This window comes from Hevea brasiliensis, chromosome 12, assembly GCF_030052815.1.
Source record: "Hevea brasiliensis isolate MT/VB/25A 57/8 chromosome 12, ASM3005281v1, whole genome shotgun sequence".
Taxonomy (NCBI): domain Eukaryota; kingdom Viridiplantae; phylum Streptophyta; class Magnoliopsida; order Malpighiales; family Euphorbiaceae; genus Hevea; species Hevea brasiliensis.
Genome location: NC_079504.1, coordinates 3,715,075 through 3,785,055, shown reverse-complemented (window position 1 = coordinate 3,785,055; position 69,981 = coordinate 3,715,075). Strand labels below are relative to the sequence as shown.

General features: G+C 33.3%; 8 protein-coding genes, 1 long non-coding RNA gene and 1 pseudogene across 21 annotated transcripts in view; 7 read left to right on the top strand and 3 right to left on the bottom strand.

Moving 5' to 3' along the window:
• The window catches only part of LOC110636190 (ent-kaurene oxidase, chloroplastic), a 3,498-nt gene extending 3,218 nt beyond the window's left edge, over positions 1 to 280 (bottom strand). For both annotated transcript variants that reach the window (XM_021785764.2, XM_058130854.1), the window contains exon 1: positions 127 to 280. In XM_021785764.2, coding sequence (XP_021641456.2) covers positions 127 to 280 — 154 coding nt within the window. The remainder of the gene's footprint in view (positions 1 to 126) is intronic.
• LOC131171290 (uncharacterized) overlaps positions 1 to 840 on the top strand; it is a 1,104-nt gene extending 264 nt beyond the window's left edge. The window contains exon 2 of the long non-coding RNA XR_009141921.1: positions 88 to 840. This is a non-coding gene — a long non-coding RNA (uncharacterized LOC131171290). The remainder of the gene's footprint in view (positions 1 to 87) is intronic.
• A 3,119-nt stretch (positions 841 to 3,959) lies between these two features.
• Positions 3,960 to 6,775, bottom strand: LOC110667032 (pollen-specific leucine-rich repeat extensin-like protein 3; annotated as a pseudogene).
• A 5,231-nt stretch (positions 6,776 to 12,006) lies between these two features.
• On the top strand, positions 12,007 to 16,024 carry LOC110667015 (uncharacterized). The gene is made up of 2 exons (XM_021827719.2): positions 12,007 to 12,552; positions 12,829 to 16,024. Exon 2 carries the CDS (start codon positions 12,870 to 12,872, stop codon positions 15,633 to 15,635), a length of 2,766 nt encoding a protein of 921 aa, XP_021683411.2. The 5' UTR covers positions 12,007 to 12,552; positions 12,829 to 12,869; the 3' UTR covers positions 15,636 to 16,024.
• A 712-nt stretch (positions 16,025 to 16,736) lies between these two features.
• Positions 16,737 to 18,170, top strand: LOC110667030 (putative B3 domain-containing protein Os03g0621600). Of its 2 annotated transcripts, none has more exons than XM_021827734.2 (4): positions 16,737 to 16,980; positions 17,069 to 17,417; positions 17,517 to 17,617; positions 17,706 to 18,057. In XM_021827734.2, the coding sequence occupies exons 1-4, from the start codon at positions 16,876 to 16,878 to the stop codon at positions 17,814 to 17,816; spliced, it is 666 nt and encodes a 221-aa protein (XP_021683426.2). In that variant the 5' UTR covers positions 16,737 to 16,875; the 3' UTR covers positions 17,817 to 18,057. The 2 variants fall into 2 exon arrangements, with proteins under 2 accessions (XP_021683426.2, XP_021683425.2); XM_021827733.2 differs by having other exon boundaries at positions 16,740 to 16,980; positions 17,710 to 18,170.
• Positions 18,171 to 19,502: 1,332 nt separating this feature from the next.
• On the top strand, positions 19,503 to 26,933 carry LOC110667014 (B3 domain-containing protein Os01g0723500). 6 transcript variants are annotated; one of them, XR_009141920.1, is made up of 8 exons: positions 19,503 to 19,879; positions 20,411 to 20,996; positions 21,362 to 21,534; positions 21,763 to 22,285; positions 22,560 to 22,735; positions 23,494 to 23,811; positions 26,351 to 26,437; positions 26,511 to 26,933. XR_009141920.1 is itself a non-coding variant. In XM_058130852.1 (7 exons), exons 1-6 carry the CDS (start codon positions 19,790 to 19,792, stop codon positions 23,761 to 23,763), a joined length of 1,815 nt encoding a protein of 604 aa, XP_057986835.1. In that variant the 5' UTR covers positions 19,503 to 19,789; the 3' UTR covers positions 23,764 to 23,811; positions 26,511 to 26,933. The 6 variants fall into 6 exon arrangements, 4 of the variants coding, with proteins under 4 accessions (XP_057986835.1, XP_057986836.1, XP_021683407.1 ...); XR_009141919.1 differs by having other exon boundaries at positions 26,506 to 26,933; XM_058130852.1 differs by lacking the exon at positions 26,351 to 26,437 and having other exon boundaries at positions 21,365 to 21,534.
• Positions 26,934 to 31,308: 4,375 nt separating this feature from the next.
• LOC110667024 (B3 domain-containing protein REM16) lies at positions 31,309 to 33,578 on the top strand. Of its 2 annotated transcripts, none has more exons than XM_021827724.2 (4): positions 31,309 to 31,936; positions 32,175 to 32,712; positions 32,887 to 33,014; positions 33,130 to 33,578. In XM_021827724.2, exons 1-4 carry the CDS (start codon positions 31,811 to 31,813, stop codon positions 33,388 to 33,390), a joined length of 1,053 nt encoding a protein of 350 aa, XP_021683416.1. In that variant the 5' UTR covers positions 31,309 to 31,810; the 3' UTR covers positions 33,391 to 33,578. The 2 variants fall into 2 exon arrangements, with proteins under 2 accessions (XP_021683416.1, XP_021683418.1); XM_021827726.2 differs by having other exon boundaries at positions 31,323 to 31,936; positions 32,896 to 33,014.
• Positions 33,579 to 34,869: 1,291 nt separating this feature from the next.
• On the top strand, positions 34,870 to 37,941 carry LOC110667013 (B3 domain-containing protein REM16). Of its 5 annotated transcripts, none has more exons than XM_021827707.2 (5): positions 34,870 to 35,163; positions 35,475 to 35,607; positions 36,291 to 36,828; positions 37,063 to 37,235; positions 37,411 to 37,941. In XM_021827707.2, the coding sequence occupies exons 1-5, from the start codon at positions 35,030 to 35,032 to the stop codon at positions 37,672 to 37,674; spliced, it is 1,242 nt and encodes a 413-aa protein (XP_021683399.2). In that variant the 5' UTR covers positions 34,870 to 35,029; the 3' UTR covers positions 37,675 to 37,941. The 5 variants fall into 5 exon arrangements, with proteins under 5 accessions (XP_021683399.2, XP_021683401.2, XP_021683403.2 ...); XM_021827709.2 differs by having other exon boundaries at positions 34,879 to 35,155; XM_021827711.2 differs by having other exon boundaries at positions 35,115 to 35,229.
• A 1,468-nt stretch (positions 37,942 to 39,409) lies between these two features.
• Positions 39,410 to 42,690, bottom strand: LOC110667012 (uncharacterized). Its single transcript, XM_021827706.2, has 7 exons — positions 42,495 to 42,690; positions 42,086 to 42,155; positions 41,899 to 41,958; positions 40,960 to 41,074; positions 40,557 to 40,672; positions 40,159 to 40,283; positions 39,410 to 39,765 (listed from the first exon to the last, which is right to left on the bottom strand). Exons 1-7 carry the CDS (start codon positions 42,569 to 42,571, stop codon positions 39,642 to 39,644), a joined length of 687 nt encoding a protein of 228 aa, XP_021683398.1. The 5' UTR covers positions 42,572 to 42,690; the 3' UTR covers positions 39,410 to 39,641.
• Positions 42,691 to 49,304: 6,614 nt separating this feature from the next.
• Positions 49,305 to 53,222, top strand: LOC110667027 (probable transcription factor KAN4). Its single transcript, XM_021827730.2, has 6 exons — positions 49,305 to 50,535; positions 50,675 to 50,751; positions 50,984 to 51,020; positions 51,256 to 51,409; positions 52,680 to 52,773; positions 52,887 to 53,222. The coding sequence occupies exons 1-6, from the start codon at positions 50,043 to 50,045 to the stop codon at positions 53,058 to 53,060; spliced, it is 1,029 nt and encodes a 342-aa protein (XP_021683422.1). The 5' UTR covers positions 49,305 to 50,042; the 3' UTR covers positions 53,061 to 53,222.
• The last annotated feature ends 16,759 nt before the right edge of the window (positions 53,223 to 69,981 follow it).

Below are 69,981 nucleotides of genomic sequence, written 5' to 3'. Positions count from 1 at the left end.
TCCACATTTGAAAGTTATTTCAATTCTTGAAAAACTCTATCATCGCAGTTAATTACATAAACCTCTATTGATTTCTCTTTTTAGCAGAGGACAAAACGAAGAAGAATACCCATAAAAGCACCACACCTGGCACAGAAGGAAGTCTGGCATTTCTTTTCTTATTATCAGAGATGAATTTTTTCATAAAGAACATGGAGAAGGACAAAACACCAATAGCCGCAGGGGTGGCATAGGGCATTACTTGAAAACTTGGAAGGATAGTAGTTGTGAAAACATCCATCGCTTTAGATCAAATATTGAGAAAGGGCTACTGTTGTTTTAGATGCTTCTGCTTAGAATACCCACGGCCACTATATATAGTGACACATCTGCCAGAGTGGGAAAGATGAAATATATCCACTTCCATCGCCTGATTGGGAGTGGCAATCAAGATTTATTTATTAGATTAGATTAGAAAAAGATGGGGAAGTTTATTAACTTGATAGGCGTTTAGTAACGCCCAGAAACCAGATCAAATTAACCTGTCTGTCGAATCGTAAGAATGGTTGAGGCATCGAATATACCCACTAATTCACTTGTGATGAGGGTGAATGGTATAATCCTCTTGAAGTGTCCCTTTCTGTTGGTTTTCTGAGCAAACGAGTAAGAAGGCAGGTCCTGGCTGATTCCTCTGTTGGGTTTTGCTCTGCCATAGCTTATGCTTCTTTGGCGTTTAGGAAGTAAGCTTAGGTAAAAAGGATGAAAGGATGGGCCACCACGACCAGCCGGCATGAGCTTAGTGAATTTTTTTCTTCCGAGAGCTTAGCGAATTCATGTCAAGAATTTGGCTATTACTGCGCACATTTGGCATTTGAAGTTGCTTTCTTTGTTTGCCACAAAGATTGAGCTCCACTGTTAAAATTTATGGTGGAATCTGCGGAGGCAGATTTTGGTATGCATTTATGGGAGGACAAACTAAATTTAAGAGCTGGTTTTTTAGATGTTAACTATCATCTCTTATTATTAATTATTTAAAAATTAAAAATGAAAATAGACAACCCTGTTTTTAAAACTACAGCCACAATCAATTTAATTAGCAAAAATAATATAGGCTAATTTATCCCGTTCATAATTAATATTAGGCAGTTGTCCAGGCATTAATAATTAATATTAAGAAATTATCTATATTAATGTATGTGATTATTAATCATTTTAATATATATATATTTTTTAATTTTTAATATATAAAAATAATATAATATTTTAAATTTTTTATTAATTATTTAAATATATTTTTATTATTTTTATTTCTTAAATTTTTTAATAAAAATTTTATAATAAAAATAATTAAAATCTATCTATATATAATATAAATATAAATATATATATATAATTAATATATTATAAGTTACATTATAATAATAATTATTTATTATAATATTAATAAAATAATTATTAAATAATTTATAACTTACATATAATAAAAAATATCACATGATAATACTATGAAAAAAAAAATCATATGTTAGTCATGTAATAATATTATAAAAGAGAATGTCACATGATAAACTCTTAAAAATACATTCTTACTTTATATATATATATATATATATATATAACATTTCATATTTAAAGTTTATAACTTTTCATATATATTGTTTAATAAGAATTAAAAATAAAGAAAAATATTTAAAAAGAAAATTCAGTACCCAACTAAGAGACTAGGTCGACAAATTACTGATTTAGCTAATGGATCAATACTTCAATTAATGAATCATTAAAATTAATTAAATATATAATAATTAAATATTACACTTATTAATATAATTTAACAAGTCTAATCAACTAAGTTTTATTTTCAAAATTAATATTTCAATATTTATTAAGTTATGTTTGCATATATAATATTGATTTAAAAATTTATAATAAAATATTAAAATATTTAAAATTTAAATATTTTTTATTTTCAATATTTATAATTAATATATAAAATAAAATATTTTATAAATGAAAAACTATCTTTTTAATGTTTATAAAATATTAATTATATATTAAAAATAAAAAATAAATATATCAGTTTGAAAAAAAAAATTGTAGTACTATAAATATAATATATAAACTATTCATTTGGAGTGAGTCCTTGGTTGATCAACTATTCATTTGAAGTTAGAGTTCATAGGAAAAAGCGCTTTTATTTTTTTATTTTTAATTTTATTATTTAATATATAAGAGAAATTATAGGCTACAAATATGAAAAGTTAATTAAATTATGATACAATTAGTGATTATGGAAGGGATAAATTAGTCTAATGAATTGTACTAGCTAAATTAAATTAGTTGTATTATTAGTAAGCATAGTTACTTAAAAAGAATATAAAAATAAATAAATTTATAGGTATAAGACATTTTTATTATACTAAAATTTTTATTAGATAAATTTAATATAAACCCTAAAAATCAAATATATAAATAATTATATTAATTGAAAGATGCAAATTGAATTGATGAAATATCTAAATCATTAAAGGCTTGATGGACAAAAGCTTATGAGGAATTTGGATATCCGTGGAGTCGTGGTGGGCTTGATATCCGCTAAGTCATTAGTAATCGTTAACTTCTCATCAATAACTAATTAAGGATTAAAAAAAAAAAAAAGAAAAACAGAGATAATAGGAAAAAAAAATATATAGAGAAAAAGAGAAGGCTCTCCCTAAAAATTAAGGCTCTCCCTAAAAATTATAGTATGAGTTATCTATATTAATTCAATCATTGTCACACATATATATTTTTATTTATTATCTAATTAGGATTGCCATATTTATATACTACATAATTTATGTATTATAGATATATTTTGAGCCAGATAAAATCTATCTCAATCTCTTTATAAATTCATTTGTGTCATTTTTTTTTTTAATTTTTAACTTAATTTATCAGAATAAACCCTAATAAAAGTTATGCTTTTTTTAGTATTTAATATTAAAAATAACAAATCTTTTGTCATCAACTCTTGAGATTATTAAAATATCTTTCAAATAAAAAAAGGAAAAGAACTCTTTTATGTTGAGCTAACTAACTCTTCAAATTATTTATAAAAAAATTTTTTATTATTGTATGACTTTGAATTTTCTTTATTCCACTTTTTCACTAATTTTGAAATACTGCAATTGCCCAATTGGAAAATTTTCAATTATTTTATTTTTCACTATTTTTCTTCACTTTCCTTCTATCAAAAAACTTTTTTTCTTCACTATTCAAATAGGATGAAATCAATTTTTTTTTTCTTTTTTTCGCCCTTTATCTTATTTTTTTTTATTCAAAATTAATAGCTTGAAAAAAATATCCCATGTTTTATTTGGATTATTGTCCAATTTTATTTCAATGATTTGATATTAATTCAATTTGTGTAAACATATTTGTGTGTGTTTTCTATAAACATATTTGTGTGGCGTTTAAAAATTGATGCAAAGGCCAAAAGTCAAACTGAATAGTATTATATTTGATTATATATCTTATATTTTTATTCTATTATTAAAATAATTGCAATCTAATCCAAGTAAATTACTAATAATCTATTACTAAAAATTGTCTTTTTTTTTTTCCTTTATAAAAGGAAAAAGATATATATTGGTGACATTACAATGAAAATTGGGAATTAAAAATGTATATTACTACAAAATGTATAATCTTATATTAAAAAAAATTCTATAGTTATTTAATTTTTATTATAAAAATAAAATTATTTTATTATAAAAAATAAGAAAATTTAACGAAATTTTATGATTAATCTTATGTGATTTTAGTAAATTGATTTTTTTTGTATAAAATTATTAATTATTAAAAATTTATTAATTTAACATTTTTGTAATAATTATTTTTTAAATTAATAAAATTTTAATTAATTTTTTTATAAGAAAATATTAATTTATAAAAATATATAAAAAAATTATAAAATTTTGCTAAATTATCTTACGCTTTAACAAGGTAATTTTATTTTATATGATAAAAACAAATATCATGTAATACAACTAATAAACTATGAAATAACCGAAGCGCATCTATACTATGAGCACAAATCTATTGAATTTCGAGAAGAATAAATGAAATTATTTTTAATATCCTGGAAACATCGGTGGTGGCGGTGACGAGTAGTGGAAGCCGATATTGGGTGGAAGTACGACATCGAAGGTTGGGGTAGATTTAACTGGAGGAGGGAGTGAAAGAGATGAGGAAGGCGGAGACGACTGTGCTGGAGGTGGTGGTGAGTAACTTGGAGGAGGGGAGAGCACACGTTGAGGTGGGGATTGGACGGGAGGAGGTGGGGATTGAGTTGGAGGTGGAGATTGGGCAGGAGGGGGTGGGGATTGTTTTGGAGGTGGTGGAGATTGGGCAGGGGGTGGTGGGGATTGTGTTGGAGGTGGGGATTGTGTTGGAGGTGGTGGAGATTGGGCAGGGGGTGGTGGGGATTGTGTTGGAGGTGGTGGAGATTGGGCAGGGGGTGGTGGGGATTGTGTTGGAGGTGGGGATTGTGTTGGAGGTGGTGGGGATTGTGTTGGAGAGGTGGTGGAGATTGGGCAGGGGTGTGGTGGGGAGGTGGTGGTGTGGTGGGAGGGGTGGTGGGTGGAAGTGGTGGGTGGAGGTGGTGCAATGCTGGTGGTGGAGATTGGACGGGGGGTGGTGGAGAGTGCACTGGTGGTGGTGGGGATTGTGTTGGAGGTGGTGGAGATTGGACGGGAGGTGGTGGAGAGTGCACTGGTGGTGGTGGGGATTGTGTTGGAGGTGGTGGAGATTGGACGGGAGGTGGTGGGGAGTGCACTGCTGGTGGTGGAGATTGGACGGGAGGTGATGGGGAGTGCACTGCTGGTGGTGGGGCTTGGACAGGTGGTGGGGGGGAGTGCATTGGGGGTGGTGGGGATTGGACAGGTGGTGGGGGGGAGTGCATTGGGGGTCGTGGAGATGGGACAGGAGGTGGTGGGGATTGTGTTGGTGGCGGTGGAGATTGTTTAGGGGGTGGTGGTCGGGATTTCACTGGGGGTGGTGGAGATTGGACAGGAGGTGGTGGGGATTGTGTTGGTGGCGGTGGAGATTGGTTAGGGGGTGATGAGAATTGGACAGGTGGTGGAGATTGTGTTGGAGGCAATGGAGAAGAGAAGGGAGATGGTGTAGGTTGTGTTTGGGGTGGTGAAGATTGGACAGGGGATGGTGGGGAGTTGAAAGTCGATGGAGAAGAAACAGGAGATGATGGAGATTGTGTTTGAGGTGGTGGAGACTTGACGGAGGATGGTGGGCTTTGTTTTTGGAATGGTGGAGAGTGGGCTTGGGATGGTGGTGATTGTATCAGTGATGGTGGAGAGTGGATTGCTAGAGGTGGAGATTTTCTGCGACCATTGGGAGAGTGCTTGTGAGGATTATCACTAGGTGTGGGCGCCGAAACTGGTGTTATTGTTATAGGTGGACTAGAAACCTGCCTTGGTGTTGGTGGTTGTGCCTTAGGTGTGGATGATGGTGGTTGTGGCTTAGGCGTGGATGGTGGTGATTTCTTAGGTTTTGGTGATAGTTGCGGTTGTGGTTTGGGTGCTGGAGTTCTCAAAACTGGAGGATTTCCCGATGATGATCCTCCACATTTCGCCTTACTGCAATCAACCGGTTTGCTTACCACTGGATGACAAGTTTTCTGTGGCTTTTGCTTAGGCCTGTCCGGTAAACAATTACTTGTATCATCCCGAACGATGTCCTTCCCACTTGGTTTTTCGCATACTGGTGCCTCTCCATTGAAATAATTATATGAAAATGTGAAGTTCCCCAGGCTAGGCAAGCGACAAATGCTTTCAGGAACAAAACCTGTCAACATGTTGTGGGAAATATCAAATCTCTCCAGCTTGCCAAGATCTTTGAAAGACTTGGGCAATACCCCACTAAATGCATTTGAAGAAACGTCAAGAACTGTCAAATTTCCAAGCTTTCCAATCTCAAATGGTAAACAACCCGAAAGATTATTGTTTGAAAATATTATTTCATTCAATGTATTAACCATATTGCCTATGCTGCTTGGAATGCAGCCTGTGAGCTTGTTATTGGCAACCACCACAACCGAAGCAGTAGATGACCCTAGAGTTTCAGGAATAGTTGATGTGAACCTATTGTTATTCAAGAGCAAAGCATCAAGTTCCTTCTTAAAAAGCCCAGGAGGCAATTCACCTTCAAAGTTGTTGTACCTAATGTCAAGGAACTTAAGTGAAGGCAATGATATAACAACCGTTGGGAATGGACCGACAAATCGGTTGTTGCTAACATCTAGTTCATGGAGAATGGTTAGCTTGGAGAAGCTTTTGGGAATAATCCCACAGAACCGATTAGAGTTGATATGGAATAATGAAATATCTGTCAATAGACCCAACTCCACAGGAAGAAAGCCAGCAATGTCAAAATGGTTAAGATCAATCCCAGCAACAACTGTTTGTTTAGGATCATCAAGAGCCTCTGCACAAAATACACCATTGTAATCACAAACATTGGGACCCACCCAGTTTGCTGTGGAATTGAATGGGTCAGAATGTATAGCCTGTTTCCATGCTTGAAGAGCAATATATGCTCTTTTAAGCCTGGTATTTGCAAAGGTAATGTTAAGTTTTATGGCATATTCATAATCATCAGGCAAGTTATCATTCTCTTTCAAGGTCAAAAGTTGGCGACGAGCAATGTTCGAAGCTTCAAGATCCGATAAAGATACGGAGAGATACCAAAGGGAAGAGAAATGTAGAAGATAGAGTAATAAGCAAGAGCTAGAGGCCTTCATTTTTGACATAAAATGCATGAATATTGACTAAGCCACCTTGGGAGACACCCAAGGCTGCATGCAGAGTTGAGATACAAAAACAAGGGTGAATTGAGGGTTGATATATTAAGAGAGAGCCAAATTGATTGAAGATATATTTGGGAGGCCAAGCAACAATCTCTCTATCTATAGCTGTAAAAGAGAGGACTTTTCTTTTGTGAACCGCAAGATTGGATGGTCATTCCAAGTTCCTCAACTATTTGGCATTGATATTGGCTCCTAAATCTGGAAAAAATTTGATAACAGAACAATAAAATTTGCCTATATTTACACAAAGACTGGATGGTAGTTCCGATAGTGTCAACTCGTTAGATTCTGAAGCTTTACTGGCTCTAAATTTATGCATGAACCATAGCTAAATTTAGGTTTGTGACCAAGTCGTCCTCCCAAGACTTCTGACTTTCGAGGTCTCTGTTAAACAGCGTCATTGAGCAAGAGAGGACTTTCTCCTCTATTGGCTTTCCTTTTCCGAGGCCCACCTTGGCCTATGATGGGAATGGCTCTGATTATCTTTTGGGCCTGTAATCTTAAAACCCCATTAAGATCAGATGATTATTATGATTATTATTACTATTATTATCCAACCAAAGACAAATGGGAAATGGTCAAAAAGCTATTCAGTACTCAACAATTGCAATATCTCATATGTAGCCAAAAAAACGGAAAAGGTTTAGTAAGGGAAAAGACATCGCACCATGCATGGGTTTCCCATCCCGAGAAACAATAGTCGATGGAAGATGACAAGATGTTTTAAAGCTCGCCTAGATATTATTATTATGCCTGAATGCAAATTAACATCACACAAAAAGCCATTCAACAATCAACAAAGAGCGGAGAGACCAGACCCTGCAACATTACTTACAATTAGATTATAATTATTAAAAGATTAAAAAAAAAAAAAGTGGGTTCTTGGTGCTTCGTGAACTCCAGTGATCCAAGGAGAACATGATGGACCACCACCATCCCTGGTGAGGAACAGCATACGTTACAATTATTGATTCTCGAGCCATGTCTCTTTTTTTTTAAAAAAAAAATTGCAGTCATATCTCGTTGTAAAACTAAAATCTTTTTCATTATTATATAAATTAATTAATCAATTATGTAAAAAAAAATATTATCTTAACTAAAATTTATTTTAAAATTGTATAATCGTAAAAAATATTTTAATTTGCTGCTAAAGAAAATCACAGCACTGCAAAAAAAAAAAAAAAAAAAAAAAGAATCCACGACAATTGCTAGAGAATAGTCGCTATTACAATTAAAAATTGCAGGTGTTACCATTTTTAAAGTGACTAATTGCTGGATCCATGTCAGATCGAAAGTACAGGGATTAAACAACACATATATCATTATCACATTTATGAATTTACTAATTCTTGATTGTCTTAATTAATTCTGCCGGCTTTGAATAATGGTCTATTTTATATTATTATTAAAATTATTAAATATTTTAATTTGAAAGTGTAAAAAAAATTAATTTAATATATTTTAATTTTAAAAATATCACAAAAATAAACAATATTTTAAAATTATTAACAAATTTAATTTTCTTAATCATCAAGATTTTTTTAATTAAATATTTTAATTTATTTATAATTTATAGTTTTTTTTTAAATCCATGACTACCTCTCTTAATAATATATTTTTTTAATAATTAAATCTAAATTTTTTCGTTAAAAATATAATAAATCTTATCAATATATTCAAAATTTATTAATAATCATTATAAATTGTAGAGATCATTATTTTTCATTTCTCAAAATTAAAAAATTGAAATCTCATAGCACATATTAATTGGCAAAATATGCACGCTCCATATCCATCAATAATTAGTATTTAGTTGTTTCTTTAATTATTATTTTTATAATGAGTTTTAATGAAGATTTAAACTTAAAATTTCATAATTAAAATTTTTTTTTCATATTATCTGTCACGACCCGACCTATGGGCCGGACCGGCACTAGGACCTGGGCCAGCCTAAAGCCCCCGAGACCCGTAGTAAGCCTAACTATTCACTAACCCAACTCTAAGGCCCATTGGGCTCAATTTCAAGAAATCAATCGGACAGAGTCCGGTCATAAAATGGACCTTCCAATGGGGAGTTTTTGACTCACCTGACCTATAAACACAATAAATAATCAATTGGGGAGCTCAGCTCACTCTCCACATACTCATATCAGCATAAAAATAAATGGGAGCTCAGCTCCCTCATCCAGTCCATCAAACATGCATGTGATAAAAATTTTACAGGTCCATAATAACAATTTATATTACAGACCTAAATCAATTAAATATTTCTAATACATGCGAAAATTATAGAAGTTTATAAAATTACACAAACATGAATAAATGACCTGCAAGGGATAAAAGCATGTTAACCTAAAAAATATACTCCTGTGGCCTGGAAAAATATTGAACAGGAGTGAGCGTTCGACTCAGAGAGTAAAATATCAATTTTAACCATAATCTCTATAACTATCTAAAACTAATGCACCCTGTAGAGTGAAATGCAACAACAGCAATAATTTCACGTCATAACATCAAAAAGGTAATTTGGAGCACTCACACACCCAGTAATATCAATCATAATATATGGGAGTTGATCACCTATACAGCTTTCTTAAATCCAACCTGTGCCAGCGAAGAATTCAGCTCGGACTTCCACTTAATAACCAAATAGGGGTCCTAGCGAAGAACTCAAGCCTTGTCTACCCCGAAGGACCGGGTCCCAGCGAAGATCTCAAGTCGTATCTACCCGTCCTATCCATAGTCCACACCACATCACACGCACGCCAACGCACGCACACTGCTTCAAATTACCACAACAACATCCATGGCACTTCAACAGTTATGAATGCAACATAAAACGTGCCTAAAGTTTAACTACATAGATACATACATATAAGTGATGCATGGGCATGCTTAAACATATAATAATATCGAAATTACAATTAAAATTAATATTTTATTCACAGACTTGACAGCGGTCACTGTGGCGGCTGAGCGGAGGAAGAAGGCTGTCCCTGCTCACCTGACAATTTTATTACAATCATTTAATAAATTTGACTCAATATAAACTTAAGAAAAGACCAAATACGTCATAAGTCATGCCGAAAATTCGGTAGAGTCTCCCCTATACCTAGGACCTACCCAACCTGTAAAAGGGCTCAAAACGCACTTCTATATTCACAATCCATATATCCACAACTCAATCACATCTCACAGCCCCTCCTGGGCCCATCCAAACAGTCATCCATCACAATATGTAAAATTTCAATTTAGTCCTTATAATTGACTCTTTTTGTAAAAACTACACAAATGAACTCTAAAAATTATAAAACTTTTTCCCGTAGTCCTTAGCAATATTACTAGGCTAATGCAAAAAGAATCATAATTTTCTGAGCTACCACGAATATTTTACGGATTTTTAATCTCATTTAAGCACTAGAAAATTACGAAAAAGTAAGGTTCGGATTTACCTATGCCGATTCTGACTTCAGGGACGCGCTTGGGACGTCTGACAATGGTGGGGTAGCCAAAACCTCGATCCAATTCGGAGACTTTTCTGGTAATTGGTCTGTCTGGCCGGAAATTCACAGACTCGGACAATTGTCGAATTTCCGCGAATTGAAGATACCTACGCGAAGCCCACAACACGGGGGTTAGTACATAAATTTTACGGAATTTTATAAGCTCATTTAATGCTCGGAAAAATACTACGAAGTTCCGTGGGACCCACCGAAAAATGGTGTCAGAAAAATTTGAAATTTATATCGGCGCGAAGCTCTCGACGAGTGGAGCGCTTTGGTACTCTCGGTTTTCTTGTGGGGTTCACAATTTGCGAGAAATCTAGCCCAAAAATCAAAATGGGCTAAAACTTCCCGGGCAAAAATTGGACAAACAGCTCGATGGATTTCGGTGTTCTTGGTGTCTATGGAAAGCTCTCGACGAGTAGATAGATTTAGACACAAGACCCTGTCCGATTGGTGGCCGGATCGGCCAAATTTCGGCCGGGAAGATGAAGCGGCGCGCTTGAGCGTTACGTCTCTTCGGGCGCCTTTTTCCGGCGTTCCAGAAGGCGGCCGACGAGGGGAGGTGGCTGGGGAGGGCGCCGGCGGGTTGGGGTGGTAGGGGAGGCGGCGGCGCAGCAAGGGAAGGGGGGAGGAGAGAGAAAACGGGAGAGGAAGAGAGGAAGGAGGAAACGCGCGCGGGAGAAAAAGAGAAGAAGAAGAATGAGCCAGTCCGATTCGATCGGTCCGATCTGGTCCGGTTCAATTTGGAATACAAAATTTTAAATTTTTTACTCTGCCTTGGGACAAAAAACGAGATCTAAAAATTTTGAAAAAAATTTTAGAAAACTCAAAAATTCGTTGACTCCAAATATATTTTTAGTTTTACCACATGGTCTTTAAATTAATTTTTAAAAATCATCAAAGTTTTATATTTTCAGGAAATCAAACCCGATTTCAAAAATCTGAAAAATTTTAAATAATTTTCTAAAATTTAAATAAAATTAAAACATCAATATTTACCCAAAAATAATAAATTTAAAAATTAGGGGTATTACATTATCAAGCTAAAATTAATTGATGTAATTAGCCAATGGTGGGCATGGTGATTCACTAATACTTAATGTAATCTTGTTTTGAGTTTTACTTTTTTATTTAAAAACTAAAATTTATTGATGAATACTAAAAAGAGAAATAAGAACCGGTTCGGGCAAATAAGCAATTATTCAGTAGCTTTTTTTATCATTGTGATATGGTCAACGCAAGGGACGTCGTTGTCTTCGGGGCTCCGTCTTTGGATGCGCATCTGAACGAGATTGACTGGATTTGATCATTAGAATCCAAGGTGATAAATTAGGCATGCAAACGGAAAATCAAATTTGCCTTACTTTTAATCCACAGTGAAGATTTATCTATGGTGTTAGCTCAGAACAGCTCAATTACTATTTATTGATGATAATAATAATAATAATAATAATAACAATAATGTTTACCATCGAAAAATCATGTCAATTGACCATCTTTTAAATGTTGGCATGCATGCACGACACAACCATGATGCATGATTCACAATCCAATCTTTATGAATTAACTAATGGTCCTCACTCAATCTTTTACGACAATCTATGTCAGCTAATAACTTTCAATCTCAAAAACAAAAGAAAATTTAAATAATACAGCGAATAAGCGAAAGACAGAGAGAGGTGCCGAAAAGTAAAAATCCAAAGTAAACGAGGGTGCAGGGTGGGAGTTGAAGAGGACAAAAAAATGTACCAAAGAGTAAATACCATTGGTGGTGGGAAACCAGAGAGACAGACCAACAGCATTTGAATGCAATTGCAGTAGTAAATTTGAAATTGATGGAGTGTAACGAATTTTTGCTTTCGTCTTAAATTTTTCTTCTTGTTTGCTGCCACAAAGCAACTCCGATCGGCTTCAAGCGTTAGAGAAGTTGAAGAAAAGCATTGATGGCATAAGAGGAAGTGGTTGGAAGCTCTTTTGAACTCTCCTTCAACGTTTCTTGTTCCTGGGTAAGTTGGCTTTTGGAGGGTTTTTTCAGCTGACCAACCACCTCCCCCTTTTAATGCGAGATTCTGTTGTTAGAGTTGGCTTCGAATCTGGGTTTTGTATCTTTGTTGGGTGTGATGGTGTTGAATTTGAATTGGAACCCGCAAAGTATGGGCCTTTGAAAGGATGCTAAAGCTACGGTTTCTCTTATCAGTGTTAAAGGTTTGATTCTATTCAGATTAGCTCCCTTTGTTTTTCTTTTACGTCTTTACCTTTCCTCTTCTTTATGACCAATCTTCTTCATCTTACAAAAGTTCTGTGTAGTCCTAAAGAAAAGATTCTGTCTCTGTTATTTTGAAAGCTTCCAAGTTTTGAATTACCAAAGTTAGGAATGCCACTTAAGTTTCCGATATTGACTCAAAATTTTTATGTAAAAATCTCAACTTTGCTTTTCATTTGGGCCTGCGCTTATTAATTATTCGGCTCTGTGTGCATCAGTGAAATTGTCTGTGGAGACTGGAGAGAACGAGGAGGCATCCATGCACCTCTTAATATGGAAGCCAATAACTCATTGTGCTTCTTTGATAATGGACAAGAAGGCCAGAAGGAGAGATGGTTCTGCTTTGGGTTCTCGTTCTGGCGGATTGTCTATGCTCCGTCAATTGCAAGAGAACAAGCTCAAGGAGGCTCTTGAGGAAGCATCTGAAGATGGGTCGCTTGCAAAATCCCAAGACATCGATGCTGAGTCATCCCCAAATCAAGAAAGAACAGCCATTGGGAGGTCAAGATCTCTTGCTAGGCTCAATGCCCAGAAGGAATTCTTGCGTGCTACAGCTCTGGCAGCAGAAAGAACCTTCTGCTCTGAGGACTCAATTCCTGACCTCCGTGATGCGTTCTCTAAGTTCCTCACTATGTACCCAAAGTTTCAATCCACAGAAAAGATTGATCGGCTGCGGCTTGATGAATACGGGAATCTATCCGAGTCCATGTCAAAGGTATGTCTTGATTACTGTGGCTTCGGTCTGTTTTCTCATCTACAAACTCAGCAGCATTGGGAATCATCTGCTTTTACTTTGCACGAAATAACTACAAATTTGAGTAATCATGCTCTCTATGGAAGTGCTGAAAGGGGCACTGCTGAACATGATGTAAAGAGTAAGATTATGGATTATTTGAACATCCCTGAAAATGAGTATGGCCTTGTTTTTACTGTTAGTAGAGGGTCTGCATTTAAATTGCTTGCCGAGTATTATCCATTTCAATCAAACAAGAAGTTGTTGACCATGTTTGATCATGAGAGTCAGTCTGTGAATTGGATGGCTCAACGTGCCAAGGAGAAAGGTGCTATGATTAGTAGTGCTTGGTTTAAATGGCCTACCTTAAAACTATGTTCTAAGGAGCTGAGGAAGCAGATTTGTAATAAAAAGAAGAGGAAGAAGAATTCTGCAGTTGGGCTTTTTGTGTTTCCTGTTCAGTCTAGAGTAACTGGGGCCAAGTATTCTTACCAGTGGATGTCACTTGCTCAACAAAATAGTTGGCATGTTTTGCTGGATGCTGGGTCATTAGGTCCAAAGGATATGGATTCACTAGGGCTTTCCTTGTTCAGGCCAGATTTTATTATCACATCATTTTACAGGGTGTTTGGTTCTGACCCAACTGGGTTTGGGTGTCTTTTGATCAAGAAATCTGTAATGGCAAACCTGCAGAATGAGAGTGGCCGCACTGGGTTGGGAATGGTGAGGATTCTCCCTGTTTTCCCTCAGTATTTGGGTGATTCTATGGACGGTCTTGATGTTTTTACTGGAATGGAGAATGATGCCATGAATGGTAGTGAAGATGCAGAGTCTGAAACACGTGGGGAGTCACAAATGCCTGCCTTTTCAGGTGTACTCACTACCAACGAGGTCAGGGATGTCTTTGAGAACGAGATGGAACATGATAGCAGCTCAGACAGAGATGGGGCAAGCACCGTATTTGAGGAGGTTGAGAGCATTTCGGTTGGGGATGTTATGAAAAGTCCAATTTTCAGTGAGGATGAGTCATCAGATAATTCATACTGGATCGATTTGGGTCAGAGTCCATTGGCATCTCATAACTCTGGGCAATTAACCAAACAGAGAACAGGTTCACCTTTGCTATCTACCTGGTTCTTGCGCAAGAAGAGACATAATCAACTATCAACAAGGCCAACATCAAAAATGTATAAGAACCCAATTTATGATGATGATCATCATCACAGATTCCATAATGATCCTGCTTTGTCTGTTGATGAAACTGTATTATCAGTGTCACAGGATCTTGACCTTACCAAAGGAATCTCTGAAGAACAACGGTTTGCTGAAACAGAACATACACTCAGCAATGGAGAAAAATATGTCAATTTGAAGCACGCTGGAGAGATTCAAGTGGACACTGAAATTGGGGATGGGCCAATATTGAGCCTTCGTTATCATAACCTTGAAGGTGTCTCAGCCTCTGAAATTAGCCAAGAAGCCAAAGAAAGTGCTATAAGGAGAGAGACAGAAGGTGACTACAGATTGTTAGGGAGGAGAGCAAGAGGAAGGTTTTTTGGTTTGGAAGAGGGAGATCATCTAGCTAGCACAAGACACACAGTATCTTTCAGCATGGAAGACAACCGTAGAGAACACTCAAGTAACTTGGAGCCAAAGGAAATATCTTTAACTACTTTTGGTGATGAGGCGTCCATAAGTGATGGAGAATATGGCGATGAACAAGAGTGGGGAAGGAGTGAGCCAGAGATAATATGCCGGCATCTTCATCACATCAATCTATTGGGTCTCAACAAAACTACTCTCAGACTTCGTTATCTCATCAATTGGCTTGTTACCTCCTTACTTCAACTTCGGTTTCCTTCTTCAGAAGTGCCTCTTGTACAGATATATGGCCCTAAAATAAAATATGAAAGGGGTGCAGCTGTAGCTTTCAATGTGAGACAGAGCACTGGAGGACAACTAATTCATCCAGAAGTTGTTCAGAAGTTGGCTGATAAAAATGGAATCTCTCTAGGCATTGGCATCCTGAACCATGTAAGGATAGTTGACAGCCCAAAACAACATTGTGGGGGTTTTGATTTTGAAGACGCAGCATTGTGCAAGCCAATGGCTAGTGCCCACCATGACAGTAAAGATGTGTTTTACCGAGTGGAGGTTGTTACTGCATCACTTGGATTTCTAACAAACTTTGAAGATGTTTATAAGATGTGGGCATTCATTGCTGGATTTCTTAATCCATCATTTGTTGAAGATGACAAATTATCTGCAGTTCCTGAGGATTCAGAAGCATAGGATCTGGAAAATTATTTGAAGGATTTTTGTTTCGTTTTGAAGCAATATGGACCCCTCCATTGCCTTTTGCTATATATCATGAAGGAAGATATAGTCATGGTTAATGCTCGAGTCTGCAGCATAGGACAATGATGTTGAAGCAATGAATAAAGGAAGCAAAGGCATGTTTTTGTGCGGTCTCTTGCTTAGGGTCTTTCACTCTTTCACGAGCCTTTCCATGAGCAGCAGATAATTTTTTAATTCTTCTTGTTGTATCTTGGATTGCAATATTTTGTATTAGTAGTATTCAGTTTCATGTAGAGTTTGATCTATAAACATATATCAGTTGAGGCAGTTATTCAAAACTAGAAAAAAGAATGGAATGTGTGAGGATTTTCTGTTGTAGTTCAGATTTCTGTTCCATTTTTGGTTCAATTTTCTACTTTGCATTATGTATCATGTGGATGTTTGCTGCTGTGGTATTTTATCCATGGCTGTTTAGTTCAAATTTTTTCTTCAGTGTTCGGTTTTGCATTATTATTTTACAAGTGGATGTTTGCTGCTATGGTTTCTATTCATCACTGTTACAAGTGTGATTCTTTGCCTCTCTAAATATTTTGTTTGCCATTACCATTCAATTTAAACAAATGTAAGGACTGGGCACTTTTGAGATATAATGTAAAAATAATTATAAGATTGTTTTTGAACAGCAAAATAATGATAAGATCATATCATAAAATAAAACTCGAAAATTTGTGCAAATTTGTAAGCAAATTAAAATTAAGGCGATCATACGATACAGTTTCAAGCCCAGAAGTTTCACTTTTTGGTTCTAATTTATGATAGTGATGATGTTCTGGGGGAATGGTTTAGAGGAAAGCTCAGTTTGTAGCTGTTACGTCCCTGGTCTTCTTCTCGAGGGGTTATAAATTGAAAATTCCTGTGCTAGGCCGCTCAGGCAGAGCAACGTTGGAGGCCATGTAGTTTTTTGAGGTCGAAATTTCAATCAAGACTGGCCCAACTTCGAAGGTATATAAATCATGGGCTTAATCTAAATTCGAGGTAACACACTACAGATGGGACCTTTTTTAAGATTTAGAATTTGGAACTCGACTCGGTAATGGACAGGGGTCCGGCGCACATCACGGGTCACTGTATGCATCTGAAAAAGTTCGAAATTCAAACCCGTGAATGAAATAAAACTTATCATATATATGAGCCGTCCACAGGCGCATCGTTTTCTCAGGGAAGGTTTAGGAGAATGAACGAGAGTCCATCAGCATCTTCGTCCATGGCCAGGAGCTGTAAGCTTCCAGTTACTAGGCATTTCTTCAAGGTTATGATGACTGGTTTCCGATCCCAACTCGTATGTATCCTCCCTTTCTTTTTGATTAAATTCTTTATTATATATTTCATAATATAGTTTTATTGTTTTTTTTTTTCCTTGTAAACAGTCTCTTCCTGTGGCTTTCTGCCGACAGCTGAGGGGGAAGAGATTGGATAAGGCAGTAGTGAGAAGTTCCCAGGGGTCATGGCATATCAAAGTTGGTAAATGCCGCAAAGGGTTGTTGTACTTTGAACAAGGCTGGGAAAATTTTGTGAAGCACCATGACCTCAATCTTGGAGATTTCGTGGTATTCGAACATAAGGGAGACATGGTTTTCGATGCCATAGTGTTCGATCCAAGCTCGTGTGAGAAAGAGCTTCCTGTTTCCATCAATTTCTCTGAGAAGAACGGGAAGAAGAATTCATCTGATGAAGTTGAGAGCAGTTATGACAAGACGGGGAAAGGGAATTTCAAAGGTGGGTGGGTTATAGACTTCTAGCTCTACTAGTACTTGGATTAATTTTAATTTATCAATATCCATGTATATACCAAATGTTGTCGCTGTGTATCCGCAGAGCAACGCCTGCTTGAAGATGCTAAATCCTACTCTCCGAAGGGTCCTCATTTCATAACAACCATAACAACAACTAACGGAGCAGATGATGGATCATATCTGGTGAGCTAATTTTCAATATTTGGAATATGGGATATGCCTGTAGAAGCTTAACAAATATTGATCCGTTTTTTAATGTCTGGTGATGGAGGCAGGATATCCCTGCAGAATTCGCAAGCTCAAAAAACATTATTCGAGCATCCATCGTGGTTCTCCGGAATCCCTCGAGAAAATTATGGGCAGTGAAGCTTTGCAGTGTTGATTCCGAATGTGGGAGTAAGGCTGAGTCGAGACGTGTATTAATGGGAAAAGGATGGCGTGACTTTTATGTCGCCAATAAGCTGAAGGAAGGAGACGTCTGCCTATTTGAGCTCGATCTCACCAGAAAAAGATCTGATGTTGTAGTGATGGCCGTGCATATTTTTCCCTGGTGAACTGAGCAGTTCTTTGATCGTTTTGTTGGGTCTTGTTGGCTAAAGATGCTTTCTTTTTTCTGTTTTAGAGATTCTTGAGCATTTATCTGCAGCTCTTCGTTTTTTTTTTTTGGGAATATTCTGCCAAAAATTAGTTGGAATCTATTTAACAAAATTTAATTGAATTTTATTTATTATATACTTATATTGGACCCCAGTAGAAACTAAATCAGTAAAAAAAAAGATTATCCCACTTTTTATACTCACATCCAATGATTGCAACAAAATAATAATTGTAATATCTAATGATAAACCTTTGACCTAAATTTCTAAATTTTATGGAAGATTAGTTTGTGTTAAGAGATTTCACTTGAAATTCTCGAGGGCATGGAAGCATAGTGATGAGCAGTATTCAATCCACAATAAAAAAAAAATTAATTAACAAAATAGAAAAAATCAAATCAAATAATTTTATTTTTTAATTAATTAATTATTATTAAATCTCAAATTATAATTAGAAATATGAGATATAATTAAAATTGGCTCTAATATTAGCAAAAAAATAAGTTTACAATGACAAATTAAATGAAATTAATTTGATTTAATTTAATTTTATTTGATTTAATTTATTTAAAATTTTTAATTTATATACTGTGTTGAACCGAGCGAAATTTATCCCAATATGAAAATTGTTGAATAGTTTCAAGTAGAGATAACATAGGTGAATTACAATTATTCAAATTTGAAGTTTAAGGAATTGAAATTGGTGACTCTTTCTTTTAATTTTTATAACTTTTTTTAATTCATGTATTAATATTTTTATTATAAATCGTTTATTTTATAACAAATTAATTATGAAATAATAATTATATAATAATAACAGGATTCATAAATTCAATTTTATTCAGGTATTAAAAATATTTTTTAAAAAGTTATAATTACTCTTTTTTCTTTTATTCCATGTAATAATCTTATACAGAGTGGCTGGGATAAGATATAATTTATCCTTTCATTGACAAAACGTTAGCTCTAAATTAACTATAACAAGAATATTTATCCTTTCATTAACACAGCCTTAGCTCTAAATTAATTGTAATAAGAGGAGGGGGGCAAAAACAAAAACTTAAAGCTCAATTTTAGGGGTAATAATAATTACCCAATTAGTCTATTTTTTTTATATTTTAACTTAATTAAGAAAATTTAATTTAAATTTAAGTTATCTCAAAAATAAGAAAAATAAAAAGGTAGAGTATATTATTTTTTAATTTTAATTAATAAATCAAAAAATTTATCCTAAAAATAAAAAGTGACTTTTTATTTTTATTTAAATTAAGAAATTAATAGATTAAATTCATAAATTTTAATTTTTAAATTTAATTTAAATTTAAATTTATAAATTAATTTGATAAAAAATTAAAATTTTATTAAATTGAATTTTCCTAACGAATATGAGAACTAAAATAAACATTTTGAAAAAAAAAAAAAAAAACCTCTTAGCTTAGGTAAGGCATAAATGTACGCGCCATCAGTCTACGTGACAAACCTCCCATAACAACCTCACAACCTCTCTCGAGCGACTGAAACACACGCTCCAAATGCACCTGCGCAGCTGCGTTAACGCTATGGAGTGCCAAAGCTCCGCTTCGCACCACACTGCATGAAACTACCCATTACTCCCACTCGATTCAAAACCGAATAAAATTTCTATAATTCCCCTTCGATTTTTCTGTTCCTTTCTTCAATTCGTATTTTCCCATGTAATGCTTTAGCTGGAAGTTGTCACTTTTTCCTGATTCGGTTAAAACGCCTGGGAATTGTATCCATGGCGAAAGAGAATCATGCGGAGATGGAAAATGCTAGGCGCCCTTGTTTCTTCGAGATTTTCTCCTCTAATTTAACTGCGGATCGACTGGTAGTTTCTCTTATTTCGTATTTTCCTTGCTTTCTCCATGTCCCCTTTTGTTCCATTTTCGTTTTCATTGATCTTTGCCCCGTTACTTATTTTTCCTGATAATTAAGGAAGGAAATTAGGGTTTGGACCGCGGTAGTTTTAAAAAATTCTTATCATTATTAGAAAGGAAATGATTGGGAACTAATTTATGTTTTTCATAGGTTCAATCAATCGGAATCATACTAGAATTTCCATTTCTTTGATGGGGGATTTGCATTGTGATGGTTATCGACCTGGGTTAATTAGTTGCATTAAGTTTGTATTGTTCCTGTTACCAAATGAAAGTATATGTTGAAAAATGAATGATTTCATAGAAGAAATGTTTTTCATTGCCGGTGCCAATGTGGTCAAGCTTTTTTAGTCTAACTTGTTCTAGATAAAGAGTGAAGGGGAAAAAATAACACTTGACAAGTATTTGCAATTAAAGTACATGAACAATAAGTCTCTTCTTGAGGAAATTGGATTAATGCTATCTAAATTTTTCTTTGGCAGAAAATACCTGTAGGATTCACCAACCATATGGAAAGAAGAATATCTGGATCAGTTTCTTTAACTGGTCCTAGTGGGAACGTTTGGCCAGTTGACTTAACTCAGGAGAAGAATGATATATTCCTTGATCATGGATGGCCAACTTTTGTGAAAGATCATCTTATAGAATGTGGTGACCTTTTAGTTTTCAGATATGATGGAGAATTGTCTTTTACAGTGCAAGTATTTGATATAAGTTCTTGTGAGAAAGAAGCTGCATTTCATTCCAAATGCAGTCTAGATCCCAACCAGTATTATAGAAATAGAAGTACCAGGCAGAAGAGAGAAAGAGAAGAAAAAGCTGCGTCTTTAGATAAAAGTTGTGAAAATGTGTCAAAAAAAGTTAGGGGTGACTCTTCTGAATTGTATTCAGAACACATAAACAAAAACTTGGGGGCTGGGGTGGTAAGTAACAAGGAAGGATGCCAGCATGAGGAGCTAATTACAACTACAAAATTCCAAGAAGAGAGTTCCTCCCACGAACAATGTCTTAGTCCATGCCCGATTTCTTTCATCCCCTTTCAATCAAAAGCTTGCTATGTAAAGCCAGGTAAGTACAATAATTTCTACCGTAGGTGTTTTGCAGACAGGAACAAGTTTTTACTTAACTGTAGAGGCATTGTTCTAGATTTCTGAAGATTTTTGTTGTTCGTTTGATTTTTTCTGCATCATTTGCTTGTAATAAACTGTGGTGTGAAGCATTATAGGCTAACACATATATTAAAAAGCATAGTATACTAGTTTTTCATATCAAATTTTGTCTATAGAGAAGCACAATTCATGAAATAATATTTTGCACAAATTAATGGAATCATATCGTGCTGTTTTAGTCTTGAAAATAATTCAATCAAGTTTGATTGTATGGCTTGAATAAATACCTTCTGTTTCCTAAATTTGGGCTTCTGGATCATAAAGCAGAGGCAGCCATCCAGAAAAGAATTGGCAAAGAAGGTGAAAAACAACCTGACAGAGGTTATGGGTCAATTTTGTCGGAACGTGAGAAAAGAGTTGCAGAGTCTTTTATCTCTTGCTTTCCTTATTTTGTGAGAATCATGAAAAGGTTCAACATAAGTGGTTCTTACACTCTGGTGAGTAGACTTCCTTTTAATTATTGTTCAAGATTTTTTACTGAAAGATATCGTTCATGCAGTCTGTGGATATTCTTTTGGCAATTGCAATCTGGGCACTTTGAGTTCATATCATTTCTTTTTCATTGATTTGGCATGAAGACATGGTGACAGCAGAGTGTATCATGTAATGCTTTTATGCTACCTGTTTACATTGTCTATCTTATTTTTTCACTTTTTGTGGTGCAGAATATACCATATCAGTTTTCTACGGCTCATCTTCCAAATTGCAAAACAGAAATTGTCCTTCGCACTGTAAAAGGAGCATGTTGGACTGTAAATTCTGTGCCAACAACAAGAGTGCACACAAGTCATACTTTCTGTGGTGGATGGATGGCATTTGTCCGTAGTAATGATATCAAAATAGGAGATGTTTGTATTTTTGAACTTGTGCGCAAATGTGAATTGCGAGTGTTTATTCTTCGAGTTGGAAAGGAAGTCTTGGATAACCAAAGTGGAAACTTAGCTTCTAATGGGGTAAGTGTTGGGTGTACTGCCACCTCTCATAAAACTGAATGTTTTCCAAAGAAATCCAGAAAAAACACTTTAAAGGCCCATTCATGGCTCACCACAAAGTTAGAAAAATGTGATAAAAAGGGGTCTAATAAGAGTCAACTAGCAGCAGTTTCCAGAAGGAAACGTGGCAATGCAACAAAGGGTTCTGCCCGTGCTATGCTGTGCTCTCAGTCAAGAGGTGGCAATGAAAAGCTGGGTAAGTGATCTGATTTTGTTCCAGGTTATTCAGTTCAGAGTTTGCTTTACAATTTTATGGGCTGCTTTCCCTATTTTATAATTTTGTTATTTTATTTGTGCACATGGGAAATTTTATGTATCCCTGCTAGAGTTTCATCATTTTTAACAGAACTACACAATGATTTTAAATGCAATATTGGGAAAAAGTTTTCTACATTGTAACATTAGCATAAATTGCATTGTTGTTATGGTTCCCTTTTGTAAAATAAATTGGGTTTTTAATTACAAAACAGAGGTGGCCACTGACAGTGGAAAGAATTTGGATGTTGAACTGAGTTTAAATGATGGAGCTGGTGGGAGAATGATGGTGGCACTCAATGAAGAGAAAGCAGCCAAGTCGTTTAACTCAGGTTTTCCTAATTTTGCCAGAATCATGAGGAAGTTCAACATCAGTGGTTCATATACTCTGGTAGGTTGTTTCCTTTTAATTTTTACCTTGGATAATCTTACATTCTGACTGACTGATTTTTTTTTTTTTTTTTCCACAAAGGATGTATAATTATTTGTCACACTAATTTTGTGATAAATTCTATACTTGTACTAACAAATTGAAATATCCAAAAACCTAAATGAACTCAAAATCAGAAGGAATAATTTGAGATTAGAGGACCTCTCATGGCTAAGCCAATAGATTAAAAAAATACTTCAGGATTCTTGAGGTTCCCCTGTTTTTGCACTTTCTGGCTGGGATTGACATTGATGAAACTCTCATGTCTTTTGATCTGCCATTTCACTTTGTATCAGAGCCGAACTTGTTTGGTTCATTCATTCAACTTTAACTCCACCATTGTTTACGTATTCAAAATGCTAGCAAAATGAGTATTCAATTTTGTAAAAGATTCTGCTTCCCTTGCAAGGTCATGCGCACACTGTTGCTTGCTCACACACATATAATCAAGGACTCTCTTAGTAATTCTTTCAGCATTCTGACAATCCCCAAGGGTCTTCCTGTATGCTTGTTAAGATATGGGGGCTATGTAGCATAAATAATACTCAGCTCCATCTCATTCATCTTGAAGTTTCTTTGATATGCGTGCTGCGGTTGCTGGGCCACTCAAGGGTTTCTAGGTTTAGTTCTCTTCTTAGGATAAACTCATAACAAGTGGCTGAGTTGCTCAATCTTTAGAATATACTTTTCTTTTTTACTGACAAATAACCATTGTGCAGAAAATCCCTCACCAATTTTCTGCAGCATATCTCCCCAACTGCAAAACAGAGATGGTCCTTCTTAATTTACGAGGAGAACGCTGGACAGTGAATTCAGTCCCAGACTCAAAAGGGCGAACAATACATACATTTTGTGGAGGATGGATGGCCTTTGTTCGTGATAATGATATCAAGATGGGGGATGTCTGCATATTTGAACTTGTTAGTAAGTGTGAAATGCTAGTACATATATCCGGAGTTGGAGGAAAAGCACTCCAGCCTCCTTCATGAGGCATGTTGAACAATAAGGAATGCAGTCATAACTATACAAACATTTTGGTGAGAATTGCATTAACTACCCTGTTTGATTTTTGTGCTTGTATCTTGTGATTTCCTTTTTGCATAACTGTTTAACTGTTGCCTTTTGTGAGTTCAGTTTCTTAACCTATGAGCTCATGTTGTAATATCTTCAATGCGGCAATTGAAGGAGCGGAAGCATGAAAAACAAAAGTTTAGATCATTTAAATTCAAAATTTTTAATCTAGTGTCACATGCATCATGCAAGATTTATTTTTATCTATTTGATTTCAATGATAGACAGCATATTAAAACTCTTTTAATATATTTTTGGATCTACATTTGCCATTTAAGATTTTAGAATTAACAGATTAATTCATTAAAACCTTAGATTAGATCAATAACAAGTGCACTAACCTTTTGATGCACTAACCTTTTGATGTTTGGCACCTTTGGAATGCGTCTTAGGACACCAGATGTTGTCCCTCTACCTTGTCCACACCAAGATCACCTATGACAGCCCTTGAACAGCTTCTAAAGCTTTTTCTATGAATTAGAAAATCAAGTTTTGCCTTTTGAGAGATTACAGGTGTAAACAGAACACTAGAAACAATTTCTTGTATTTTTAATTCAAGAGATTGTTTGCTAATCTTTTTGAATTGATGAGAGATGAAAAAGAAGAGGGGAGAGGGCAGCTAAGGGTGGCGGCACAAAGAGAGAATAGCAGCCCACACGTTTTACTCCTTCATAACAACATTTATATAGCTAGGTCATCACTTAAAACTCTTGCCACACGTCACCTTCTTATTGGCTCTAGGTTTAATTGACCCAATCACGTTGTGCCAAGTGTCAAACCTATATTTAATCTTGATTTTAATCATCTTACATGATTAAAAGACATATGACAAGTTTATGTGTAGTGCCACGTGTCACCATCTCATGGTGCCACATGTCGCCCTGTGAAATGACCAAAATAATCCTGCGTCTTAATTTTGAGTTCTCAATCCAAAATAATTATTTCTCTTCTTCTAATCAATTTATATAAAATATAAATTAATTAATTAATCTATATTAATTAATTTCTCATTAATTAAATTCATATTTAAACACTTTAAATAAAAATTTAACTTATACTATACATCCATTAACCTAGATTTGGTTTCAAGCCATGCTAGAAACTTTGTAATCTAATTGCAAACCAAACCTATTTAATTAATCAATTAAACTCTTCAATTAATTAATTAAATCATATTTAATTTGGTGATTACTTGTGTATGTGTGTGACTTTCTAGGCTCATCACTAATTGGCAGTGAGACATGATATCAACTCCTAATATCATCAGAACTCTTTCTTATCATAAATGATTTCTCTAAATCATTTTATGCACCTCATAGACCATTGTTAACACCTAGTATAGCATGCCATGGCCACCCAATTAGTGATAAGGTTTACCTTAAATGAACCTATAATCATATGTTACTATGCACTAGAATCTCTCTGTTACAAAATTCCAATTCGAGCTGGAGTAATGGTTTATGTCAAACCCTATTTGCTATAAATATTATGTTCTCTTTTAATTCCAATTCTTGATTAAAAGATTTTCTCATCAGAAACTCTTTTCTGATTAAATCTATCTGTCCTGGTCAGGAACTTGAAACATCAAGAATAATTAAATGAACATAGGATTTTATCCCTATTTACTTAAAGGAACAGATTCCATCTTGATCAACACCTACCTCCATATATAACTAGTAGGAGTCAACACATGCCCATATACCCATACATAGTACAAGTATGAAACCAGTATCGAACTCAAACCACCTATATACAAGATAATTGTGCTATCTCAGGTCTAAAGATTATATGCACTGATATGATTTATGACAATATATTGACAAGAGTAAACTCCATATGCTTGTTATAAATGTTACTGGTTCGACCTACTTATCATGTATAAGTGCCTATCATGTTTGTTATATGGCATGAGACTCACCATTCCATATTATTTATATCTCATATAAATAACTTGTGAACAAATATGAATACAATCTTTCTGGATAAGTCATGTCCTTATTGTGAAGTATCCTCGATTGTGAACCTATTTATGATACTTTGTGCTAGAAATACTGTCACTCATATTCTTAACAACTTAAGAATAGAATTTCTAACAAAATATCAATGGACCTTTTCTATTACACAAATATATTATGTAAATGGAAAAATGAAAATGTCTTTTATTAATAAAACATGTACAAGATACATACCAAATGATATGCTCTAGGGCATACTACTAACAGCAATGCCATATTAGCAACTACGTTTTTGAACACCATACTTACCCAGCTGACATAACTAGAGAGAAATCAGATGGTAAACTGAGTTTTGAATGCCGAAGACCTTAATCAGCTTTTTCTGAATAATAATTGGTTATATTTTGAGTCCTATTATGGAAATGACTTGAAATGAAAGGAATCAGTTACAATTTTATTCTTTCTCATTTTCATGAATGACTAGTTGAGCTCTTAAATGTTTCAAGAGTTTGTAACTTCTGATTTTTATCTTGCTTTTGCCTTGTAATAGCATAAAGGCTCTTGGGCAGCACCAGTGTTGACCTTGATATACTTTCTCACATGCATGGTTTCATGCCTGAACTAACATATATAAATGGTAATTTGCATTGCTTTCATTTTTTTATTGACCTTGGTGCTGTTTCTTCATGATGTATGTATTATCAGTGCAGGTTGGGCTTCAATTTTTGTGTTCAGAAAATCCAACAAGGTGATGGCATGTTTGGGCTGAGGGGCAAGATGAAGTGCTTTGTGCATGCACACTGAAGGACAGAAATTTTGCTAATGGAAGTGGAGACATCTTTATCTGTTTTGGTGAATAACTAGAGGTATGCATTTTGTTTTGTGAATCAATTGCTTGCTTTCTTGGTGGGACATTGTGCCCGAGTAATCCTTCTATCAAGAATGTACATTCAATGTATCCTCAGTGGTTCTGTTCATTTTAGCTTGCACTTGTAGCCCAGCATGATGAAGACAAAAAAACTGTGGATGTCTAGGAACTGTAGAAAACTAGTTATTCGGACTTGGCAAATTAAACTTATTCTATCTGCTGTGCCGGCAGACGGGTGAAATTTAACGGTAGGTTTAATAGTTAATGTTATTAGCTAGTCCTGTAGGCGCAAGAGGGACAATGTGCCTAAATCCAATACAGAGCTTGGTTAAGAGTCCCTAAGACAATTCTCATACAAATTGTATTTATGTACAAAATACAAAGCATTGCAGGGTCGGAACCATTCTTTGCAGTTGCTCCTTGGTACTCTTCCTTCCGAGTGCACGTACCCCTTATGTTACCTAAGGTACTCCACATCAATGGAATACCCTTTCTAAGTAAAAACTTTGCTGTTGAAGATCTAATTAATGAAAGATCGAGGACGCATATTGCTGTATTAACACCCTGCCCATGGCAATGCTATGGGACAAGGACGGACCTCTGTGCCAGAAGGCTCCAACCCTAAGCGTGGTCTATTATAGGCAGCCTTCCCCCCTAATTTTCGGAGAGACCGAGCAAAATATAGGCTCCAAGGAGGATGCCAAGCTACTATTGGTGTTCTAAACGTTTGGGATGAAATTAACCTTTTTATCGAAAAAAGATGTCATGATTCATTAAGAACCTAACATTTCTAACAGTTTGTAACCCTATTACTTTGTGGGAAATATAGTTTTTCAGAATATATTTTTAGGGAATTTATTTTTCAAAAAAATATAATATAAATATGTTTAATATAAAAACATAAATTTATTTCTAAATTAAAGAAGAGAATAATTATTATAATATAATTTAAAGGTCAATAAATGGATAAATTATATTACGCAAAAAATATAGCATATCAAGTTTTTTTCACATAAGCTACTTTTTGACACAAACAAAATACAAAATCCGTTTCTAAAAAAATTAATTTGATAATACAAATTAGGTAAAGGAATATTTTATCCTTTATGAAAAATATTACATCCCTGCTAAACGATTCTCTGGGATCTATATTGTTCATAATGGAGATGACGCGGTGTAACTGTAATCCTGTACTTTTGCGGGTGGTGTTATTAGAGAAGATGAAGAGTAATTTTTGCCCGTACACACCTTAGCTAATTATTAATTATTATTTTAATTTAAATTATATAAATATTTGAGTGTTATCTTGATTGAAGGTATTGGTGGGTAGAAATACATCTGTGGAAAAGATAGTAAACAATTCAAAAAATTTAAAAAGCATATCACACGGTTTCCTAGAAGATTTTAGCAATTAAAATTGGTATCAAAAACTTAAATTTTACTTCATAAGTCATTATTTCTTTATTATAATGGACAATTCATTCTTTTTTGGAGTCTTTGACTTTAAAAATAAGAGCCATCTAAATTATAATTTCTGAGATTAAAAGATTGATTCTTTAAATATAAATATACAGTCCAACAAAGAAAATCTCATAGCTGATACTTTTGAAGATGAATACCATATTCATGCCATACTTGAAACACTATAATAGAGAAAAGTGAAAAAAAAAAAAAAAACCTGTGATTTCACGGATTGATATTTAAGAATTCATGGTTCAATTTATGTCAAAATAATACCTTAAATTTGTCATAATTAGCTTAAATAAGCACAAATAACCGTGGCATACTGCGAATTAACACAACACACACGTATATATATTATGCAAAGCTAAATAATTAAAATATATTATATTAATACAGAAATACTTATAATTGATGATAATAAAAATAAAGTAAAAAATAAATCCTCTTAAATTAATATATAAAAGTTAGAAAAAGAAAAAAAAAATTAAATGAGAGTGACTAATTTTATTGAATTTGGGTAAACTATTTTCTTAGTTTACATTGGCAGAATCTCTGTTTTCGTTTTTAAAAACATCTTTTTTCATTTTTTGTCATTAAGTACAAAATTAATTAAAAACAACAATATAAGCTTTTTCAGTAATACAAGTATTGTTAGAGTATATAAAAATTTTATTAAATACTTATTTTATTAGAATTTTGTTGAAATTCAATTGTTATTTTTAAAATGTAAAATCCTTTAATTGTCTTTTAGTTTTTGTTAGCAACTTATTCATGATTTATTTTGTATTGTGATTTTTTTTTAATATAATTTGATCTAATTGAGACACAAACTCAAGACTTAACAGTCTTGGAGATCACTCCGGTACTACTAAAATAAAGGCATTGATTGTATTGTAATTTTTTATCATATATAATCATATTATATAATATTAATAATATAATTATTTTTGTATAGATAAATTTATAATTAAATAAAGAGATATAATTTCATGGCTCAAATTTTTGAATATAGAGTGAATGTGGTGGCCTTTTGTTGTGATTTATTACTTTGAAAATATTCAAAATACATGATTGAGAGTTTAAATAAAAAAAAATAAAAATATTTAATACAATGATTACAATATAAGTTGATCAAATATGTTCTCAACTTTAAAATATATTAACTTAAACATAGTGGAGTATGTATAATGAATTTTTCTTTAAAAGTATGAGAACATGATAAAGGTATAACCCATCATATTGATTAGTAAATTAATATTTTAAAATGTTATGTCTATGTTATTATTTTTTTTTTACTTTCAAATAATGAGATAAGTACTAAATATATTTTACTAAATAATATATCATTTAAAAGCATTAATATTTATCTACAATTTAATAGTATTCACACTATATATTTGACTTATTAATTAATTATTTTATTTATTTATTTAATTAAAATAAAATTAATAATATTTTATTATTTTTATATTTTAAAATATATTGTTCAGATTAAAATATAAGATAAATTTTTGTATGATAACGAGAATATCTCTATCCTTAATAATAAGAAATGATAAAATTATAATTTTACTGTTATTTAGAAATAATAAAAATTTTTTGTGTTTTAATAATAATAATAATAATAGTCCGAATGCAAAAACATCATTAAGGCGTGTTGACACGGCACTCAAGTAATAATTTTTTTTTATTATAATAAGTTTCACACATAATATAAAAAAAAAAAGCTGAAAACTCAAAAAGTTAAAATAAATTTTTTTATATTTTCAAAAGATAAGAAAAAATATTTTATTTTTCAAAATCATGAACGATTTTCCTATCTAAAATCCCCCGTTAATTGTTTCTTTAATTTCTTTTTCTACTTATGTTTTATTCCCTATCCTTTAATCGCATTCTCTTAAATCAATCATTTTTACCCAAAGCCCTAACTTTCTTTACTCATTTCTTCCCATCCCTTAATCCCATTTCCAGATTCTATGATTGCAACGCACGATATATATAAGGATATAAGATGGCTAATAATTCGATGATGCTGAGTTCGAGGATGCAGATCTATTACCAAATTTGATCTATTTTTGGCTTCAGTTTTGATTTGGATCATTATAGGTGTGAAGTTGGATAGGCCCACTGATGAAACAATGGTTAACCCCTCTGCTGAAGTTGGTGAATGAGCTTGAAATGATTTTGTTTTTACAGTTTCTGTTGATCTCCTTTTTCAAATTGTAGACAATGCTTTCGTCTTTGTTTAGCATTTTTTTTTTCATTTAATTAATATGGAGATTCATAATGGTTCTTTTGAGGATACTTTTTGGCATTTTTAATTAAGAAAAAAAAGGGATTATTGGGTTCCACTTCCTCTGTCTTTTCGGTAATTTCTTTGATGGCAGTGACGGTGACGATGGAAGTGGATCATCTTCTTTAATTGATGGTGATGAGGATCCAGACACAGATTCCACAGTGTCTTGGAGCAAAAATTGTGATACTTCCATCGTCTGTGAAATTTAGCTTTGAATTGCGATTGATTTTGTTAAAGGGTTTTGATATCTTCAGTTTGATATGGAGAAATGAGAAGATTTTTGGCTCAACTATTGCCATGATCAGCTCTGTCGTCTTCTTCTGTGGCTGCAAATATGTGCATGTCCTTCTATTAACAGCGTTTTGGGAACTAGATGTTTATGAAATTCTTCCAATTTCGATGGCCAACTCAATGGATGTGGATGACACTTTTTCCATTTTAATGGTTAACTCAATAGTCTTGAAAACTGAGATGTTTACTGAGGATTGTATTAATTTCTTGATTCTACCATGTTATTTGTTTCTTGCGAAACAACCAGAAAATGAGTGCGTTTTTTTTTTATTTATCGTTTTTGGGTTTGAAAAATGATTTACTTTTAATTTTTTTTTAATTTTTTAATAAATCAAAATTTAATATTAAAATTTAAATTTTATTGAATTTTGTTTGTGATACCTACATATTAAAATTTTTATTTACTTTTTTTTATTGTAAAATTTTTATTTATTAGTGAGATCCACCATATTAAAAAAATATCATTTGAGTCTGCATCTCAGCAAAGTAATGATATTATAACGGATAAATCCTTTCGTGGTAGGGGTGATAAAGTATTATTTTGACGGGATAAGCTTAAAGTATTATTTTGACATAAAATGAACCGCTTATCGTAGAGCATCAATGCCCAAAACTATACTTTTCCTATACTATACTATATGAATTTCGTACAAATAATCACCTTTCCTCCTCAATCCTATTTCTGTTGCAAGGGACGCCTCGGGTGGGATTTTTGCCAAATGTCTCTGCTTGTTTATAAATTCTTAATTATAGCCTACCGTACCTGTTGAGCTCTCCGTTTCATTGCTAAGCTAGATATGAATATTAAATATCTACTATCTAGGTAAAGGCTCGTCGTTTAAGGAGTCTGTCTTGTCGCTCTGATCATCACTTTGCCGTCATCACCACAACTTTAGTGAAAGGATTTGTTTCCACCACTTTCTCTGTCCCTAAAACAAATTCACTTTTCTTTTTGTTTTTCTCCACTCTCTGCTTCCTAATATTTTCTGCAAACATCTTTTACTCTCTGATTTTGGAGCTTGTCATGTTTAGCTACCATTATAGTAGCTCGTTAATGTGTTAGCTTCCTTGAAGTTAGATTCCAGATCTGCATGTCAGTCAAAATGGAAGAAGGGGCATCCGGGGATTGCAGAAGCTGGAATGAGGAAATTTACTGGACCCATTTTCAGTACATCCATTTCTCTCAGTTTCTCCATGCTGGGTTTGATCAGTGCTTGGTAAGTAATTTATTATAATGTAGATTAGGAGACCCATTTATTCTCATAATTTTGCATGAGTTTAGATCATCATCCAAATGGCTGCAGAACAAAATTTGTTTCTTGCTCTGTTTTTATCTGCCTTTTATGTGCCATTTGTTTTTTGTTTTCCCCCGTTTTGAGGCCTATTGGAGCGGTGATTTTGTTCTAATCCATGTGCTGATTGAATTCTAATATCTGATAGTGCATGGAATTGCAGGCAATCCCTGAAAATTTTACTAGAAATTTGACAAGGAAGTTGCCTGATACTGTGACTCTTAAAGGTCCTTCTGGTACCAAATGGGAAATAGGCCTAACTGCAAATGAAAATACCTTGTTCTTTGACCACGGTTGGAAAGAATTTGTCAAAGATCACTCTCTTGAAGAGAATGATATCTTGGTCTTTAAGTACAACGGAGAATCTAATTTTGATGTTTTAATGTTCAACGGGTGGAGTATGTGTGAGAAGGCAGCTTCCTATTTTCTGAGAAAACGTGAACCTAAAGAAAATGACTGTGGATGCCAAATTGAAAGAAAAAGTGGTCAAAGTTGTGCTGGAGTTGCCATTGGAAGTTCTCTGAAAAAGAAACCTAAACATAATGATATCCACACTACACCATTAAAGCAGCCTGTCATCTCCAAAGTTGCTAATAAGAAAGCTCAAAGAGATCTTAAGTTCAAGAAGCCCATTTCTACCAAGAACAGTGCAGGAAACAAAGAACCTTATACTTGTGATGAGGACATAGAGGCAAAACCTGGTAGCTTCTTTCTCCCTTCATTTTTTTTTTTCTCCTTGAGCAGATTGCTTTGTTCTGTGCTGTGACTTCTCTATTTTGGAAATACCCTTTTCTACAAGCATGCGATAAAGCAACAAATGTTGATGAACTCATTGATAGATATATAGAATTGTTGGTTGATGGGTTTTTTTTAAGAGGATGCAGGCATTGAGCAGACAAAGGAAGAAGCAGAGAGTGTAATACAATTAGCACAAGCAACACTAACTGATAAGGGCTTTATTGTGGAGATGAAACCCACACATGTATCCAGAAAATTTTTTATGGTGAGCATTTCATTTCCCCCAAACCAAGATGACATTGTTTTATTTATTACATATAAAGCATTGGAGTTTGGTGTTTATTTGTTTCATGTTCTTGTGTTGTTTGGTTCAACTTCAGTCAATCCCTGCTACATGGGTGGGTAAACACATCTCTTGTAGAGAAAATCAAGATGTGATTCTACGTATTAAAGAGAATACATGGTGCACAAGATTATATTATCGTAAAAGACCAAATAGAGGAGGACTTGCTTGTACCGGGTGGAGGAGTTTTGTTTTGGATAACAAGCTACATGAATTTGATGTGTGTGTGTTTGAACCCAGTTGCCTTGCCAACAAGTCCATTATCCTAGATGTTAACATCTTTCGTGTTAATAAATGAGTTTACCTCTACAAGGCGTTGAGCGTCTTCATGCTTGTAAAATGTTCTGTTTTTGGCTGTGCTCTCTGTGAATAGCTTTTAAACTGTTTTAGGTGTTTGTATGTATTAGCTTTCCAGTACTGAAACCTTCTGTACATAAAAGTTGCTAGTTTTTATGGTATCTTCAGAGAGAGACAGTTTAGAACTAATCATTTGCTTTGTTGGGTTTTGCGAGAGTTTGGAATTAATAGACGTATAGGTCGTCTTGATCTAAAGATTAGGCAAGAATTTTCCATAATTAATTACTGAGTGTAATAGTTACACTGAATAAGTAGTCTCTACTTAAAAGGAATTCATAAATAGTCACTGCTTAAAAGGAATTGAATTGATAAAGATTTTGAATTTGAGATTTCAAAAATTAGAAATTTGATCACAGCAATATAATTCATTAAAAAAGGATGATTCCCCTCATTTATATATTGACCATATATCTCATTACACCTATTAAATTCAGGACATTCGACATAGAGAAAATTGTGATATATAAACTTGTTAATTTAATTATGTGGATTAACAGATCTTATTAATTGGAAAATTATTAAGTGTATATTTGCATTTTAATGCATGTGAAATTTATTTATTTTTTAATAAATCATGAAAGATTGATGTCTGCTTATAGGAGAGGATAAGGCAGGTTCAGTTTTGCATAGAAATTAAATTTGGGTTGGAATCAAAATTATATCAGTAGTTTAATAAGGATTCAATAAATGAAAAGGATAAAAAAATAACAGCCTCATATTCTTTTAATTAATTAAATTTAATATTATTTTATTAAAATTTTTATATTAATCTTAATATTAATATTAATAAAAATAAAGTATGAGGGTTCAATTAAATATAATGAAATAAAAAATTTAATAAATAAAACATGATATATTTTATGAATTGGATAATAATTAATAAATTAAACAATAAAAAATGATTTTTTATTATAAAAATATTTAACTATAAATAAATAAATAAATAATATTAATAAAAATAAAAATATGAGAGTTAGTTAAATCTTATATAATCAAGTAAAAAAATTTAATAAACAAAACCTAATATGTTTTTTAAATTTTTTTTCTACAATAATTTTCATGATTATTTGAAAATAAATGAGAAGAAGGATAAATGTATGTTTGGCCAACCATCAACTTTAGATAGTCGTGCCTGGTCTTGCAGAAGTACCAAACTTCCTAATTTTTTATTTAATTAATCTTTGTGATTAGGGTGCGTAAATCAAAAGAATTTAATTAAATTTTTATATAATTATATTTAATTTTTTTTAAATTAAAATTTTCATTTTAAACATAAAAAATTATAAAAAATAATTAAAATAATTTTTTGTGAATATTAAATAATAGTATTAAAATCATTTTTAAGGTTTGAGTTTCAATTAATTATATTAAAATAAATATGAATAATACACCTAATATATATATATATATATATATATATATATATATATATATATGACCAACTGGTCCGGTGAGTCTCGATCGTGGACATCTCTTGGGTTCGTACCATAACTTCTACCTCTATCGTTCGATTGAGCTATTAACTGAAACGTGGCGTCCTAATAGGACCCCATTTGATAAATGCGGTAGAAAAGCAGAATATGCAAAAAATAATTGTGGGAAGAAACGGAGATGGAACAAACAGTAGAGGAGCAGGAAGAGACTTAACAGAGATTCGTCAATTATCGATTGCAAGCCCAAGCGTGCAATCCGTGTTGGAAGAGTCTGTAAGCTCGTAATGCTAGTCTATTCAAGCTAGATTTTCTTCTGATTTCCAATTTTATGAAGCCTTTAATTTCAGGCAATATGTTTTAATTCTCCCCATTCTAGTCTGTCCGTTATTTAATTTTGAGAAAACGATGTAATTATGAATGAATTTACCATCCATTCTCTTGGAATACTTTGGTTCTTAGTCGACTGAGTGCTTGCCTTTGCTGGGTCTGGTCTTATTGTAATTTTCTTTTCAGTTTTTTTTTTTAATCTTTTTACAGCAGTTTGCCATTTGCTATGGATCTTATTTCTTGCTTCTTTTTATATTGATATCAGGACTGGTATATTAGTGGAAATGGGTGAAGAAGCATGCAGGGATTGCAGAAGCTGGGAAGAGGAAATTTATTGGACCCATTTTCAATGTCTCCATTTCTCTCAGGTTCTCCGCCCTAGTTTTCGTCGGCAGCTTGTGAGTTTCCTCTTCTATTAGCTTTGCCTATTTTCTTATTACCCTTCAATGTTGATAATATATATATATATATATATATATATATATATATATATATATATATATATATATATATATTTGCCCGAAAAGCATTAGGCTTTCAAGGGATCCTCTATCACTCTTGGGGTAGGGGTGTTGTGGGGGTTTTGGGTATCCTGCATAATAGATGAGTTTATTGGGGAGCATTGGTGTCAGGATTTTCTCGGGGTTTTTATTCTCAGCAAAGAGCATTGGTTACAGTAATTACAAAGATTTTGCTTGAACTTTATTTTAGGCTTGGACTTGGTTTCCTGTTGGTTCAGTGGAATTTTTCTTATATATTATGTTATGATTTGGAACATGCCCTAATCATCATCCCTTTCCAGTGAATTCCCTCGTCTCTTATTTGGTCGTGACTATTTTGTGTAGGCACACATCAGTTTAACTATAGTCATTGCAATTATTTTCATTCTATGAAATACCACAGAGCTAATATAATTCGGTTATGTAAAAAAATAACTTAGAAAAGAGTGAAATGAAAATGAATAATATATTCATTTGAGCCTATATTGGGGCCAACTGTTATGATGGTAGATATATTTAATGGTGCATACCATTTTGCTATCATAAAATTTTATTTTGTTTGCTTCTTTGTACTATTGCAGCCGATCCCAGAGCATTTTACAAAAAATTTGAGAAAGAAACTACCTCAGGTCATGACGCTTAGAGGTCCTAGTGGCCTTACATGGCAAGTTGTACTCACAACAAATGATGATACTATGTTCTTCAATCATGGTTGGGAAGAATTTGTAAATGATCATTTTCTCCAAGAGAAAGATCTTTTGATCTTTAAGTACAATGGGGATTCATGCTTTGATGTTCTAATTTTTGATGGTCAAAGCTTATGTGAGAAGGCAGGTTCATATTTTGTCAGAAAATGTGGTCACAGAGAACATGACAGTGGTTACCATACAAAAAGGAAAACTGGTGAAAATTCTTTTGAAGCTCCTCTTCCCTGTCCTGAGGATGTTGTTGGGTTCTCTCCACCTCAGAAATCTGCAAATAATGACATTGACACAACACCATTAGGGCGACCTAACATTTACCGCTGCACCACCAAGAAGACACGAAGGGAAATTGAGTTTACCAACCCTATTCATGAAGAATTTTCTACTTCTGATGAGGAAATAGAGACAAAGCCTGGTATGCATATCTATAATTTTATTTGTTAGAATGTTATTTTGCATTACAACTGCTGTATTTTCAAAATACCCATCCCTTTCTTCATTTTTGCACTGCATTTCATGTTTTTATATACACACACACACATATGGCTTTGTTCAAGTTAATGAGTTTTTGTTTTGCTGGATACAAAAATAGCCTAATTGATGGATTTGCTTGCTTGATAAATTATTGTCTGATTCATGAATGATTCAGACATGGAGCACGTCAGTCCAAGTGTGGTGCACAGTGTGCCATATCTATCAAGTAGAAGGCTAATAACAGAGGAAGAGAAACAGAATGTATGCCAGTTGGCACAAGCAGTGTTAACAAGGGATGGCTTCATGGTAGTTATGAAACCTACACACGTGTACCGGAGATTTTACATGGTACATATTTATCCTTTTGTTTAGTAGCGTTTGAATTTCTTGCTGTTTCTTTATTTTTCTTATTTTCTTTAATTCCTCTAATCTGAATATGAACAAAGTGTCAACTGCTGCTGTCATCAAGATTGACACAGTTTTGAAGTTGATCATAATATATTTGTGGTGCTACTTCTTTCAGTCGATACCTTCAGCATGGACATCTAAGAATCTAAGATCTCTAGAGAAACAAGATGTGATTCTACGCACGAAAGAGAATACTTGGCACACCAAATTTTATTATCAGAAATCTAAAAACAGTGGAGGGCTTTCTTCTGGGTGGAAGAGTTTTGCCCTGGCAAATGACTTGCAGGAATTTGATGTGTGCGTTTTTGAACCTGGAAGTCCAGTGAATGATGCTATTGTCCTTGATGTTAATATCTTTCGTGTCTTCCCGGAAGACTAGTGACCTTGGCATCTCAGGATTGTTGTAGATCATCAGAAGAAAACTGCATGAAGGTATTTGGTAATAAGTACAAATTATGGAACGTATTTAGTTTTGGCTGCGATTTGGAATTTTTCCACACTATTAGTTGTAACAATCCTTGTGTATAGAGAAGGGTGGTTTATGTCCTGTTTAATGTATGAGACCTTTGATGACTGTACTAGCTTTTATAACATAACAATTTGATTCCTGGGCAAGGAAATAAAGAAGAATTGCTTTGGGATTCCACTGTAGCCCAGGTTTTAATTAGCGAGTTGAGCAACAAGTAGATACTTGGATAAACTTTTGCCTGCTGTTTTAAGAATAGCTTGGTAGAATGACGCTCTTCTTGGATTGTCTTAGAAATGCCAGCGGATTGATCCACCTTAGAGATGTTACGATAGCATATTTCTTATTTTCTTTAAATGATCTCCTATTGTATTTCAATTTATTATCCTTCCTATATATAATTTGACCTATTAAGAGAAAGAAAACTGCAGTTCTGCCTCTACCCATCACTGAGCCCGAGTTATGTAATGGGGTACTTTTAGCAGTGAGAGCTAATTATTATTATTATTGTCCTAGAAAATTAGTTTTTCGGCCTGTGTGCTGTTGGATGAGCCAATCGTCTTGTTCCTTTGTCATTTTTCATCCCGATACAAAGGGTGGCCTTTGGTCCCTCGTCTTCTTGCAAGTTCTCCAATCCAACGCACAAGTACTCCTTTAGTCAAATTCATCTAATCATTTTACTCGTTTATACTAGGCTATTCAATTCTACACACCCAGTTTGCTAGATTAATCGTTTCGTTTTATGAAAAACAAATTTGGGTATTGGGCATGCTATAGACAATCAGACACGGCAACAACGGCAGCCGCCTTCACCCCCGCAAGAGTCACTGGCGCAGTTGTGAGCTACGGTAGCAAGACCCAGAAGAGAACTAACAAGGTGGTATACATAGGAGGACAGAATTCCTTGGGGGATCTCATGCCTCACAAAAGTGTAGTCTCATTAGTCATGCCAGTCAGCACTGAGCGTGTCGTTTTGTTAAAATCTAAGAAAGTACCTAATGGCTAGTACCATTATTATTTCATCAATCCTAATGGCTAGTACCATTATTATTTTATCAGTCTTTTTATTCAATGTAGAACTAAATAGTTTGATGCATAGCCAAATATCTTTCTGGTATAATTTGTACAATAAGATGATCAATTTCATTCTTAATTAAAAAGCATTGCAATACTTATTAGCTGGGCTTCTTGCTGGGAAAGTTCAAATGATCAAATCGCGTATGCTGCAATATCCCTAATAGACCATCCAGACCAAGTACCGGTGACAGAAGCTTTAACCGTTCCCATAGAGCTTAACTGAGCACTGATAAAAATCTAAAAGATTTTCATTTCAAAGAAGAAACAAAGACCATAGTACAAACCCTAATCCTTGGAAAGTATATTAATTAATGATTAATGCTATTGATTTCGTAATCGATTGGTGAAGGCATCAAATTTTCGGTCAAAAGTAATTTCAGAGTTGCCAAAAATGCATCCAATAGTGTGCCCAAGAAATTCAGTTAAAATTTACAAACTTTAATTTTGTGGAGTTTCATATCCAATACAACCACTTGGCAATTGCCTCTAAGACAAGATCCAGTTTGTAAAAGCGCGACATATAAAACCCAACTACTACCATTTTCATTCAACTGCAGGAAAGCTTGAATCATGCGGTAAAGGAAAAATCTATCTATTCAAAGTCTCTGAACATCACAGAAAATGATATTACATATGAATAATTTTTATAAGCAAAATAAAAGATACTGCAATATTTAAAACGAAACAGTACAACAGCCTTGTCAGGGGAAGAACTGATAGCCATGCAGCTGGACTTCTTCAATACATTCCAAAAGCCTATCCTCAACCAAACTATCTAGCGTTAGAGAGCCTACTGGATTTTCCTACGACGATGGTCTTTGACATGCAGAAAAGAGTTGCCAACTAATAAAAGCCATCATCAGAGAGGTAAATAGTTCGAAGCCTACAACTTTTGGAAGATGCCACCCCAATCCTCTTCTCAAATAGCTGCAAAAGCCATAATTTGGCAAGATAAATAATATGATCACTCACAGTCCAGCTTGTTATTAGCATTGTGCCATGGAAGAACAGAACTACAGTCATTCAAATGACAAGATGGCCAGAGTCATATAAATGACAAGATGGCTTTCTTGCTAATATTAATGTAATCTTGTGGAATATATTATCAAACTCAGATATATCCAAGGCATAATATTTTTAAAGAAAATAGGTATTAGACTTCCTAAGGATACAAGAAGCATTTGAAGTAAAGAGCAGGCATCCAGTGCGTCTGATTTTAAATACGAAAAATTATAGTGTATAGTGAAAAGACTCAAAACATGTTTATGCAAAGTACAAATACCATTTTGAATGACATGATGACAGGGATAAGGAGCACACCTTGTGATGGATGGCATGGTTGCCACAATGCCTGCACATGCATATATTATGGGAATCAAAGTCTTGGGTTTGTTTTTGCGAAGCCACATCAGAGATCCCAATGCAGCAAGGGAAATGCTCAGCACCTGAAATCAGAGAGAGAGTGAATGTAAAAATCACCAAAAAGAAAAATAATTTCACTTTGAAATATCAGCTAATTATCAACAATACAAATTTAAACTTGCAAAGTACTATTTTAATAAATATCAGCTAATTATCAACAATATAAATTTAAACTTGCAAAGTACTACTTTAATCTGCTAGTTTAAACAGAAAAAAATTATCCCCAAAGCAGTAACAGAAATCTCCCCAAAGCAGTAACAGAAAATAAATCATATTGGTCCAGAAAGTCAGTATACCAGGTTAGCATTTGCTTCAAGGCCTTGCAGAATGTAATCCCAAGTGAATTCTAGCCCTCGAGCTCCCACCCAAAGAGGTGCCAGTCTATGTAAAACAGAATCAGCAAAAGCCCACCCTGCAATGGGAAAAGATGTTTCACAGCCAAAGAAGACTTTATATGTAACTAAGGTCAAGTGAAAAGAATGCACTCCTAGTTTCACAGCTAAGTATATATCAAAGGGAATGTCTAAAAATTGTACACAAGCAACGTAAATCTCAGCAGCAGTTTAGGCCATAATTTCAAAGGGATATGAAATAAATTGAAAAAAAATTCAAGAAACATACAGGAGAAGAAATTCAAAGATCAAGCTGAAGAGATAAAACAGTCTCATTTGGCCATTCAAATGATCAATTCATACTCACCAAGTCCAACAGCTTGAAATTTATGGTTTTGAGAGATATTTCTGTGAGTCAACTGGGTCAAGGCAAAGTACAGCCCAGCAACATCTATGAAACCGATTAAAGCTTTCAACAATTCCTGAAGGTAAAGTGTGTTCAAGATATATGATTAGGTCAGTTAGAAAGGAAGAGAACATCTAAGAGTGTGCATAGCAAGAATGAAGTGAAAGATCCATCTGCATCTCAGAGACCTATAATGCAACAAAATCTAAAATTTAAACAAGAAAAAGAAGAGAAGGGCTGTAAAGCCATGAAATACCACATTAAGCTAGCTTCTCTCATGTCTAAAATTTAAACAAGAAAGAGAAGAGAAGGGCTGTAAAGCCATGAAATGCCACATTAAGCTAGCTTCTCTCATGTTTGTCGATCAAATGTAAATTCATGAATCAACTAACAGTAACAAAGCACCATATCTTTAATAACTGTAATACAATAACATAACACAAAACAAACTACAATGATTTAGTTTTTGATAATTTAGTTATTTTTCAGGTCGAATTAAAAAGTCATTATAAATGACAATGAAACACAAATAGAAAGCAAGATGAAACTTATGGGAATGGTACTAGAGATTCATGTCAAACATAATATATACATACAGACTATATATATTATCATTTTGAAATGCCAATTGAACAACTTTGAAGTTCATGTTCAAACAGATTAGTGATACTTGAGCACCAAGGAGGTATAGTTTTGAAGCCTAACAATATGCGAACTTGAGTTTGCATTTACAAACACCATCTGGTCTTTTTAGATGTGAAAAACTGAACAAACAATTAAAACTCCGGATGAAAATGACATATCTATATATTTGCAAACAACCTCAAATCCGTGTGTAAAAACTATACACTCTATTTCAAGTCAAAAAGAACATTTTGCAAAAGCCAAGCCAAAAGTTACCTGATATGGATCAAAACTGTCATTCTCAGACACCTTAAGAAAAGTGGCTAAGCAAACGAGCTGCCAACACATTGAAGAAACCATCCATCATTAATAAGATAGAAAAAGTAACACAAAATGACTAAAATATACCAGAAAAGAACATAAAATGAATTGCTAGTAGCATATGTGAACCAGCATTGCCGACCTTTACTAAAGCTGTCCCAAGATAAACAAGCGCAGCTTTAATAGAGGTTCCAAGGGTATCATACTCGGACCTGCAAATATTAAAGAAAAATCGCACAACAATGAGCTTTGTATACTCAGAAATCAAATAAAACTTTCACCAATACATCAACCAGCAAAGGATCACTTATAATGTGGCATCGACGATATTAAACAGTAAATCGATGAACTCATCCCAAATTGCATGCTATTTATTGCGTTTGAGAGGCTAATTGAAAGCTAAGTTTTCGTAATTTGCAGACCCGAGCTAGATTTAAAACAATAGAAATCAAATTGGAGAAACAGATCTGTAAATTAACACAAAATAGAACGGCTAATTTGATTATTTTCTATGATGTTTAAGAAAGAGAGGAAGGAAGAAGATGACGTACAAGGGCGTGGCGGAATAGTAAACAGCGTGAGGGCCGAAGGTGAGAATCGCACAGTTGAAGAAATGAAACAACGTCATCTCCGTCTTCTGTGTGCTAGCTTTTTCGCTTCAAAGCACACTGGGAGATCGCAGAGAAAAGAGGTCGCAGCAGAGCTCAGAGCCTGGGACTCGGAACGAGTATATTCCGAGTGCAGTGTACAACAATGATTTGGAGAAGCCATCCGCAGATTGGGCTCTACATTTGGGCCAGTATAGTAAATCGATGGGCTTCGATGGAGTTAGTAATAAGGCCACCATAAAAATCTGGAAGAGCTATAAATGGTATCCAAGTCGGGCCCGTTTTAAATTCACAAACTGACCACCAAGTAGGAATGGGACCCAGCTCAAGAATCATAAGTGAATTTCAATATATATTAATGTATGTATATTTAAATAAAAAATTTCTTTAAAAGTCAGTGATTAATTTAAAATTACAATTATATTATTGAAATTGTTAAATTTTAACCTCTGATAGTTAATAATTAATTGCAATGGCTGAATGAAATAAATCCAAAATTGAAACATTATTTTAGTTAAGAACTTTGAAAGTTGTAATATATATGGGACACTATTGTACAAATGATAAAGAGGTAGAATAGTACATTCTTGGCTGGCCGTCACTAGAAAGGGGATACAAAAGACAAGCTCAAACAGCCGAGGGCCTCCAATCCCATGTCCCTAATAACTTGCTATTTTTTTTTTTTTTTTAAATCAATTCATTTTGCTCTCTGCGTCTTTATTTGGACTTTAGATTATAAAAAAATAATAAATGAAAAACAAATGTTAAAGCCCTTTTCGTTGGGTTTGACCCATTGGGCCCGTGACATTTCCTGAGATTGGTAGAGATTAGTCTCACCAAAAATTTTTGGTATTACTAACTGGTTCAACTAGTCAATTTGTTAATTCAACCAATCCATTCAGTCAAATTAAAGCTGATTACTTTTTAATCTAATTTAATCGTAAAACTAATTAATTTAAGGTTTGATTCAACCTGTCGATTCAGTCTAACTAGCTAAGCCATATTTATATACACATATTTTTTATATTTCTTTTAATCCACCCCACCTCTGCCTGAGGGAGGGGGAAATAATTAAAAGACAAAATACATTTTTGGACATTTCCTCTAGTGCGATTCTAATGAGACCAAAACGAAAATTGTGAAAAACATGGGAAACTATTATCTCTCTGTATGTGTAGACCATATATGATGGTGTTCAATGTTACAATTATATTTTTGTTGTTTCAAAACAGGAATAGGATATGCGACAATATTTAATTAGTTTTGCTTTAAAATCAAATCAATATTTTGATTTTATTGTAAAAAACAATTTGAAAAAAAAAAACAATAATGAGACTCTCTCATTGGTTTTATAGCACATATGAGAGCCCGACCCAAGAATATGATAAGTTAATGTAAAATATATGGTTAGGTAGGTTTGGTTTGTGAATTTTTTGTTCACGAATACAAGCATTAGATTGATGCCAATAGCATTCATCTCAACTAGAGCTTACTTGCCATTTTAGTTTAAAATCAGAAGCAATCAGAATCCAAAAATGTCTTATCCCTAGTTCTCTCTTTGTTTGAATCAATTTCATCTTTGACTATTCATATCCCTTTTCCATGGCCTCACATGGCCTCCAATAATTATTTCACGACGAGAGAATGCTATGATGCACCCCCTTTGCAGGCTATGCCTTTAGATTTAATCTGATTAATATTGCGAGATATTGTCATATGTTTCCAAATTCCCAATTGAACTTGTCTGGTTGCTTTTTTTTTCTCTCAACCCATCAAATAGAAGCAACTCAAGTACAATTCATACAATATGCCCTTATCTCAAAGCATCATTGCCGCCAGATATTTCAACTAGTAGTACAAGAACATAATTATCATAAGCAGCATTTTTTTCTTCTTTAAAGAATATTTTTTAATATACCCAGAAAAAAAAAATAAAGAAACCTATATAGAACTAATCTTTTCCTAATTGTTAAGCTCTTCGTGTAGGCATATCGGACAAGACATTCTTGGTAAAGCACAGACTCTTTCCAACCAGAAAAGATGACCATTTACAAACAATGGTCATATCATTTTCATGATCAATTTTATGTTTTAACTATACTGTTGATGACAAGAGGAAAAAAAGACATTAAGTATATTAATGTCAAGAAAATATTAGTGTGAAGATCAAAACCATCAGAGTTTACGTCATGAAGGGAAGTTTATTCCTGGTTGAAAGGGAAAAGGGGGTAATTTATTTTGGTGATGTTGACATTTGAGGTTTAGTTTCTTCTATCATCTATTAATGGAGGGCTTGACAATTGACAACCAAAAAGAGCTTTCATTTTTTCTAGCAAATGTTGGAAAGAGTCAAAGGAAATGGAGCTGGATGTGAGGAACAGAAACTTTGGACGAAATATGAAAAATCTACTCATTGTGGTCTTTCAGAAAATTAAGTATTGGAAAATTAGAGTGCGGCCAGTCCGGAGTCACAAGAAATATTAGAGTCATTGAGCAAATTCAACCCAAGTTAAGACGTGAGGATGCAATAGCCAGATTCCTTAATTTGGATTTTGCAGAGCACAATAGTTAAAGGGTATAAATTAATACAATTCATGCATCATTTATTTCTTTAAATGTATTCGATAAAGCACATAATAAGAATTGATGTTCTATCTTTTTATTAGATACTTAATCTAATAATGAGAATTGATGTTCTATCTTTTTATTAGATATTTATTCTAGGGGGCTTTGAACATAAATCTGTTAATGGAAATATCAAAATATCCACCTGTAGACTTGGAACTTTGGTTATTAGTTCACAGGAAAAAATCAAGTTCTGATTTTGGTTGGGTAAGCTTTAAACTTGAACTAGCAGGAGCAGCTGTAATAGGACCAGACTAAGTTTCCAAGTGATAGTGGCCATTCTGAAATCGCCAACAATAACTGAAAGCAGGCACATGATCTGCCTGCAAAGTGGGTCCTTTAACATTTGGTACGATTCTGTTCCACTCTTGATCAAAAGAACAGATGATCATCATCAAGATTCAAGAGGAGGGTTTACTGAACTTAGAAGCTATAGCTAAAACTTGCATCGCTTGTAAAAAGGTAAAATAACACTGTATCAGATGAGGAATCCCCAGAAATAATCTCTCAACTTTTTGTTTTTTTGGAGAGTGGTTCTCAGACTTTTACAACAATACGGCCTGGGTAATTTAATTTTCATGGCTCCACTTTCAGTTCTTGGAATAAACGCAACCGTACAATCTTCCCCTAATTAAAATTCCAAGATATTGATGTTAGATGAGAGAGACTGGGTTACTCATTAATGCATGTAGGAGCAAGCTAAAGCACACCCATCCATCACCTTCACTTCACTCAACTCGGTGAGGATAGGCATTTCAACTTTTTCAATTACGCATGGAATGTTAATTGTCCCTGTTGTATTGACCTCACCAACGAAATTTCACTTTCAATGGTAGGTATGTGCAGAAACACTTCACCCCATTTTCCCACCATAAAAAAAAAAAAAAATTAATTTCAATTTGCATTCCCTATCAAACCCATATATATAGCAATTAGTCAGTGATCCTAATGGGTAGTTTGTGATCCTTTAGATAATTAATCTCCAAGCTAAACTAATTAAGGTTTATGTTGAGAGATTGACGGTGAACAGATTCTTGCCATGCCAAAAAGTAAAAGAAAAGAAGGTTTAAAGTCTCAAGAAGTGGGGTTTGTGGTTGTAGGGTCTGACTCATTCGCCTTTAATTTTGCTCTTGGTAAAATGACACCTTTCTGTTTCTTATCATAATTGACCACTTCTGCTTGGGGATGGATGCTGTGGCCCCTGAAGCTGCCAAGTGGCCTCTACCCGGTGGCGCGTGGGAAAAGGTGAAGTTGCCTCTTTTGTGGTGCTTCCAATTATGCGCCCCTTCAATATGCGTCAAAACTCAGAAAGAAGAGCCCGCTTTAGGGTCGCCATTAATAACCCTTTGCTGCGGAGTTTTAATTCTCAAGTCTGAACAGTTGGTTATTGACCGTGTTAGTACTAACTCTTTAGTGATTATTATCTCATTATTATTCTTATGATTGTGATTAATAATTATAGTAGACATTTTGTTTCCTTTTTTTAAGAGGGTATCTTTCATTATCTTGATCTGATGATAAACACTGTCTCATGTCACACATAAAGACACAAGAAAATTCTACTGAACCAGCAAAACGATGTGGGTGGAATTACCCAACCCCAAACCAAAACCATGCATGTTTATATCCTATGTGATGTAATGTCGCGGTGCACGTCAGCCTAAACGGCGGTGATTTCGGTGATTCCTTCCTTTCTTTTTTGTCTCTCCTGAATACTCAAACGAGGAGTAGTGGGAGAAGGTGGAAACCCATATTTCAAAGCAACACATGCCCAGTATTCCGATTTCACAAATCACCATGAAGAAGCTAATATTCTTCCAAATGGGCATCCCTATTTTTATATATTTTTTTTAAATAATTTCTGTCACAGAGAAGAGATGAACATTTGATCAATGCATGAGATCGAAGAGTGCGTCTTACTCAATACCCTCTAAATGCTGTTTAGTGTACGTAGCTATGAGGTATTGGAGTTTATGGAACATCTTTCACTTTAAGTGTCAAACCAGCAAGCTACTCTACCCATCTCAAAGTCATACATACATACAACTTAATAATTAGTTACAAGATTCTTCCAAATCAAAGATATATAAATACTATTTGATTAGTTTAATTACTTGGAAATTAATTAAACTACACAATTACGCAGTTAAACAGTTACTCAAACTTGTTGCATTTGATTTTTGCACCTGGTGAAAAAGAAAACAGTTTGGTAAAGAACATATAATTATTAGAATTAATTAATTAGCCAATATAAATTTACAAGTTGATATTAGGTAACAGTCTCTACAGCATATATATATTGTCTGTTCTTGCTTGATCTACACTATTCAACAGCTACACTAGCCATGGAAAAAAAGGCCACTAGAACAAATTTTTGCTATATTTTGTTTAAGTGAAAAAGAATGCAAATGTTTCTTGATTTAAATAGAAAAATGGAGAAAGAAAATTAAAAAAAAAAAAGAAAAGAATAGTGGGTTCTTACAAGACAAACACATGGAATATGGAATATAAACCAAAGCATTTGACAACATTGCAAGTGAGCCATAGAGAGACATGTTGACAGGATATAAACATACTGCGAACTGATTATTCAATAAATCAAAATAAAGAGAGAGAGAGAGAGAGAGAGAGAGAGAGAGAGAATTTGATTAGTGGCAATAAATTAAGACTAGATATACATAAAAAATTTGCAATTCCCGGAGAATCTAGAGCGCATCAGGCGCTGACCGCGGCTTTGAAAACTAATTAAGAAATGATTAAACAAATTTCTAGTCATCTTTGTTGGTATTGTAATCGGCTTATAATTATAACAAAAGGAATAAAATGGTAATTAAAAAAGGGGGAAGTGGACTAAGAACAAGAGAAGAGACTAATACAAACCTAGACAAGGTCGCGTCCATAAGTCACGTGATGCGAACCCCATGTTGACGCCGAGGAATATGGTTTCATTTGATTTGTATGTTGTGGCTTTCCACGCGCGGGCGGGGCTCGACAGGTCGGTTTAGCCTTGGAATATTTGGACACGGAGAGGGAATATTGGAATTTGGAGGTGTATGCAATTCAAGAATATTGCAGATTAGACAAATAGTGCCCGTTGAGCTCATCCTCCGTTTTCTCATTCCCACGCTCTCCTCCTCATAATACCCACACTCAAATTCAATAATATGAATGAAAGCGCGTGGGGCAGCAACCACCTCGAACAAAAATGGTGGAGCATGTGGGGCTGTAATGGTGGTGTCGCCGGACACCGTAGCCAATCTGACACTTATAAGACTCCATTCCTCTTCAGTCTTCATCACGATATCAATTTTAATTCCCCTTGTAGTAGCTGTATTGTATTGTATGTATATTTCTGCATCCAGGGGTTCGCACGTGTACAGCTCGATATTTGTTGGCAATAGGCTAAGTGCGTACCAAAGACTAGTTTGAACATTGAAGGGGAAGGGAGTATAGAGTGTAGAGTAGAGTGTTGATGGAGAATTTTCCTATCTTTTCTCTTCTTGACTAGACCAGAGCTGGCAATAGTAATGGTCGGTTTGGGGCAAGACTTAAGGTTGCTCTTCTATATAAATAAGGCTGTCTATGCAATTAATTTTAAATGAAAATTTTATACCTGATTAGACTGCAATTAGTCAAAGAAATTCATGTTCTATTTATTACCACTCGCTCTTCTTATTTCCATTTATTAATTAAAGATTAGATCATTTTATTATTGTTGGTGATTTAATTTGTCATTTTTGTAAAAGGATTGGGTGGATTTTTTTCTTTTTATGAATTGAAATATGTAATGCAACTAATCGAGTGATGTAGTAAAAAAATTTTAATTAAATTCTTAATATAAGTAAGATTAAGATAGAAATAAATTAGGATTTTTTATATTTCTATTAATTTGAGATAATTATTCATGTTTCAACTATACATAGATATTTAGAAGCAGGAATGACTCTCGACCTAATTTCAATAATGAAGAATATAGGCCTGCCAGTCGATCCTCGTTCATGATATTATAAGGGAATATTTTTAATCGTAGCAAAGCCATGAAAATCACAATTAAAATAATGTATATAATAATATGATAAACGAAAAAGGAATTAAGGAATTTAAAAGGGTCACAATCCATCAACACAGATAGATTGCGAGAGAGAGAGAGAGAGAGAGAGAGAGAGATAGAGCTCTCAATTCCCTTCCAAATATTCCTTTCAACAGTAGGCCCTTTTGTTTTCTCGAATCCCAGCCATTCCACCATTATATCCTCTGCAACTTCATTTTCATTCTCCGTAAGAAAGATAAGGGAAAAGGAAAAAAAAAAAAGAAAAAAAGACCCCTACCCTCTTCTCCATATCTCTGAAGAAATGTCTCTGATCCCTCTGCATCCTTGAATACACAACTTCCCCTTTTCCACTAACTTTTCATTTAAACCATTATCCCCAGAAAACCTCTGTTACTTTCTCCTTTCTTTCATTTTTTTAATCTGACTAGTACTCTCTGTATTCTTCAATTCCTTCACCTCTGTTTATATATTTTTTTCCCATCTCTGATCTCCTATATCTATTAACCCTAGAGGAATCCTACTGAAAAAAGCCTATTCTTTCTCTTTACTTTGCCCTCTTCTATCTCTTTCTTCTTCTTTCTCTCTCTCAACACCCATGCAAATCATGAGGCACTCATGATATAATCATATAATCACATCTCCGTTGCTTTTCAGCTATTCCTCCCAGAAATAGCTTTCCGTTCCATGTTCTAGCCCATTTCTTGCCCTCTCTATTAAACTTTCCTCATTCCTTATTTAATCCTCCTTATTTCCTTTTTAACTCTTTCATTCATTTTCCCTTGCGAGTCTGACTAAATTAGATTTTCATCATCCTCATGTTCTTAAGCTCTAACCCGATAATGAGAACTGCATCACCTTTGCCCGATCTTTCTTTGCAGATCAGCCCACCATCAGCCTCTGATCGTGAAGCGATAAAAGAAGTGGGTTACGACGGAGGATTAACAAGGAAAGCCTTTTACAATGATAGGAGCTCAACTACAGATTCCGGTAGCAGCGGAAGCGATTTGAGCCATGAAAATGGCTTCTTTAATCAAGAGAGGAGTTATAATCTTGGTCCTAGTGAGCCGACTTTGAGCTTAGGTTTTGAAATGGCGGATTTGAGTGCTCCAACGCTGCAACTACCGACAAATCTTAACCACCATCATCATCCTCACCACCAAAAACCTCAAATCTACGGCCGCGAGTTCAAGAGAAATGGAAGAATGATTAGTGGGGTGAAAAGAAGCATCAGGGCTCCCAGAATGAGATGGACCACAACTCTACATGCTCATTTTGTTCATGCGGTCCAGCTTCTTGGTGGCCATGAAAGTAATACATAACAATCTAACATTTTTTTTGCACTCTTATTTCGATATTTCAAGTTCATTTCCAGTGTTTTTCCTTCCTTAGTTATTGTTTCTCAAAAGATCAGAAGCTTATTAAACTTATATATCTGAAAATGCCACAGGAGCAACACCCAAATCAGTTTTGGAGCTGATGAATGTGAAGGATCTAACCCTAGCTCACGTGAAGAGTCACTTGCAGGTGGTGTTACCGTGTTCAATCTGCAATGCTTTGAAATTATGAATGGGATAGAAAATTTTCAATATTCCTATTGTGTTTTTGCACTTTTACCGTCGTTTTTCTGCATATGAATTTTTATGACTCATTTGTAGTGGGGGTGAAGAACAAAGGGGTAAAGACAAAAGGGCATCTGGAGGGTAATCTTAGCAATGTGGACTTTTTTCCTCATATTTTTCTGTGGGTGTTCATGCAGATGTATAGAACAGTGAGGAGCACTGACAAAGGATCAGGTAAAATTACATTGTCCTTCCAAACGACCCTAAATTTATTACCCCTTCCATTATTCCCTTTGCTTGAGATAGAGAGAACAAGTGATTCAAGTGTGACCTAAACTCTTATCATTTGATATACTGTTTTGAACTAAAACAAAAATAGTTTTGGGTTGGAAGGACTTGAAGTCCATGTGAATTATTTGCTTCATGTGTGATAAAGCAGGACCAACGGCTCTATCTATGATTATTGCAGGTCAAGGCCAGACAGATATGGGTTTGAAGCAAAGGGCAGGAATCGTTGATACGGATGCAGGATTATCTGCTGCAAAAACTGAAACCAACCCTTGTTGTTCTCTCAACCCTCCACCAACATCACCACTACCAACCATACAAAAAACCCAAATAAGGTGAGTGTTTCTCCTGGCTGCCTTCTCCCTTATTTGCTTGTTTTCTTTTTGTCCTAAGGTTCATCTTATCCTTTTCCATTATTTTAAAATGGAAAATAATGCCGACTTCAATGAATCCATTAAACCAATGCAAACATACATGCACGCATATATACGCCTCTTGGGGATGGACCTTTTGGTCCAACATGTTCTGTCTATGCTATTGCCAAGTAGGTTTTTATTAATAGACTAGAGTCTCCAGTACTTAAATAGATCTTAATGAACTTCACCTAGGGTTCTAGGCACACAGTGGTGATTTACGTGAACCTTGCATAATAATGTAAATAGCTAACATTCTGTATCCGTTGGATTGTTAGTGCCTTGATCCCAATGTATTCTAAAAGTCAAGGGCTTGGTTCAAATCTCAAAGTTTTTTTTTCTGAATCCAACGGGTAATTGTGTTTCCATAGCTCTCACAACCCATCTGAGGTAGTCATTCCTTTAGTTGATTGAGCCAATATTGATGTTTTGGCTGGATTTGCTGGCTTATATACCAGTGGACAATCAACAAAGGATCGAGTTTTGCTCGCCATATTTATTTCCTTTTTGAGTTTCTTGACGACGCCAAATTTCAATATTGAATTAATGCTATTATCTGAGAACTCATAATTTCATGTTTCAGAATGTATGCATTCGTTCCCATATTAAAAATAAAAAAAAAATACTTTCTTAATGCAACTACAAGTTTCATCTCACGTCTCTTTTCAAAAAAAAAAAAAGGGAAGTAAGCAAGGAAAAACAGTCTAATAACTTAGCATCAGTTATCATGTATGGGTTTCTACTATTATTTTATTTTATTTTTTTTACTCAAGTCTACAGTAATATACCTTTATCTATTGAATCAAGCCTGGCTAGCATGAGTTTCTGCTAATTGATCCATGTTCTTTGAGTAAAATTACCCTAATAATAAATTGCCCAAACTAAGCGATTCAAGTTAGTGCACTGTGAGACTTTTATAACCTTCACACATTTCGAGAGCATACTAGGTCGTCAATACTAATTAGTCCATGGAAATTTTCAACAAGGAAGCTACCAATCTTTTTTTTGGTGGAATTGACCAATCTTGATCATTAGCATCAAGAAAATGTTGCAGAATGCTTACGCCCAACTAAAAAACTGTAGAAGTAGAAGCTTTTCTTTGCCTGTTATGAACTCACTTATTTTTCCTTCTTCAAAAATCTACATCACTAACAATACTTTGGCATTGATTTCTTGGCAATCTTGTGAACAGAGGTTCGTGTTCATCATCAATGGAGAGAAGCGACAAAAATAGATTAAACAATGAGGCTTCGACATATTCTCATTTCAATTCACATGATGCCAAGGTAAGATTAAATTATCTTGTCATCAAAAATAAATAATAACATGTTGGAATTTAATAACTTAACTCATTTCCAAAGTGTTGTAATTAATTATAATTATGATCGTGTTTTATCAGGAGGAAGGAGTCATGGCAGCCCTCCATATGTCTGAAAGAGTGAAGGAGAGATTGGACTCTAGGTCCTTGCCACCTTCAGACATGTTGATTAATCTAGAGTTCACTCTTGGACGGCCAAGTTGGCAAATGGACTGTGCTGAAACATCAAATGAGTTGACCCTTCTCAAGTGTTAAAACACTAAAAAATATTTCTGTTTTTTTTTTTTTTTCCTTCTTCTTTTTTAATTTTGAACGTGCATGGACGAAAGTATCTAATGTTTTTCATGCATCAGTTCCATGTTCTTGGAATTTTGTCTCAATTGTGGAAAGGAGGAAAAATGGTAACTTTAATTATAATGACAATCCTGAATTGCTGGAGTTTAAGGTAAAGTATAAAGATGAAATTTCACACAACCATAAAAAAATTATGAAAATAAATATGCAATTCAACCATTGTCATGATGATAAGTTGGGCCATGGACTGGACTGAATGTTGTCCTTGGAAGGGTCATGAAATTGGAGGGTCCAGATTCATGGGCAGGTGGGTCAAGTTATAATGTGAAATATCTTGTAATTATTATTAGTGTCAATCAATTGCGCTGCCTTCTTGCTGCAGAATCATCTTCTTTATCATGCCCCTGTTGACTCCCATAGTCATATATATATATATAGCAGACTCTCTCTCTCTCTCTCTCTCTCTCTATATATATATATACATATATTAAATTTATTTTAATATATATATAAGTGAAAAATTACTGCCTCGTATTTTATGAGAAATCCATATGTTTAAAAAGCATGTTTGACCTTGGAAAAGTAAGAGTAGAAAAGTAGTGAATAATTGCAGGACCGAAAGCAAATCTGCCAATTTCGAATGATGGATACTGTGAGCAAACAGGGGACCAAATGAACTACGGCACTGTCCTTCCCATTTGCATGTGATGACATGAACAATTTACAGGATTACAGATTACAGTACACACTCCAAATTTGCCTGTTCGCAGCGTACACTATAACTATATAGCTACTTGAATAAAAGAAAATGCCACACTCACAAATATATGCAGGATGATCAATTCTTATATTATAAGACAGATTTTATTTTTGATTTAATTATTTCCTTTGATTTTAGGCAAATTTAAATCTATTCAATCCAAACAGGGAGTCAATTTTGAGCTGCCAATGTTAGGGAAGAGGGAAAAAAGGACAGGAGGGATAATGAGTAATATGGAACAGGCTCCACAGCCCAACAAAATAATGAGCCATTAAACCATTTTAAAAGTTTTGGTTAGGCCCAAAACATTTTAGCGGTTTCTGCGCTGCAAAGCAATTAAGAGAGCAAATGTAGACAGACAGGCCATTCAATTATACTCACTGAGGAAGAAGAAGAAGAAGGAGAAGAAGAAATTGTTAGTATCCTTGAGCAATGATTGTGCGTGAAAAATAATTGAATCAGAGCCAGAGCACCAACTATTCAAACCAATGACTCCATGCCATGCATCTCTGAATTTTAGGTATTTTCTGTGAAAATTTTTTTTCAACATTGTTCATCATTACATGATATCTTGCATTAGATCTTGAGACAAAAAATGCGTCTGCCTTTTTCTTACACTATCCCCTTTGTCCCACTTTCTTCCACTATCATCCTTTTCTTATCCATTCTTTCCTTGAAAATACACATTATTTTCTTCCATAAACATTTTAAAATGATAAGTTATATAATATATCGAGAATATGTATACGTTCATTTATTTGGGATTCACTTCTCACAAAATCTGATAATATCATATTGAAAATTTTAATTCTGAAAATAGATTTTAAATTTGTGAAAAAAAAAATCTTTCTGGATTCCCAATTTGCAGTTTAATCGCAAAAGTGGAGATTGGGCCACCCATTCTGGGCATCACTGTCAATTCAGGGAGGCCTTTAAACCAATTCATCCATTTTCAGTCCACATGGCTAAAGATTTTTAATACCTACCCAATATAGGAGCTACAGCTAATTCTTCATGGCATATATGCTCCCAAGCTAACAGCCCAGCCCAAGATTCCACAAAAGCCTTTTTATTTTTTTGTCAAAGATAATTTCATTAATTAGAATTCATTACATGGCTGAAGGCTGAATGGGCAATCTAGACTAGAAGCGAAAGGAGCAGCAGCCTACGCCACTCAACCCAATACATAAACCCAAAGAAAACCCTAAGTCAAGCTGGTGGCTATTGAAACTCAAGTTGCCGGTAACATTATAACCAACCACCGCAGCTTCCATTGTGGTGAGCAGTCAGAGCAATACTAGAACCTCCCAAATCTTAACAAGACTGGAGCCGAAAACTGAATGGGCAAGCCTTAACAAGGCAGAAGGAAGGAGATCTACAACGCAGCCTACCACCAACCACATAAGGGAGCATCACTGCTCTGCTTCCAGTTACTCATGGGAAAAAAAAAAAAAAGGGGGAAGAGAAGGTAAAGCCCAAAACGACATCTCAATCTCTTATAGTCAGAAGGGTCAACCATAATAATCTAGTCTACATTTATAATCCTAGGGATATATTCCTCCTTTCACAATAACAGAAACATTTTCCCGGATTTTTTACCGTATGAGTGTGCCATGGAAAGGAAAATACAGAAAAAGGATTGAAAATCGAAAAATTACCTGAATGGAGTGAGTTGAAAATACAGACGTGAGTCAAAATAGCGTCTTTAGTTGGGACGCTATCAAATATAGCGTGCGGAGGCAAAATGAACGGGACGCTGTTAAGAACAGCATCCAAATGGGCGGGACGCTGTTAAGAACAGCGTCCAAATAATTTTATTTATTAAAATAATATTTATATTTTATTTAAAATATAAAATAAAATAATTAAAAATTTAAAGAAAAGTTGGACGTCCAACTTTTCTTGAACTTTTTTAATTATTTATTTTTTAATTTTAATTTTTTATTTCATTAAATTTTAATTTAATTTTAAATTAACAAATAATATTTATAATAAAAATATTGTAATATATAATATTAAATATTATGATTAGATTTATTAAAATAATAGTTATATTTTATTTAATAAATTAAAAAATAAATAATTAAAAAAGTTTAAGAAAAGTTGGACGCTACTATACTAAAATATACTTTAATACTTTAGTATAGTAGCGTTCAACTTTTAGTACTTTAGTATAGTAGCGTCCACTTTTCTTAAACTTTTTTAATTATTTATTTTTTAATTTATTAAATAAAATATAAATATTATTTTAATAAATCAAATCATAATATTTAATATTATATATTATAATATTTTTATTATAAATATTATTTATTAATTTAAAATTAAATTAAAATTTAATCAAATAAAAAATTAAAATTAAAAAATAAATAATTAAAAAATTTTAAGAAAAGTTGGACGCTACTATAAGTAGCGTCAAACTTTTCTTTAAATTTTTAATTATTTTATTTTATATTTTAAATAAAATATAAATATTATTTTAATAAATAAAATTATAATATTTAATATTATATATTATAATATTTTTATTATAAATATTATTTGTTAATTTAAAATTAAATTAAAATTTAATGAAATAAAAAATTAAAATTAAAAAATAAATAATTAAAAAAGTTTAAGCTATTTATAGTAGCGTCCAACTTTTCTTTAAAACTTTAATTATTTTATTTTATATTTTAAATAAAATATAAATATTATTTTAATAAATAAAATTATAATATTTAATAATATATATTATAATATTTTTATTATAAATATTATTTATTAATTTAAAATTAAATTAAAATTTAATGAAATAAAAAATTAAAATTAAAAAAGTTTAAGAAAAGTTGGACGCTACTTATAGTAGCGTCCAACTTTTCTTAAATTTTTAATTATTTTATCTTATATTTTAAATAAAATATAAATATTATTTTAATAAATAAAATCATTTGGATGCTGTTAAGAATAGCGTCCCACCCATTTCGATAACAACATCCCACTCATTTTGCCTCCGCACGCTATTAAAGATAGCGTCCTAACTAAAGACGCTATTTTGACTAGCGTCTATATTTTCAACTCACCTCACCCTCGTAATTTTTCGATTTTTAACTCTTTTTTCATATTTTCCTTTCCATGGCATGGTAGTTAACCCCATTTTCCCCACAAAGTGAAAATTCACACCTCATGCCAAGGACATACAACCCAACACAAACACACCTAGCACAAGGGACATGCAGGCCAACACCGATCCAAACTTTTCTCTCTCGAATGGTACTTCGGATCTGCAACACAAAAGATGCACAAAAATATACACATCTGGACCCAGTGATGGGGAGAGAACCCGCACACCAAGCTAGCGAAGGACTTTCCTTCATTGAGGCTTCATGCTTATCTTTGCAGTCTTCCTCTATCCCTCCGAGTAACGTAACTCAATAGCTTACCGCATATCTTGCAGCCTCCAATAGCCAGCTGATACAAATGCAGATTTTCATTCACAGGAAACCAATTTAGAGATCATTAAAATCGGTGCTAATAAATTTAGCAATCGATTCAACTAGTTACAATAAGTCTAGCTATAAATAGTAATTAATTCAATTGTAATTGTCAAAGCAACTAAATTTAAAAAAAAAAATTAGTAAAAAAACTATCGGTTGCTAGTAGCAACCGATTTAACAATTGAAATTAGTTACTAATAGCAACTGAAACATAATGGGTTATAAAAAAATTTGGTATCTTTAATTTTGTAATTTTATAAATATTTTATAAATTGTTTGCTATTTGTAACTAATTTAGCAATTGAAAAGTTGATTGCTAATTTTTAAAAAATTACAAAAAATTGAATTTTCAGATAAAAAATAAAAAATTCAAATACATAAAATTTTAAAAAATTACTAAAATAATAAATTATTAATGAAAATTAGCATTGGAATTAATATAAAAATATTATAAAAAATTATTAATAATAACAATTTTAAAAAATATTAATAAAAAATTAAATATAAAACCATATTTATAAGACAAATTACCTAAAAAATTACCCCATATATATATATATATATATATATATATATATATATATATATATATATATATATATATTAATACTACAAATAATTCACTAACAACAAATATATTTGTAAAAAAATTTTTATTTTATATAAAAGAAAAATAAATTAAATAAAAAATATGAGAAAGAAAAAGAAGATAAAGAAAAAATGTGGGAAAGAAAAAGATAATGAACAAAATAGATGAGAAAGAAAAAAATGATGAAGAATAAAATATAAGGAAAAGAAAAATATGAAAAAGAAAATAGATGAGAAAAAAATGATGAATAAAATAGATGAAAAAAAATAATGAAGAAAATATGTGAGAAATAAAAAATAATGAACAAAATATGTTAAAAAAGAAAAGATAATAAATAAAAGAGATGAGAATAGAAAAAAAAAATAAAAAAAAAAATTGAGAGAAAAGAGAATAAAGAGAAAAAAAAATGAGTAGTGAAAAATAAAATGAGTAGCAGTTTATATAAGTGAATTAGCAATCAATTTTAGCAATCGATTGTTAGTTATTAATTTTTTAAAAAAATTAAACAGAAATATTTTGGAGGAAAATTTTGTAATCAATTCGCAATTGGTTACAAAATTGATTATTAATAGTAATCGATTTCAATCAGTTGCTGTTTGTAACTCATTTGCAAATCAGTTACAAATTAAAATAAAAAAAAGGACGAAGAATTTTTTAAGGGAAAAAATTTAGTTGCAAAATAGGTTTTCAAAAATCATTTATTGTTAGCAATCAATTTATAAATTAATTACAAATAGAAAAAAAAATTGGATGGGAATTTTTGAATAAAAAAATTAATTATAAAATTGATTGTTAATAGTAATCAATTTTAATTAGTTACAAAAATTGATTGCTATTAGCAAACGATTCACAAATGGGTTGCAAATAAAAAAAAAAAAGAGTGAAAATTTTTTGGGGGAAACCAATTGTAAAATTGGTTACAAAATCAGTTACAAAAATTAGTTGCCATTAGTAATCGATTCATAAATCAGTTGTAAATCAAAAAAAGAAAAAAAATATAGGTAGAAATTTTTGAGGAAAAAAATTTAGCAACTGATTTACAATTGGTTGCAAAAATCAGTTGCTATTGGCAATCGATAAAGAATATATTACGAATGATAATTGATTTTAGCAATCGATTGTAAATTGCCTATTTATACTATATATTTATATATTTTTTTTATTTCATAATTTATTTAACTAGTGAATCTTATTATTATTATTTTTTAACTTATCTAATTTCATAAAGTAATATTTTTTATAAAATTGCCTTTACAAAATATATAAATTAAGAGCCTATGAAAAATATTTTTCATGAAAATAATTTTTTTTAAAAATATATTTGATTGCAATATTAATAAAGAGGTATAAAATTATTTTTGAAATTCTCATTTATAAATTTAAAATTTTAGATTAAGTGGTTTGTTTATTAGTATTCACATTTTAATAAAATTATTAAAATATAAAAAATAAAAAATAACTTTCTCTTTTAAAAAGAGAAAATTATTTTCTTCTTAATAACTTTTTTTTTTAATTAAAAAAATATTTTTGATTGACTCAAACGAAGCATAAGACTATTATAAATTTTCTTTTACATAATTTTTTAATTAATTTTATCAATTATAATCAAATTTAAATACCTCCTTTTTCATCCAGTTGTTTTTGCTCTCTCCATAAGGAAACTTTAGGGACAATCATTGACCATTTTTATTGATTGTAAGTCCTTTTTTTTTCTTTATTTTTAAAATAAAGTAAGATATTTTAATCATTTTTTTTCTTCACTATTTTTATTAATTATTTGTTATTCATTCGTTATCTCTCTCATAACGAGAGTTTTACACTCTTGACCATTGAGAGATATTAATTAATTTTGATGTTCATTAAGATTCTACAATTCGACACATTTCTTAAGATTAATATATTATATTATATGAATTTAAACTCCTAAAATATTATAGCACTAATTAAGGTGAAGATCTCCTATCAATATAAAGATTCAATGTTTTTAAAAATTGTTTATGACGAAAACAAATTAAAGCCATGATTTCAAGGCTGAGTTAAATTATAATTATTAATAATGTGAAGAACAACTCAACTCAACTAAGTTTTTTATCCAATAAATTTAGGGTCGGCTATATGGATTTTCTTTCTCAACTCTAAACGATTTTGGGTTAAATCCTCAGAAATGTGTAATGCTTCTAGGTCATGTTGTACTACTCTTTTCCAAGTTAATTTAGGTCTACCTTTTTTTTTTTTTTTTCTTTCTATCCTCTAACCTAATATGCTTTACTTGTCTAACTGGAGCCTTCGTATGTCTACGCTTTACATAACCAAACCACCTCATGATCAAATAATATGAAAGAACAAATTTATTAAAATATTTTAAATTCAAAAAATAAATTTTATTATGAATATTTTATAAAAGAAATATATCTCTTTACTCTAAAAATGAACCCAGCTAAGTGCTTGTCCCTTTTCCCAATTATTGCATCAATATGTTTGGTGGATATCATTTTCATAACACTAGTGCTCCAAATTCAATTCAAAATTGTCAATTTTGTTGTACTTTTTACAACACTTGTAATAAGTTATAAATGAAGGAGCGGAAGTATGAAAAGCATAAGTTTAGATCATTGAATTTAAAAAATTTTCATCTAGGGTCACATGCATCATGCAAGATTCATTTTTATCTATTTGATATCAATGATAAAAATCATATTAAAACTCTTTTAATATATTTTTGGATCTACATTTGCCATTTAAGATTTTAGAATTAACAGATTAATTCATTAGAACCCTAGATTAGATCAAGAACAAGTGCACTAACCTTTTGATGCATTGCAGTGTGTTTGGCAACTTTGGGATGCGCCTTAGGACACCAGGTATTGTCCCTCTAGCTTGTCTACACCAAGATCACCAATTGCAGCCCCTTGAACAGCTTCTAAAGTTTTTCCAATCAATTAGAAAATCAAGTTTTGCCTTTTGAGAGATTATAGATGTAAACAGGACACTAGAAACGATTTATAGTATTTTTAATTCAAGAGATTGTTTGCTAATCTCTTTGAATTGATGAGAGATGAAGAAGAAGAGAAGGGAGAGGCAGCCAAGGGTGGCAACACCAAAGAGAATGAGCAGCTTGTTATTTTTTCTTTTCATAACAACACATTATATAGCTAGGTTACCGTTTAAAACCCTTGCCACATATTACCTTTTGATTAGCTCTAGGTTTAATTGACCCAATCACATTGTGCCAAGTGTCAAACCTATATTTAATCTTGACTTTGATCATATTACATGATTAAAAGACATATGGCAAGCTTATGTGTAGTGCCATGTGTCACCATCTCATGGTGCCACATGTCACCCTGTGAAATGACCAAAATATCCCTATGTCTTAATTTTGAGTTCTCAACCCAAAATAATTATTTCTCTTCTTCTAATCAATTTATATCAAATATAAATAAATTAATTAATCTTTATTAATTAATTTCTCATTAATTAAATTAATATTTAAACACTTTAAATATAAATTTAACTTATACTATACATCCAATAACCTAGATTTGGTTTCAAGCCATGCTAGGGACTTTGCAATCTAATTACAAATCAAACCTATTTAATTAATCAATTAAACTCTTTAATTAATTAATTAAATCATATTTAATTTGGTGATTACTTGTGTATGTGTGTGACTTACTGGACTCATCACTAATTAGCAATGAGACATGATATCAACTCTTAATATCATCAGAACTCTTTCTTATCATAAATGATTTCTCTAAATCATTTTATGCATCTCATAGACCATGGTTAACACCTAGCATAGCATGCCATGGCCACCTAATTAGTAATAAGGTTTACCTTAAATGAACCTATAATCATATGTTACCTTGCACTAGAATCTCTCTGTTACAAAATCCCAATTCGAGCTGGAGTCATGGTTTATGTCAAACTACATTTGCTATGAATATTATGTTCTCTTTTAATTCCAGTTCTTGATTAAAAAGATTTTTCTCATCATAAACTCTTTTTTGATTAAATCTATCTGTCCTGGCCAGGAACTTGAAACATTAAGAACAATTAAATTAACATAGGATTTTATCACTATTTACTTAGAGGAACAGATTCCATCTTAATCAACACCTACCTCCATATATAACAAGTAGGAGCCAACACATGCCCATATAACCATACATAGTACAAGTATGAAAGCAGTATCAAACTCAAACTGTCACACCCTACCCCTCCGTAAGGCATAACATGATCCCGTAGTATATCTAATGAATTACCGACTTCGTCTACTGATAATCCATTAAATATACTACAAGGGATTTTAAAACTTTTCTTACTTCTTTTTACAATGGTGAGCACTTTTGATAGGTGTTAAAAATTTTCTTTTACTGAAGTAAAACCAAATAACAAATTTAAAGTATTAATAATTTCTGTGAAAATTTTGGCAGAGTGCCATTTGTATTTTGAATAAAACAGTTCTTCAAAAACCTATAAAAAGCACTTCAAATATATAATTCCTCAATCCCAAATTCCAATAATTTGTTCAACAAAATAAATTTCTCAACATTATCAACTCAATTCAACAATCAATTCTCCAGTGTTTTCAAAAGCTGAGATAAGATAAATTTATCACAATACTTTTACAAGCCAAAATAATTTACAATTTTAGTTTACAACTGCTCAAAACCAAGTACAATATATACATACAGTGTAAATACATTACAACAAAAATTACAAAATATGGTATACTCAATATACCCGATGAAATCTCAAAATATAGTACAAGCAGCCTACTCTGCTGCTCTGTCCGTCTGTCTACCTGCGACAGCAATGAAAAAGCTATCACTGAATAAAATTTACTCAGTGGTGCACAATAACAATTTAAAATGCGGTATGTAAAACTTTTATTGACAATTTACAATACAAATAATTCACAATTTCCTGTCACAATTTTCAAAGCTCATATAACACAAATTTGATCAAATAATTAAATAACACAGTTTTGCCAATCAATAACACAATTTAGACCATGACACAAATTTTTCCGAACATGCCGTGTTGTACACCACGACAAGGCACACTCACCCCAATAATCGAAATCAATGAGGGAGGAAGCTAGCTAGATAATGAGTACTCATCCACACTCACCTCAGACTGGCAAGTCAAAGAGGGAGGAATATAATCACACTCACCCCATAAATGAAGGAGGAACATAGTAATATTGTCATGCCAAGTGTGAATCAAAACAATTCCAAATCACAATATTTAAATACTTCATACAAACCACAAATCATATTTTATCTCAAAATTTCCATTTGCAAAGTAGGCAACACAATAATTTCCAATTAAGATTCCCAAAGCCAAAACAATAAAAAATTATTCATAACTTATTTCTCCAAATAAATTTTCTGGTAAAAGCAGTGAATATAAAAAGTATTGTGCACAGACATAATTTAAAACTATAATGTTCAATTAAATTTTTTAAGTAGAAAATGAGAAATCAAAATTATTGTGCACAAACCTCTGATATATGCCTCTTGGCCCTGACTCAGTGTTCCTTATGCTTCTCAATATCCTTTTCAACTGAAACACACAATTTAAAGTGTTTCAGTACTCAATGAATTTGTTTCTAACAATAAAATCCAATAATTAAATTTTCTTGGTACTATTCCCTTCGATTCATTTCATTAGTCAACCTATAATGTTGACCCTAGATGCACTCTAAGTGAGTCAATTCTAATGTTACCAATATGTCACATTTTATAGCCCTTTAGTGTTGGTATATGTTATCAATTTCATTTCCAAATGTATTGCATTTTATTGCAATTTATCGGATTTCGGTGTACTATTTTGACCTAGTCGGACGACCTAGTTTCCTCAGTTTTCGGGTTTCAGTCCAAACTACAAACTTGTAGGTCTATGTCTTATTGCACGTGGGACAAAATTTCAGGTCATTCTGATTTGTGTAGACCAAGATATGGTCAATTTACCAATGCTGGACAGAATGCACTAAAATGGTAGGCTTAGGTTATTTTTAGGTCACTTTTGGTTTGGCCAGTTTTGGTACCTAAACTTGTGCAAGCTATTTGGCTTGGTTCTGTCTATTGCTAGGCTTTGGTGTCTTCATAAGAATTGTAGATATATGTCTAAACTATTCATGGTAAAAATTTCAGGTCAATTGGACCTGTTTTGAGTAAGTTGTGGTCAAAACACTAACTACTGCCCAAATGGTCAATTTTCAGACTTTCAAGTCACTAATCCGGATTTGGTCATTTTTCAAGTTACCTTTTAGGCAGAATTTAAGTAACATTTCTACATGAAAGTTGGCCTATTTGGTGTTTAGTTTTACCCTCCATTGGCCTCATGCCAATTGGGTTCGCGGTTTGGCACTTATGACCTAATTTAGGTACTGCCATCAATACACAACCTGCACAAAACACTTACACTTCCAATTTGATATTCCTTCTCCTCCTCATTACTTCAATATTCAATCAATGGCACTTCCATATATATATTGTACACAATTCCAGCAAGCATATTGGGCAGAAAACTCAAGTGCTCAATACACACAATTCACCATTCAAGGTCAATATTCACTTATACCAAAATTCAATATATCTCAATATCAATATTACACATACACTTCAATATACTCATACTTCAATATCACTTACACATGCTGCCCACAATTTAACACTATCATATTTCATTAATAAACTTCATATTCACACGCAAATTCATGATAATATAGGCTGCCAAACATGGCAGTTTATCAAAGCATCAAAGTCCATTTACAAACCCTTAATTTAAGCATTAACATGCACATACTTGAACATTAACCTACTTCAACTTCCATTTGAGTTAATATACCTTAAATCCCATCAAATACATATAAGAATAAGTCACTAACCATGCATTTTCATGGCTGCCAAAACTAAGGTTCACCAATACTCATCATTTCCTCAATTTTCTTAGCAATTCAACTTACCCAAAGCTCAACACAAGGATTAATGAAAGAAAATGGAAAGATTAAGCACTAACCTCAACTTGAGCTTGACAAATCCTTGAAATTTCCCCTCCTTTTTTGCTGCCTATAGGTTGCCCATGGTGTAAGGATCATTTTTCATGAAGGAAGCTTGAAGAAATAATGGCTTGATCATGGAGAACTTGAGCTCATGCATGAAACGGCCATGGTGAATTTGGGAGGATTTCATTTCGGCCATGGATGAAAGCTTGAAGAAAATGAGATGGTTTAGTGGAACAATCTGTCCCAATCACTTATATAGGTGGCTCAAGATGAGAGTTAGTGGAGCACTTAGGAATAATTTAATGGTTATTTATTTAAAGTTTTTAATTTTTGCAATTTGGCCACCACACTTTCACTATTTACATAGTGTATCTCCTTTTAATTTTTTATGACATTTTCAAAGTGTAATATCATTTATTTTTAATGGACATTTAGGTCAAAAGGCAACTCGGGATGTCAAATGACCACAATGCCCCTATTCAGGTTGAATTCCCGATTTTTCGGTAATACCGAGTTTTGTCGTTTTTTCGATTTCTCATTTTTCTTTGTACTAATTAATTAATTTTTCTTTGATATTTCTAATGACATTTATACTTCAATAGATATTCATTTAAGTCTTAAAAATATTTTCTAGGGTTCCTCGCGATCCAGGGCTAGTCAACGATCCATGCCGCAACTTCCCGGTGCGGTCACCCATCGCTATAGTTCTCGGCTCGTTTAACTTGGTTACATTTCATTGCTATTATTTTTTCTTTATTTTTCTTGTATTTTCTTTTCTTGTATTTTATTATTTTATGTCTCCTCACTAACTTTTAAATGTAGTTGTAGGCATTCTAGCTGTCCGGACCAACACTGGTCACCGAAACAGTAGAACGCACTACGGAACATAGGGGTGTTACAATTCTCCCCCCCTTAAAATAAATTTTGTCTCAAAATTTTACCAAATAGCCGTCTTACAATATTCACAAGTTTATTTCCTCCTTTCTATATGATCGTATAATCTTCTTTCCTTTGAATTTGTGTAAGAATTTTAACAATCTAATATAACATTTACTTTGTTTATACAGCACTAATCTTCTCTTACTATTGTTCTGTCTAATATTTCGATTCATGTTCCCTTCTTGAATGACCATTATGGTCGTATTAGAATTACTTATCTAATCATGGGTCCTTTGACCATTCTAGTCAACAATCTTACTCACATTCGTAATATTTCTTTGTTATATCTGAATCAATTGTTCAAATTTTTACTTTCACAACTCTTTTTATCTATTAATATTCTATAACTTACTTCCTTTTGTATTAAACTATAACCTTTCGATATTCTAACTTTTGAGTTTTAAATCCCTAAGTAGGATTTTCAAACTTATTTCTAATAATAAAATTCTGTCCTGGCATAACTATACCAAAACAGATGCCGTGGGCAACTATTCTCATCTTGGTGTACTATCGAGTAGTACGTAGCTCTACACAATAATCTCAAGTCAGTACTGTAATCTGTAGCTTACAGTATAAACATAAAAAACATTGCATAGTTACTACGATACATCTCAATAGATCAAATTTTCCTATATTTTATCCTTTTCAAATTTACTGATATTCGAATCTTATTCTGATTACAATATCCACTAAAAATTACTAACAGTAACATCTCTGCCCTCATCTAGAGCAATTCTATTACCGCAACTTACTTTTACGTCCTCTTGCCTTACATTAAGTAGGCTCACCAATTAGCTTTATAATTTATGGTGTGTAAAAAAATACTTTTCGCCGATAAACTCTTCCAAAACTAATTTCACTTATTATCACAATCCTTATCTTAAAGGACTAATCACTAATGTATCAAAATTTATTCCCCTGTAAAGGAACAACAACAAAACATATAGTTCTAACACTAACATAAAAGTATGCAGACCCCAGGTCAAACAATACATATATATATCTTAGTTACTAATTGAGAAAGTACCAGCAACAATGTCAAAAGTCTCAGCCTTTTCTCTCTGTCTCATTGCATAGACTCTGACCGGAGCACTGCCTTGCTCTAACTGATTCACTGTGCCTTGGTTGCTTGAGGGACTACCTCTACCCTGCCTCTACCTCTGCTAGGTGGTTGTGAACCTCTAGTGACAGGATTCTGAACTGACCCTTCAGCAGTAGTAGGAGGTGGCCCAACTCTACGGGCACTGGTGCAGTCCTTGGCAAAGTGTCCTGTGCCTCCACAGTTATAACAGGCTCCTATGGCCTTGTAGCATACCCCACCATGATTTCTACCACAAGTTTCACATTGGCGGGGAGGGTAGGAAATTCTAGTTGTTCGACGACTAGACCTTGGTGGTCTCTGCCCTGATGATCCACCTCTGTTATATCCTTGAGCTCGGGGCTCCTCAATTTCTTTTTTCTTCCCCAAATTACTGCTCGAGCTCTGACCCATAGGTTTCTCCCTCTTCTCTATTTTACACTGCCCTTGTGGGGGTTGGGTTTGTGCTTGAGCTTGAGCTGACAAAGTATCAGCCATTTATTGAAAGAAAGTGGCCATTTGTTTGGCCGTTTGTGCAGTAATTTGTACAGGTGGGGCTGGTAAAGTTGAGCTTCCGACTCTCTGAGGGGCTGGGACATCCCCTTGTACCTTAGCCTCTATTGATTGATCGACTGAACGGCCACCTTCTCCCATAGCCAATTAGAGGATATTACACCTCCTGAACAAATAACACAAGGAGATTTCCTCATGTTAGTGCATATTTATAATGTAATGTACTGTATGTATCAAAAATGACATTGAGCAGTTATACTATGAAGAAAGAATATTCAAATTACAGGTCAAAACAGAATTTAAAAACTAGCTCTGATACCACTAAAACATTTCACACCCTACCCCTCCGTAAGACATAACATGATCCCGTAGTATATCTAAAGAATTACCAACTTCATCTACTGATAATCCATTAAATACACTACAAGGGATTTTAAAACTTTTCTTACTTCTTTTTACAGTGGTGAGCACTTTTGACAAGTGTTAAAAATTTTCTTTTACTGAAGTGAAACCAAATAACAAATTTAAAGAATTAATAATTTCTGTGAAAATTTTGGCTGAGTGCCATCTGTATTTTGAATAAAACAGTTCTTCAAAAACCTGTAAAAAGCACTTCAAATATATAATTCCTCAATCCCAAACTCCAATAATTTGTTCAACACAATAAATTTCTCAACATTATCAACTCAGTTCAACAATTAATTCTCCAATGTTTTCAAAAGCTGAGACAAGATAAATTTATCACAATACTTTTACAAGCTAAAATAATTTACAATTTTAGTTTACAACTGCTCAAGACCAAGTACAATATATACATACAGTGCAAATACATTACAATAAAAACTACAAAATATGGTATACTCAATATACCCGGTGAAATCTCAAAATGTAGTACAAGCAGCCTACTCTGTTGCTCTGTCCGTCTGCCTACCTGCGATAGTAATGAAAAAGCTATCGCTGAGTAAAATTTACTCAGTGGTGCACAATAAAAATTTAAAATGCGGTATGTAAAACTTTTATTGACAATTTACAATACAAATAATTCACAATTTCCTGTCACAATTTTCAAAGCTCATATAACACAAATTTGACCAAATAATTGAATAACATAGTTTTGCCAATCAATAACACAATTTAGGCCATGACACAAATTTTTTCGAACATGCCGTGTTGTACACCACGACAAGGCACACTCACCCTTGTCGCAAGGGGTTTTGCGGTCGCCTGGACGAACGCTCACCGAAGTGGGAAAGAGTGAGGAGTCGCCACTTTAATTTTGAGAGAAATTAAAGAAAACCATTTGCAAAAATAAATTAAAACGAAACCACTTCAAAAATAGAGATTCTAGGTTCGGGGTCCGTGAACGGGTGGGGAAGGTGTTAGGCACCCCACCTTGTCCCTCAATGAGGGTAAGCAGATTTAACTTCAAGCTCTTTATAAACTAGAATTGATAGTTAGGAGGTTCGAACGGAGATGTTAGTCCTCTTGGTAAAAGGGAATATTTGATTTTTCACCAATTCGGGTTACCCAGATACATAAATAAATGAGTCGACCCTTAGTGAGTTACTGTTGCGTATCAGTTTTGTTTAAGGGGTCATTTTGCATATTTATTAGAATTCGATTTGAGAATCGGATAAGAACTTTCCTCCGATCTCTTTTAAATTAAAATTTCGATTGGAGATCGGATAAGAACTCTCCTCCGATCTCTTTTAGGTTAAAATTAGAGTTTTTGGGTTGAGAATCGGATAAGAACTCTCCTCCGATCTCTTTTAAAAATCTATTAAGATTATGGACTGAGGATCGGATAAGAACTCTCCTCCGATCTCTTTTAGGTTAAAATTAGAATTTTTTTTTGATTGAAAATCGGATAAGAACCCTCTTCTGATCTCTTTTAAATATTTATTGAAATTATGGATTGAAGATCGGATAAGAACTCTCCTCCGATCCCTTTTAAATGTTTGCTAAAATTCTGGTTGAGAATCGGATAAGAACTCTCCTCCGATCTCTTTTATTTTAACAGGAGTCGGATAAGGACTTTTCCGACCTCTCGAAATTTGATTACGGCTACACACCACAAGAACCTAAAACTAAGGGTTCTGGTATTCAAAGATGCCGGGGATCGGAATAAGGCTTCTTTTAACTCATTGGTACCTTGTGACTAGACAGGGGATACTAGAATGAATTTTCCAACCTCCTATGTGGTCGCCTTGCCAGTACTTTTTGATACCCGATTTATTTCGTTTATTTACCTTAGATTTGGTTTTATTCCGCCTTATGACGTTTTACCCAATTATCTTCTGTATTAGTCTAGTACTTTACTATTTTCCTAACTTGTTATTCAGACCTTCTATTATTTAAAAGAAACGCTTAAGACACAGTTACCTACATTTTATCTAACTACTTCTACGCTACTCGGGACCAGAACTCCTGCATTTAGAACTAACAAAGATTAACAAAGGATGGACTGATTAACAAAGAAGTAAACTCGAGAATGACCTTCTTCGCGTTT

Excerpts from the sequence above, each read along its gene's own strand:
- LOC110667015 (XM_021827719.2), top strand. The coding sequence starts at position 12,870 with ATGCACCTCTTAATATGGAAGCCAATAACTCATTGTGCTTCTTTGATA.
- LOC110667030 (XM_021827733.2), top strand. The coding sequence starts at position 16,876 with ATGAACGAGAGTCCATCAGCATCTTCGTCCATGGCCAGGAGCTGTAAG. Across the intron at positions 16,981-17,068 it reads CTGGTTTCCGATCCCAACTC|TCTCTTCCTGTGGCTTTCTG; the intron begins GTATGTATCCTC and ends CCTTGTAAACAG. Across the intron at positions 17,618-17,709 it reads CAGATGATGGATCATATCTG|GATATCCCTGCAGAATTCGC; the intron begins GTGAGCTAATTT and ends TGATGGAGGCAG.
- LOC110667014 (XM_021827715.2), top strand. The coding sequence starts at position 19,790 with ATGGCGAAAGAGAATCATGCGGAGATGGAAAATGCTAGGCGCCCTTGT. Across the intron at positions 21,535-21,762 it reads TAAGTGGTTCTTACACTCTG|AATATACCATATCAGTTTTC; the intron begins GTGAGTAGACTT and ends TTTGTGGTGCAG. Across the intron at positions 22,736-23,493 it reads TCAGTGGTTCATATACTCTG|AAAATCCCTCACCAATTTTC; the intron begins GTAGGTTGTTTC and ends ACCATTGTGCAG.
- LOC110667024 (XM_021827724.2), top strand. The coding sequence starts at position 31,811 with ATGTCAGTCAAAATGGAAGAAGGGGCATCCGGGGATTGCAGAAGCTGG. Across the intron at positions 31,937-32,174 it reads CTGGGTTTGATCAGTGCTTG|GCAATCCCTGAAAATTTTAC; the intron begins GTAAGTAATTTA and ends ATGGAATTGCAG. Across the intron at positions 33,015-33,129 it reads TATCCAGAAAATTTTTTATG|TCAATCCCTGCTACATGGGT; the intron begins GTGAGCATTTCA and ends GTTCAACTTCAG.
- LOC110667013 (XM_021827707.2), top strand. The coding sequence starts at position 35,030 with ATGCAAAAAATAATTGTGGGAAGAAACGGAGATGGAACAAACAGTAGA. Across the intron at positions 35,164-35,474 it reads TTGGAAGAGTCTGTAAGCTC|GACTGGTATATTAGTGGAAA; the intron begins GTAATGCTAGTC and ends TATTGATATCAG. Across the intron at positions 35,608-36,290 it reads CTAGTTTTCGTCGGCAGCTT|CCGATCCCAGAGCATTTTAC; the intron begins GTGAGTTTCCTC and ends GTACTATTGCAG.
- LOC110667012 (XM_021827706.2), bottom strand. The coding sequence starts at position 42,571 with ATGACGTTGTTTCATTTCTTCAACTGTGCGATTCTCACCTTCGGCCCT. Across the intron at positions 41,075-41,898 it reads ACAGTTTTGATCCATATCAG|GAATTGTTGAAAGCTTTAAT; the intron begins GTAACTTTTGGC and ends CTTTACCTTCAG. Across the intron at positions 39,766-40,158 it reads ACCATGCCATCCATCACAAG|CTATTTGAGAAGAGGATTGG; the intron begins GTGTGCTCCTTA and ends TGGCTTTTGCAG.
- LOC110667027 (XM_021827730.2), top strand. The coding sequence starts at position 50,043 with ATGTTCTTAAGCTCTAACCCGATAATGAGAACTGCATCACCTTTGCCC. Across the intron at positions 50,752-50,983 it reads ACGTGAAGAGTCACTTGCAG|ATGTATAGAACAGTGAGGAG; the intron begins GTGGTGTTACCG and ends GTGTTCATGCAG. Across the intron at positions 51,021-51,255 it reads GAGCACTGACAAAGGATCAG|GTCAAGGCCAGACAGATATG; the intron begins GTAAAATTACAT and ends TGATTATTGCAG.